The sequence below is a fragment of the Cicer arietinum genome, chromosome 4 (assembly GCF_000331145.2).
Source record: "Cicer arietinum cultivar CDC Frontier isolate Library 1 chromosome 4, Cicar.CDCFrontier_v2.0, whole genome shotgun sequence".
In the NCBI taxonomy this organism is placed as follows: Eukaryota; Viridiplantae; Streptophyta; class Magnoliopsida; order Fabales; family Fabaceae; genus Cicer; species Cicer arietinum.
The window spans coordinates 56,118,167-56,185,049 of NC_021163.2; the positions used below are offsets into that span (position 1 = coordinate 56,118,167).

A 66,883-nucleotide genomic window follows, 5' to 3' on the forward strand; every position below is an offset into this window, starting at 1 on the left:
TTCTTAAAATCTCATTTTTCACCATTTCTTAATATCGACCTCAATTTAGCAGCATGCAAAACAATGAAAGCAGAACATCTCTATTCAACGTAATCCAATCCATTGTTCCTGCAAGATCATCAATGGCAATTAGAGGCATTGCATTCAATGAGTTTCTTTCTTCACTACGCCAAATTTCAATTTCAGAAGGTTTGCGCATTTCAGAAGGTGTTAATAAGACGAGGAAAGGAAGGTACATGCTAGTGAAGAAAATTCAGTTATTTTCAGCCTTTCGTATGATTGGAAAAGTTAACCAGAAAATTCTTTAATGATTTGCCTAATCTTTTAATGCAGGCGGAGTGCTCAACATTATTTGAGCAGAGGTACAATGATGTTGTCTTCTGAGGATATATCATTGGTCTGTGAAGGTGATTTGTACAGAAAGATATCTTCACAGTATGCTGCTAACATGGAAAGTAATTGCACATGACTAAACATTGTAGCTTAGATTTAATTTAATAATAGGGCCATTCATTCTTTGACATATTAGGTAAGATATATACTAAGCTTTGATTTCGTAGATGATTGGCATAGGACTAGGCTCATATGATTTATTTTCCCCTATGATTATGATCATGGGCCGAGATTGTAAATTAAATTAGCAGTGATAGGATTCGAATAAGAAGTGGAAATTGTAAAAAGATTCATTATGTGTAGATTATCATTTTTTAAATAATCTTATTTTCACTAAATTTCTATATCAGCTCCCTTGTGCTTTTGTGCATCAAAATTGTGATCTTAGAGCATGCTTCTTCGTTCCTCGAAAGGGCTCTTCAAATCTTTAATATGGAGAAGTTTGGCACTTCGTTCTGAGAGTTTCAACTGCTGAATTGTTCCATGTAGGAATGTTCACAATCTGGAATAGTTGTATTTGAAATTAATCCGCTAGGACTTGGAAAATCAAAATTAAGGAGCAAAGTGCAGTGGCTAGATCAAGTGCTTAGGAAGCAAAGTTGCATTTGAAATTAAAAAATAATTATGTTGTGGCTTTAGAATGCTTATATGAGAGAGTACACATGGAATTGATGTGGCTTTAGAAAAATCATTTTTAAAATAAAATATAAAAAAGAAAAATTATTATTAATTAAAGTGATATTAATGATCATTTTACAACTGTCTATAAGGAGATTTGAACTCCGTCTTTTGCAATTACAAAGTCAAATTCTTATCATTGAGATAGAATAAGACATGTCTTGTTCTCCTAATGATGAATTTGCTCAAGACATTGGTGAATTTTATGACAAGTATAATGCCCATTAGGCCAGTTCCAGCAATCTTTAAGAATCTGAATGCATTCCTCCTTTTTTATTTTTTGTCTAAAATTGTTCAAATCTATTAATTCTCTACCTACTTGTAGTTCAAACAAAGTTACAAAGTTAGGACAAGTATCTAATAAAATAGGCATATGTTTAGAAGGGTACCTATGCAAATTATGTATATAAGTTTTGTGAAATGACAATATAGAAAATAATTCCAAAATATTTAAAAGTTGTGAATTCATATCTATCATCCCTGCTTGCAAGTAAGTTAGTTGAATCATTTATTGATAAGTCTTTTGTTAACACATGTCAGTTGTTGCTCAAAAAGAATGTATGCTATAGTTATCAATTCACTATCTAGTTTCTCTTTAATAAAATATTTTGTCTATCTCAATGAGTCAATGTGTTTTGTCTTGTCATGCAGAACATGATTATGAGCAATATTGATTGTTGGCTTATTGTCACAAAACAACTTCATAGGACTTTGAGACTTTATCTTTAAATCTTCTATCACAATATTCATTCACAAAAGCTCACTAATTCATTGTGCCATAGTTCTATATTATTCTTCTTCAACACTTGATACAGTCACTATACTTTGTTTCTTACTCCTCCAAGCAACAAGTTTCACACACAAAAAGGAACAATAGCATGAAGTAGATTTTCTATCAGGCATTGAATATGCATAATCAACATCAATATACACCTCCATAATTAGACTTCCACCTCTTTTAAATTAGAGTCCTCTCCCTGGAGTGCCTTTAAGATATTATAATTTATAGAACATGCTCTACAGCCTGCAAATGTCTCGTCCTTGCATCATGCATGAATTGGATACCACACTAATTGCATAAGCCAAATCTAGTCTAGTGTGTGCCAAATAAATCAACTTTCTCACTAATCTCTTATATTGGATTTTGTCAACTTTGGCACTTGCCTCTTCGAAGCCCATCTTGTGATTTTGTTCAGTGGGAACACTCACATGTTTACATCCAGACTTGCTTGTTTCTTGCAAAAGATCAATTACATACTTTCTTTGAGAGATAAAAATGTCTTGCTTTGAATAGGTCGTCTCAATTCTCAAAAAATACTTGAGTTATTTAAGGTCTTTCATCTCAAATTTTGTTGATAATTTCTCCTTGAGCAGTTGTCTTTCAGTCAAATCATTCTTGAAAACAGAAACATCATCAACTTAAACAAGAAGTGTAGCATATTTTCTCCCTATGAATTTTTGAAAAAATAGTATGATCTTCTTGACTTTGCCTATAGCCTAAACATATTGACTTTTTGAATCTTCCAAACCAGTCTAAAGGGGACCGTTGTAGTGCTTTTCTAAATTGATGAACTTTATTGGCTCCACACGTGATACCAAAGTCTGGGAGAATCTTCATATACACCCTTCCTTTAAGTCTCCATGCAAAAATGCATTTTTTACATTGAACTGATGCAATTCCCATTCGAAGTGGGTAGGTAGTTAGAGATAGTGAGATCCAAAGAGTACTCATCTTTCCACATGAGCAAATGTCTCCTCATAATCGATGACATATGTCTTGGTGTATCCTTTTGCCACAATGCTTTGACCAATGTGTCATCTATTTTGTGTTTAATTGTATAGATCCAACGAGCTTCTATCTCTTTGTTGGTCAACAATCTCTCAAGTTCCATTTCTTTCGCAAAGCAACATGTAAATCATCTGGATTAATATCACAAGTATTAGAAATATGAGAATCACCAATACTTGTGATATTAATCCAGATGAAGTGTTCATTCCTGCAAAACAGAAGATAAAGGAGGAAAAAAACAGAAAGAGACTTAGGTTTAGCATCCTAACAAGTTTAATTTTGTTAGAAGTTGGTTAGAGGAAGTGTGCAACCAACCATTCCCAAATATGGGTGATGCTTAAGGAAAATCTCAAGTGTAGAATAAAGAGTAGGTCTCAAATGAGCTTATAAAAAAGTCATGAGTTATACCAGTATAAAAATTTAATATGGTATCAGAATCATGTTTTCACCTTCGAGAGATTATTCAATTTTTTTTTCCTTTTTCTTTTTCATTTTTCTTTTCAATTTTTCCAAGAAAAAAATTATGATTTCATGCTTCATGAAAGTTTTTTCTCTTTTGATTGTGGTTTTCTTGCTCATGGTAATGGACCTTTGACACAAAAGTATCAGCTTGTTTTGAGCATGAAAAATAGCATTTCAATTTTGTATTAATTGATGCCGCGTTGGAGCTTGCCAAAGACCTTCATCTCAACTTAATTTTCGTTACAAGCCATTGAATTTGAAAGAAACGAGTGAATAGAGAGATTGTGTTAGTATGAAACACTCACACGCTTACTATGATAATAATTTAAAGAGTTATATTGTTAAATGTAATTATATATGTCGGTGTTGTGTTTGTATCAAACATTTGACGCGTGTAAAACACTGACACTACATCAATCAAAATGTCTATGATACAAAGTTAGTAACTAATTACAAAGTGATTCATTTATATATGTATGTATAAGATTTTAGCATTCACTAATATCTTGTTGTGGCTACATAAAAAGAGTACAACTTCAACTCTACTTTTGAACGTGGAGGATACCATAGAGTTCAATGGCTCTCAAATATTTGTAGGTTCATGTGAAAGTTGGCCTATAAGAGTAGTTTGGGATGGGTCCACTAGACAGAAGCTAACAATTATCTTGTATCAAATTTCTAATGGAGATTTCTCATATGCTTCTTTTCCATTGAAAATGGCATGCAAGAGAACTTCCACCAAAAACTTTGAGATGTAGTTGCTTATCAATCTAACAATCTGGGCAGATATTAAAAAATATAATAACTAGAAGAAAGGGAAAATTTATTTTATTAAATTATTTCTCTTAATTGTTAGTTAATTTTTTACTATTATCAATGCAAAGTATAATAATATTTTGGAAGTTATGTGTATAATAATCATTGAAGAGTAGTATAGAAAAAAAATAATCAAAGTTGCAATAAAAATTGTGAATGACATTCATTTTAAATAATTATTTACTAAAGTGACATTCATTGTGAAGCAGAGGAAACATTACTAAATAAAGTGTTATTACGTATTAAATCAAAATATTTTATTTGTTGAGTAATTTTTACATAACAAATCTAAACTTAATAAAATGGGTTAAATAAGTTTTTAATTCATATAAAATTTTGAAATTTCGTGTTTAGTTTCCTACAAAAAATCACATTTTTTAATTTCTACAAAATTATTTTAGTCCTTGCTGGAACAAAACATATTTTAACTTTAAAATTTTTCAATGAATTTTTGCAAACATGTTTAAAACATTATTTAATATCCATCCACACAAATTTAGAATCTTTTAACTTGAGATGAATTAAATATGAATTTTTTAAATGTCATGTGCTTAAGATAAAAGTAACAAACATATAAAAAAGATAACTCGTATACCTAATGTTATAAAACTTTAGATGAAGATATGGTATCAAAATATTTGTTGCTCTCTGCAACATAATTGTAAAGAGGAACACCAATTTCAAATTTAAGGACTGCAAATACTAGAGACTACTATTATTGTTATTTACTTGAGAGCAAAATAAGGGAGAGAGAAATTGGGAAGAGGGTGCAAGTTCAACAGTGAAATTGATAATGTACTCGATTGAAAAATTATAAGTTTATTCACAAAACGTTCAGGTGAATCAAATGCAAGCACGGTTCCACTAAGTATTCGTGTTGAACTGCAAACAAGTTAACTTAATTATGTTAGTCATGTAATTCAAAAAAGGATTGTTGTAAGTAGTTAACTTCATTCATTCTTAGCTTTGTGCATTAAATTCTATATTTTCTTTTTCAATTCATTTTCACTTACATAAATACTACATAATAACCATTAGCTATCATCATATGTAGATGTAGGTTGCAATCGTATCTAAAAAAAAAAATAGCAAAATGGGGAGATAACGATCATGCTGAAATCAAGCCAACATGCAGGGAGGACAGGAGAAAAGGAGGGCTCCAAAAAAGAACTATGCATATTGGAAACTGTGGAAAATCTAACAGGGCTGTGAAAAATCTAACAGAATAAATAATCGAATCGTAGTCACTTTTATATTTTTTTACCTTTAGCTATTACTGTCATTTCAAACAGAAGAAACCTCACTAGTAACTAAACCAATTAATTAGACCTTGTCATCTAATTTATCATTTACAAGAGGAAGCAACTCCATCTTACTCCTAGGCGTCCTTGGCGTTCTCGGCGTCCGAGGAGTTCCCGGAACTGGTGGTTGTTGGGCGAGCATGTGCCTAACATAACCATAGAATGTACACCCAACAAGAGTAATGGCACATCCAACAGCATTCATATATGAAATTGGGTTCCTAAATATCAGCCATGAAATAAGGACAGCAACTGCAACCTGCACAAAAAGCATGATTGCTGTTAATTGGTATGTGCAAAAAGACTTAAAACATGACAATTTGGTTGCAATTTCTAAGTGTAGAATTGGATGAAACTATATGAAAGTAGGCGGACGGGGGTTAAATAAGGCAGGAGAAAGAAAAAAACAGAATAGACGGATGTTGAAAGAATAATGATAATGTGGCAACAGCTTCAACTTTCTCTGCGTATTAAATGAGGAAAACATGAACAGAATCTCAGATAATACATGAAATGAACCAATTGACAACAAATATGATGAATCAGAATGTAAGACCAAATAGTATAGTGAATTTGAATTGGCCTGAAAGATCTCACCTTGAGGTTTCCAGCAACGTTAAATGTTACAGCCGTGGTGGAATGAATCACATAAAAAATAGAGAAATTAAGGCAGAATGCCAAAACACCAGAGCTGAAAATAATGATCAGGGCAGCCCAAGGATATGGATGAATACTTAGCCACTCAAGAATTCCATTGCCTTCAAGTAACAAAGCAGGTAACCCCGTGATCATGGTTGCAAAAGGTGCCATGTAATAAACTGTGTTTATGCTACATATACAAAACAAGAGTAATTAGTCTATGCACTGCAGAAAAATCATGCCAAAGCAAAATCTATACAAGCACAAAACAGAACAAGGTATAGCATAGCTAAGACAAAGTGGCAAGACTTTCTTTTTCTTTTTAAAATTAATGCATAAAAGCAGACACGGCCATAAATGTTGAAAACTTGGCACCTAAGTGGATTTTGATAAGAATTTTTTTCGATAAATGTTACAGTACAGGCTGACTACAATAGTAAAGATGTTCATACTCTTGAGTTCATGAAATCTTTGAAACTTTGGAAGCAAATTGACACAAAAAGTCAAAAAGGGCCATTTAATTGAGGGATTAAGAGAGTATTCCAGACATCAGTACATTTAGGATACAGTCTTTGGAGAAAATAAAAAGAGAGTACTGCTTATGAGTTTGTAGCTCAATTAGCACCGGCCTAAGCTTTTGAGACTTGAGTGTGAAGTTGATATTGGACGTTTGGTCCTCCACGACTTCAATCTTACAAATCAAGATTGCATAAACATTCCTCTACTTTAATCTTACCGTATAAGAAAAACATCAAGTACTAGAGAAGGTGCTTATTATGAATAAGTGTAATCGTAAATTACCATATGCACGCAAGTACAGATCAGGAGTGACAATAAGGAACTTTTAGTTCAACATTATACAGCCATGAAACAAAACTAGCCACACCCATTTTGTATAAAATCCAGAAAAAAAATATTGCATATATTATCATGTTTCATTGTTGCTGCAATCAAATCTATTTAACAGCACACAAACTTTCTTAGCTTCAATACAGAATGCTTTCTAGCTAACAGAGTTTTGGGGCGATCTCAAAGTAGCCCAACTGTGAACCACATTCATTGTCCTCTGGTCATCTTGATACAGAGAGTGTGTTCATAATAAAACATCTTCTTTTTCATTGAGTTTCTATAGAATTGACCTTAAATCTGGTTGAAACTTATCAGAAAGAAGAAAAAAAAATACAAACAAAGAAAAGGCAAAGCATAATTATCTACCTGTCAAATTTGTAACTATGCAACAGAGACTCTGCAAGGATAGTCTTTGTAGAAGTGGCCAAACAGCCAAATAAGGCAGCACAAAATCCAAACATATTAAAACTAAGCTCTGTAATAGATGTCAGAAGAATCCCTCCAACAATGGGTACGAGAGAAGCCCAAATACGCCAGTCAAAATATTTTCTCCATACAAGCCACTGCAAAACAACTGAGCAAGTTCACCAAGATCAGATGAAATTGTTCTTAGAACTATAACATAAAGCAGGAGGCAGCTAGGGAACCAACTAATGAATATTACCTGTTGTTGCAGGAGTGAATGACTTTATTGTCTGCATAAAAGAAACTGGTATGTAGCGTAGGCTCACATTCCCCAAAACTATGTTAATACAGAACACAAATGACATAGGAAAGATTCTTTTCCAACGATCTTGAGGGTCGACAGATATCAAGGGTTTAAGCTTCAGCACTTTAATTACTATGTATGCTCCAATGGCTGAGCAGATAAAGTGGATACAGGATACCGATAGGGGAAACTTGAAATCCAATTTCTGCAAAAGAAGAAAATATTTAAATTTAAAGCATTTGTTATCATCCATATATTGCAATAATATGAGAATGTTACAATGGATAAATGGACACAGAAGACAAGATAGGATTAAATAGTTGAGGCAAGTGTGTAAAAGATCTACAGAAGCCGCACTAAGAAAGGTAAATCAAATGGAGGGTAAGTGAACAATGACTGAGAAAAATTGCAAGCAAAATCATTGAGAATTAGTTATATTAAAATGATTTGTCATTAGAAAAGATTTACTATCATACTCCTTTGGACCCTACTGTGAAACTTCTTCCAAATCAGGGGAGTTCTATCCTGATCGAGGCAAATACAGGAGATTAGTGGAATAATTAAATTATCTCACTATGACCAGACCAGATACTCTAATTATGACATCTTTTGATCCATGTAGCCAAATCCAGCTAATGGGAAAAAGCTTTTGTTTTGTTGTTAACATTTATTATAATCCATACAAATTCTTAGCATGACAATTGAGGGGCCAAGGTGAGCCAGAAAGAAACCAAAATACACGTGTGGAGAAATTGAAGAAAATTGACAAACCTCTTTCCTCATAGATGGAACAAGAACAAAAAGATATAAGTAATCTGAGTGATCATAATCATTTCATATCCCAATTAAAAGCTTCCTTCAACATACAAATTCATAATGAAAACAATACTATGACAGCCTGGAATATAACAAAATAAAAATATCGGTGGATCTTGGATCTTTGATCTTTCCGGACTTTCGACCACCAAAAGCAGGCAGAATGGCCAAACTCCATGTGATGAAAAACACAGTTTTTCTAAACTAAAAGCTTCTGCGTGACATTTTAATTTGTCCCGTGTCATCATATCTTCATTTCATTTTAATGATACACTAAGCTAATGTTTGGATTTTTTTGCAATCAAAATTTCGCTTCCCAATGCACCTTTAACGTGAAAATTGTGGAGCAAGAAAATCTAACTTTAATCTCACCGCACCGCTGCGGCCAATTAACCTTGGAAACAAACACCCACAAAATATGTCCAGGTGCACGACATCTATGTGATTTTGAATATTCCGACGAACTATTATAACTCTTATTAGAAAAGAATTTTACAACTTTCACAAAGCACTGAATTGAATGTATCTAACCAAGTGATTAATGAATTTCCATTCGTTTAAACAAACTCGATTTCGGATCCTGGCTGGAATAATCATTCGCCAGACTTTCCTAACCTCTCAACTAAACTCCGAATTAGCAGAGTAATTATCCTTGAAAACCATAGGGTTAACACGCACAAAAAAAAACATTGAATGCAGCTGAAATAATGAATAGATGAATAGATCATGAAAGAAAATAATGAATGATGCGAATGAAAATGTAACCGTGAATAGATAAAATAGATAGCAAGATGTAATGGTTGATGAGGCATGAACGGTTAATTGAAACGGTAGATCTTATGATAAGTGGAGAGAAGAGAAGAGATTAGAATAATAATAATAATAATAAGAGAATGAGAAAAGGAAGGAATGAAACCTGAAAGATCCACTTGTTAATGATAATGACAGTAACATTGAAAGCCCACCATTGAAGAATTGCCAAAAGAGATCTAAAGAAACTCCACTGGCAAACTAGGCCTTCTTCCATCATCACTCTTCTCTACACAATTCTTGCAATTGCAATTGCAATAGATAGATATATATTATGTTTATATATATAATTAATTGAAGAAGAAATGAGGTGAGGTGGTATGGTATGGTATGGTACCTCTTTTCCTTTCCTTTCTTTTCTTTTCTTTCACTATCAATCTCAATGTCCTTTACCTCACTCACCTTTTCCTAATCTTATGTTACAACTATTCCAAACGTTTCTTTTCCTTATTATTATTATTCCATTTCATCGCAACTTAAGTTTTTTTATGTGTCAATGCCACATTAAATTTTCTAGATGTTAAAATTTATTTTAGACTAAAAATGAAGAATTTCAAATTACAGAACTAGAATCTTAAAAAATATTTTATAAAAAGTAAAATTGTATTTTTCTTATATTACATGAATCAAAAATACAATAAACTTTAATTTTATCATTACGGTAAATATCTTTTATTTTATTTTTTTTTTATTCATGATGGTCTATTTATATTTCTTTAATATTATACTTAATATATCTTATTAGCAATTATAGCATCCTCCATTAATATTAGCATATAAAACATGGGAATTGTTAGTGTAATTTTTTTTATATTGATATTTAATCACAATTCTTTAGTTTGATGTAATATGTTTTATGATTTCTTAAATAAAAGAAGTTGTGTAATTAGTAGTTGTTTTAATAATATGTGTTTAGTTTTCTTGTAAATTTTGTGATTATGCATTTTTTTTTAAATGAATATTATTCATGCACAGTTATAAAAACTAATCATTTGAATGAAATAATTATGATATGGGACAAAACTCACCTACCTTAAGAATGTTAATGTTGTTATATATATATTTCAATCTTCAATAAATTTTCATGATAAAAGAAATTTAAGTATTCATCGAATAAAAATAAAAAAGAGAGAAGAAATGGTAATTTATTGAATTTTAAAAGTAAATAGAATTAACTAACTTTTTTTTTTACAAAAGTTAACTAACCTTCTTAATCGATATGTAATTAATTATTTTAAAAAAATATATATATATAGAAACATGTATTTTGTATTCTATTTATTACATTATAGTTCTAATTGATAAGTTAATTTGGGCCATGACGTCTAATATTTCAAGTTTAAATTTGGAATATGACGTCTAATTTAATGCAACATTTGTCAATTGAATTGAAATTTAAAGATAACTTATACAATGTATATTTTCAAGGAAAATGATACTACAAAGAGTTAGAAGAGAAAAAATTTATTGAATATTATATCATTTCGAGTTTTGTTCGTTAGAAAAATAATAATAATAAAGGAACTATTATCCTTTTTTATAATGGCTTATATGAAGAGAACGGTTAATGACTCTACTTACACTTTAGTTAAGTTTACTTTAATTTCATAAGACAATATTTAAGTTGAGGAATGTCCGTTTTGTATTCATACTTTTATTGCAGCTAATTTAGTTGATCAATGAATTTTTTTCATTTTATGAAGAAAAAAAAAAAAAAGAAAATACACTTTTGAGTTTTGATAAATCTCATGAAAATATACTCCGCAAAGATGTTGAATCCTATAAATGGGATAGATTATAGTGAATCAATGTTTAAATTTCTAATGAAAAATATTTTTATATATAATTTTTGACGTGTTTCAAATAGAATTATCTATAATAGAGATAATGACAGAGGAATGAGCATTGGGTTGCACAAATTATGTATACATTGGGCCTTCTTGAGAAAATAAAATACTATTTTAAATTTGTGGTTTCAATGCAAAAATAATATTATGATTTTGCATGTTATCTTTTTTATTGGCTAATTTTTTTTTTTCACATTTTTTCAGTGGTTGCATATGTGTACCTTGAGTCTTGAGTTGCCCTGAATGCAAGAGTAATAAATATGGTTGTGTATATTATCTTTCGTATCATTTATAAATTTTCCACATTTCTTTAATAGTTGTTTCTTTATGTCTTGAGTCTTGCACGATTGTCTTGAAAAAGAAAAATTATTTCAAATTTGTACTTTCAATACAGAAATAATGATTATGGTTGTCAATACTATCTTTTTTTATTGACCATACAATTTTTTCACACTTTTGCTATGATTACATGCATTTAATGATAATGTTATGTATTTACTAATCTTGTATGCACATGGGTTTTTTTATTAGATTATCCTTTTTTTTTTTTTTTTAATACCAATCTACCCTACTTTGAAATTAATATACCAATTTGCCCTACTTTTTTGCCCCAGATGCAAGTCGCATCCTGGGGTTGCGACCTCTTGAAAGGCAAAAATTTCAACTGCAACACATGGTCGCATCCTGGGGATGCGACCTCCCACTTGGGAAGTTTTTTTTTTTTTTTTGTTGAATTTTTGGTGGATAAAATAGGAGGTCGCATCCCCAGGATGCGACCATGTGTTGCAGTTGAAATTTTTGCCTTTCAAGAGGTCGCAGCCCCAGAATGCGACTTGCATCTGGGACAAAAAAGTAGGGTAGATTGGTATATTAATTTCAAAGTGGGGTAGATTGGTATTAAAAAAAAAAAAAAGGGATAATCTAATAACAAACCCTATGCACATGTCTTATGGAAACATGTGAATACATGGAGCGTTTGTGTGAAATTGCTTTGACTCTATAGATGAATAGTTACTATTACACATAATATAAAAACACACCACATGTGATTATTTCATTTTTTAAGAAATGGTTTTGACGCCAAAGAGCATTTATTGACATTGTAGGGTGATAATAGTAAATAACATAAATTGGAATTTACCTTAAAAAAATTTATTTTGGTCAAATTTGAGTTTATAAAATATTTAAAAAAAAAATTATGTAAAACTCAACTACTAACTTTACGTAAGTAATTTTTTACTTTATAATACGTGAATATCAGTTTTACAAAATATAAATTTTATTTCATAAAATATTGTGTCTAAAAAACTCAATTTTAAATTTAAAAAAAAAATAATTTCTTGTCCTCCAAAACTCAAAATTTGATTTTTATACAATCTTTTCAGTTTTTTTTAATTTAATTATTTGTTAAATGTATTTGTATCTATTTACAAAAATGTCTACAACATCATTATAAGAGGAACACATGTCTATTTTATATTTAAAAAATAAAGTTAAAATGGTTGTGTAATAAAGCAATGACATGACACAATGTGATTGGTTGGTGATCCCAAGAAAAAATTACATGATTTCATAAAAAAAATTACATTATTGTTATTGTGACATTTTTAGAGGGAAAAGGTTGTTTGTTGTAGTTATAGAATTATCTAAAGAGTTGCAATTACTAAGTAATAATAAGATATTGGTAAAAAAAAAAGTAATAATAAGATATTAGTAAAAAAAAAGTAATAATAAGATAAAAGCAACCAAACTTTTTTCCTTTTTTTTTTCTTTTTGTGTTGTAATATAAAAATAATTGAATTTATATTTATGGTTAATTTAAAGAATTTTTATACTGTCAATCAATTACAATAATTACATTATTAATTATGTTTATCTTTTGACATAATTACTTATAAAATTGCTTATATAATTGACAATAATTTATTGATTATGTAAAACTTTGTACAATATAAAAATTAAAAAATATTTTAGTTAGACACAACATAATCAATCATGTGTGTGACTTTATAGTAGTTATTGCAAAAGTCAAAACATTATCAATCATCTAACGGTTTATCATTGATTTACAGTATAAATTATTTTACACGAACAATGTATATAACTTAAATTCTAAAAATATAATTAAAAAATATAAACTTCATTTTTTATACAGAAATATATAAAAAAATGTAATCAAATTAATATGCTCAACTAAGGGAGGTTGAGTCTAACATAAAGAGTTAAATTACAACAACGTAATGAACTTGAGTTTGAATCTGTTATCTACATTTAATATTCTACACAATTTCTCCACTCCGTTACCAAATCTAAAGGGCTATTTCTTAGGTTTACCATTTTATTGTATTAAACATGGAAAAAAAAAAAATCTAATTGATATTGTAAAAGCATATGTTAACCAGACCTTTTCCACATATTTCACTCCAAATTCCAAGCAACTTACAAAAAAGTAGGGGTCTTAAAAAAACCAAAAATTGAATCAAACTGCATAACTGAACTGATTCATAAAAATTGAGAACTAAACTGTTTTCGAACTGATTTTTAAAATTAGAAACCGAATCAAGCCGATTTTCGGTTAAAAAAAACTAAATCGAACCGGTTTTCAATTTCAAAAATTGAACAAAACCGGTTTTTAGCTCGAAAAAAACGAGAACGAATTTGTTTTTTTAGAAGTAATTAGGGGTAATTATGTAAAATTGGGTCTATAGGAACAAAAAAACTAAGTTAAACCAATTTAATTCGATTCAAAATAATAAACCGGTTCCCAGTTTATAAAATAGTTCGATTCGATTTTTTGAACTTAAAATTGGTTCGGTTTAATTTTTTCAAACTAAAAACTGATTCGATTCAATTTTCAAATGATTCTAGAGAAGTCTCTTGGAACACATGTTTTTTTTCTCATATTGCAATATCAATTAATCCTTTAATCAAGCAAGCACTATATGGACTTCATTACTAGTTTCTTTATTCTTTGTTTAAATAACTTTTGTTATTTATTCCCATCACACAATATTTGAATTATCTGATCTTGTTTTCTCATGCCATGTATAGAGGGGAGAGACTTGGTAATTAAATTATGTAAAAATTTTGATCTAGTAATTCTGTTGAAGATTTTTCTTCTTCTTTCTGTTGATTTCTCTTACATTATTGTTTCTATTTAATTTAATAGATCTTCATTATATGACTTGTTGATTTCTGAGTTCAGTATTTGATGCAACCACTCTTGAGTAATTTATTTTTAATCTTGGATAAATTTTTGTTAGAGGTTGGGTTAAAGTCACAAGCTCACAGCTGAAAACGCAACATTTTCATCAAATTTCAATTATTTTTAAATTTCTTTAAACATCTGAATAATTAATCTCAACAAACATTGAATCCGTGTGAAACTGTTAATTGTTCGTCCACATCAATATATTAAAAACATGAAATTCCAAGAATGGATATATGAAGATCTGACATTAAATCTGAAATAAGATGTAAAAGAGCATAGCTAGGTACGATTTTTCAGTATATCAACACTCAATTGTATATGCAATATAATTGCATCTTTATTTTCTATGTCTATAGTGGGGGGTTTATCATGTGCTTTTTTCTTCTGAGAAAAACAATGGCAAAAAGTTAAAACAAAGGAAGGAAAAAAGACATGTAACATAACTCAATAGAGGATCTGTATCCATCTCAATGCATGTTGAAGTTATGGGGTTTAGGTGAGGAAGGAAAAAAAAGTAGAGAATAGAGACTTGGAAATTGGCATAATTTAAGACATTTGATTGATATGGTGCAAGACTAAAGAAAAACCCCTAACTTTTATAAATGCAAAAAAAGGTTAAAAGTGGGAATTTAGGTTGGTGTGACAGAATCATAGCCATTGACTTTAACACTTAGTTTAGGATGGTTGAATCACTAACAATTAAGTAATCAACATTGCTATAATTAAAAGTGGGAAATAAATTACTACATGAATGATTTAGAGTAGGAAGACAAGTCATCATTTGTATGGTTCATAGCAAGATGAGAATCACTGGCAATATGATTCACATTGGAAAGAAAATTCACCCCAAGTATGAATATCATAATATCGTCATCAGCTTAATCATATTAACATATCAAGTGTCTTCCATAACTACAACTAAACATGATCTAGACAGTGATAAATCAAGAATGGTATTAAAGCTTATAAAGCCATATAAACACTGCATTGGTAATAGTATTTATCTGGGGAGCCCTTGTCGCAAAAAGGATTATATTCTTAATAAAATGCATTGACTTTCTAACGTAAAAAGAACACACCTATGAATAGAATGTTTGGTTTTTCATTTAGAATTTTAAACATAATTTTGTAATAGAAAATGAGGTTGACGTGACATTTTATTTGGTTCAATATTAACTACCATTGATCAAAATTAATTTTAACTCAAATTTACATTTAACTAAAAATAATTAAATGGGTACTTTTGCATTGTCCATTTCACATATAGAATTATAAAAACTTTCTACCCACTTTGCTACTAAGTGTTATATTATTCACATTGTATCATAATAAAGTGTTGAGTTTTTGGTTGAAATTGAAATAGTCCTACATTTTTTAGAATGGTAAAGGAAGAAGGACCTCAATACTATATATATGACTCTAGTTCCTCATTGTAAGTTGCATCGGTCAAAAACACTTTAAATTTGTATCTGACTTTTTTTTTTGTCTCTTATACTATTATGTTAGAGTGTTGTATTAAAAAAAATAATAAAAAAATGCTTTATAATTGAAGTTATTTTAGCTTTTTCTGGTATAAATTAGATATTGCAATTTGTATCTATCAAGTGACTTTTAATCGCGACACATTGAAAGTATCTTGTAAAATTTTTAATGCCACTACATTTTAGAATTTGAGACATTGAGTTAAATTCAATTTTTTTTTTTTTAATGTAACTGCATTTGGAAGTTTGAATTTGAGATATTGAATTTAGTTGAACTGAGGTTTATCATCTCATCTATTATTTAAATATTTTAATTTTAATGCTAAATATTTATATTTATCTATATTTTAACTTCTACCTTTCTCCCTAAATACAAGTTACATTCGATAAAAAAAATTTATTTATAAATTTAAATATCGATATTGTTAAATTGAACGTCTTATTTTTGTTTGAATTCAGAACTTCACAATTGTATTTATCATCTATTCTAAAAGAAAATAACAATTGTATTTGACTATTTTACACAAATTAAGATTAAGAAAAAATGATAAATGAAAGAGAAAATAATAATTTTACCACATTATTCTTATTAACGTATTCTACATATCATAAATATAAAATAAAAGAATAATAAATTAAAATGATGTACATAATATTGATCAGAAAGTGTAATTTAAAAAAAATAAAATTCCATTAAAAACAATGAGAACATTTTTTTGCACAAATTATTTTTTATAAATATTACTGGTATCGTAGAAGGAAGGAATATTAAACAAAAGAGTATGTTAAAATATCTAAATGTTAGTACCAAAAAAGTATCTATACCTTAAATGATCATATTAAATACATCCTATACTTTTCTTAATATAAAGATATAGTTATAGTAATAATAATAATTTAATAAAGTATATAAAGTAGTAGTATAAAATTAGTAATTAGTTTAACCCAAAAAAGATTTCAATTTTTATGAACGTTTAAATTATTTTACACAATCAATATTTTGTAATAGATTATTTGAGAGATTCTACACAAAATTAAAAGATATTGATAGATTGTAATTCGAGAATAGTAATATACGATTTGTAAGAATCCATTAAAATGCACAAATAATATACTTTTTTTTACTATCATTTGATTGTGTTATTTGTTATATTATTATCTTGAGTATTAAAAGGTCCATGATTAAAATAGAACAAGTCAAAACCCTAAAATTTATGTTACAGCATCAATATAAATAGCGCCGCCTCAGTCTTCTTCTCCATCTAGTTCTCAGATTCTTCACTTCTTCTTCTTCTGAAACCGTGAAATCGTCTCTAGATTTCACTTCTTCGTCTGCTGCGATCGTGTGCGCCAGCTTCCTCCTTCTTCCCGTATAGCCGTACACTCTCAATCTCCCTCAAATCGAAGCTTCTAATTTCCGAACAATTTTCGCTCTCCACGATGGAAGAAGCTATGCTAAGCGATGAATTACCCAAATTCAGAGACATTAGACGCTATTATTGCCAATACTGCGGAATCTGTAGGTCCAAAAAAACCCTAATTACATCACACATCAATTCCGTACACAAGGTACTATTTTTGTTGGAATTCAATGTTTGATCTATACTTTAATTCAAATTGGTCTCTCGATTTCTTGAAAATTAATCATCTTGTAGTTTTATGGTTTTGGGATTTTTTTAGGGTTTAAAAGCATCTTAAAAATACTAATTTTTGTTGTTGTTGTTTGTCTTGTTTTTTTAAATTATTCTACAGTTATGTATCTTATATTGAAACATGTTTGATTGATTAGATACTATGAAACAGACACAAACCAGACACTACAGTTACATAGTACACAAGCACCTATAATAATTCATGGAAATCCAAGCCCCTGTTTGGATAAACAACTTATATAACAGTTTATAGCATAAGCACTTATGTATAAGCTATTTTAATAACACAAGGTAAACTAAAGTCAAATGTTTTTGTACAATCGATGACCTGTTTTCGTAAGTTATCCTGGATAGCTTATGAAAATTAGCTTAAAACAGTTCATGAACATTTCATAAGCTGTTTCCTTTAGTTCTCCCAAACAGACTCACATATGCTTATGTCACTAGATAAACTCTAATAACCCAATCCAAACAAGGCCTAAATATTACCATCTTTGTTGGTGTTGGGCACACGACACATATTCAATGCAAGTGTCAGGGTTATGTAGCTTATATATGATATTGTATTATTGTTGACCTTTTGATATGTGTTTTAGGAGGAGGTTGAGAAAACAAGAGTTGAAGCTGAAGCTGAAACAGAGGGTGTACTCAAAGCTAATACTTGTGAGGAATGTGGTGCTAGTTTCAAAAAACCTGCTTACTTGTTGCAACATATGCAAAGTCATTCACTTGAGGTATTTGCTTAAATTATAAATCTCGTGTTGTTCTATTTTATTCCATTTTGTGAATACATGTGCAATTGGTCGACTAAGTTTTTCTGGTTTATACTTTATATAATTCATTGTTTAATTTATTTGTGAGGGATTTTATATCATTAGATTAGATGGTTTGTATGAATAAATGTGAAGATGATATGCATGTTTCTATTTGCTGAAAAATATGAATGAGCTAAAGAGACATGTTTTTGCAGGAAAGTAAATTTTTAGACACTAAAATGATCTGTAAAATTATGGACATTATAGTGTGAAGCATTGGATCCCAGAGATAGAACTCCAATATGCACGAGGCAACATGCTTGACCTTGATGAATTAGTATCAGGTAGGGAGACCTCCTGAGAAGCTTCATCAAGGATGCCTCGGTCACGCTCAATTCAAAACGAGGTTGGCAGTTTGTTCATATGTTTCTCATGTTCTTGTCAAAGCTCGTTGGTACCATTTAGTTTTATCATCTCTTTTGTTTTCTTGCTTTAATAGTTTTTTGTCATCTGTTACAGAGGCCATATGTTTGTAGCCTTGAAGATTGTAATGCAAGTTACAGAAGAAAAGATCATCTGAATCGTCACCTTCTACAGCATAAGGGGAAAACTTTTAAATGTCCTATAGAGAATTGTAAAAGTGACTTCTCGTTGCAAAGCAATTTGAAAAGACATATTGATGAGATTCATGATGAGAATTCTACGTCTGTTAGTAGTGAAAATCAGAAGCAGTTTGTATGTCCAGAAATTGGTTGTGGAAAGGTTTTCAGATATGCATCACAGCTACAGAAGCACGAAGATTCTCATGGTTAGTTTCTTTTCTTTGGATCTTCTGCATGAATTTGCAAATATTTCATTCAGTGTTTGTTGGGTTGCCCTTTAATAAGATTTCTGAATATTGTTGGCACAATTTTGAACAAAGCCTTTTATTTTTTTCTACAGTTAAGCTGGAGACGATTGATGTGGTGTGCTTAGAGCCTGGCTGCATGAAACATTTCACTAATGCCGAGTGCCTTAAAGCTCATGTTAAGTCATGCCATCAACACATGACCTGTGAAACTTGTGGGAGTAAACAATTGAAGAAGAACATGAAGAGGCATCTTCGCACACACGAAGCCAGCAGTCCATCCAAAGTATTTCAATGTGAATTTGAGGGTTGTGACTGCACATTCTCAACTGTAAGATGCCTCCGATCATTAAATGGCATGATATACATGCTACATGAATTCCAAATTATTGGTTACATTTTCTAACTTCCTTTGAATATTGAACTGTTGGTTTGTATCACAACAGAAATCTAATCTTCATACACATGAGAAGGCTGTACACATTCAAGTGAAGCCTTTTGTGTGTGGATTTCCTGATTGTGGCATGAGGTTTGCATACAAACATGTGAGAGATAATCACGAAAAGACCGGGAAACATGTTTTTACCTTGGTAAGTTCTGTCCTTGATAACTCTTATGGTTTAAAAATTGTGACAAATCATTCTATGTATTGAAATGCTTATCAATCTTTTGTTTTATTTATAGGGTGATTTTGAAGAAGCTGATGAACTATTCAGGTTAAGGCCTAGGGGTGGTTCGAAGAGAAAATGTCCTACAGTAGAAATGTTGGTTAGGAAAAGAGTTACTCCACCAAGTCATTTGGAAAACTTATTTATGCAAGAAAGTGAGTAACATAGATCATAGTTCATTCTCTAGGCAAAAAGTTATGCGCTGACCTTGGTTATAGAAAGTTCACCATGAACTTGAAGTGCCAAGGATTGTATTATAGAAAGTGATGCACTGGGTGTTTTATCATGTATCCAACAATTCAATTATGCCACGTCTGCTTTCACTTGTGATTTTTGTTCTATTAAATAGTTTCCCTGTTGAAATTATAGGAATTTGTGTTGAGCAGGAGGAAAAGGGAGAACAAACTTTGAAATAATAGAATAAAATGTTTATATATTGTGTAATATATGTTATAAAATATAATGCTAACGCCTATTTGTATAAATTTAACGTGTACATCTGTATATATAGTTTCCTTTATTTCCTGATTTGGTTATGAATTAATTAGAATCAATGTATTTAATAATTAGATTGATTATATTGTTGTCCTTATTCGAATATTCGACTCTGTATTCTAAAAATATTCTTCAGATATACGGAACAAAGTCATTCAGCCAAGTTTTCAATTTGGTATCGAGTTTTTAGGAAAATAAATATTCTTCCTTTATCTTTCCCTGGGCAGAACCCTTTTTACATTCAAATGCATTCCATACCATGTTTGATGAAGGACATTTCAATTAGTATTGTAAAAAAAACGGCTATACCATAATGGAATTTGAACAAACCTGGTTAGTTCCATAATAAGGTGTTTAGTAAAATTTGTTGTTGAACAGCAATATTCTGATTTTACTGTGTCTATATTAGACAAAAAGTTTGCATCAGGTATTTGTTAATTGTTGGGGGCATTTCGGTTACTTCGAGAAGAAACAAGATGTAGTGTTACTGTCTAGTGTAGAAGATGAATATTGTGCTTTTCATCATGCGAGTACAGAGAGCCCTATGGCACTTATTTGTGGTATATGGAATAAAGACATTCAGCCAGTTTTCAATTGTATTGATCTTATCCATGGGGAGTCATTCACCATGCCCTGGTCCAAGTCTCTAGCCTTGAACTACATACACTAGGGTTCAAATCAAATAATTTTTATTTCAGAACTAAAAATCAACAAACACACTTTAAATCACTCAAAAATATTTGATATATTATTTTTAGGTTTAATTATACGTTTGACTCCTCTAATTTTTTAATTGTACATTTTGGTCTCTCAAATTTAAAATGAGTGATTTTGTTCCCTCACATTTACCTATTTTTTAGTCCTCCGTTAGTTTTTCTCATTTTTTTTTGTGATATAGTATCGCATGCGGACTTTCTAACGACCTGATATGATATAATGAATTTGTTTTTTTAATTAAAAAATAAAATAAAGAGTCGAAATCTGACTTCTATTGAAATTTTCTCTTCAAACTATTTTGCTTTCTATCAATTTCTAACTATATATCTGAATTTTTTCGCGTTCTTTGAATCTCTTTTTGACATAGGTTCGAAGTAATAATTTTCTAAGCTTAAATGGAGTTGGAAATAGAAGTTTAGTGAATGGAAATGGTGTAACGGCGAAAGTAGTTGAAGAATTGGTAGAAATCTCAAACCAGAGGTAAAATATTCGTGATTCTAATTTTAGTTTTTTTTTAATTAAAAAAATATAATTTTGTTTTGTTTATTCCAATTAAAATAATTATATTTTGTAAAATGTGAATAAAAGTATTTTTCATCATATCATGTCAAGTAATTAAAAAGTTTACTCTATCATGTCAAATCTCCAAAAAATTGAGAAAAATCGAGTGGAAAACTGTAAAATCAAAAATTGAGTAAATGTGAGGAGGTAAAATTCTCGGCCAAAATTGACAAATTAGACAAGTCAAAATTATAATTAAACTTTATTTTAGGCATTATTTTTATTTATGGGCCAAATCTGGTTCTCCCAGCCACAAAACGCTACCGTGCTAGTAAGAACACAGTTAGCACTTCGCAAATCCGTTACTCGAAATTGAATCACCGGCACTGCTTCCTGTCATATACCTAATTCTAAATTTCATTTGAGTTTTCTAATATTCACTCACTTAGTCGGGGAGATAAATATTGATGAAGGTACAAGAAAAATATGGTGTTGCATTTTGACTATATGAAAATTTAACCTGTGCAATTAAATGAAAAGAAATAAACGAACTATATTTCATCCTTTACGTTTCATTTCTTCAACTTACGCCCAATGAATTTAGTACACGGTGTTCTTACAATAAGTGTACCTTTATCCGTTTTATCCCATTAGATTCTCAAGTTTATTGATATCTCAATTTTCAAAGTAGTTGATGATATGTAAAAGAGTCTAACAATAAAGTCAAAGTCAGCACCAATGATTTGAAAATCAAACATGCAAGGCAAACGCGCACACTCTAAAAACTCAAACATGCAAGGCTAGGTCACGCCCAAATCAAGTCAAGTCTTACTTAGAAAGAATAATATTAATTGTCTTGAAAACCAAAAATAATGAAAGAACACAAGAAATTATTATATTAAAATCCCAGAGTAGTCTACCATATTTCAATCCAACACAGAACATAGACTTGTCCAAAGATAAATGTAGACCGGGTGTTTTCTCTAATGTTAAATATATCTATTTTGTTTTTGTTCACATTAATATTATTACTTAAACCCGAAGAACAAGATTTCTCGTGTTTAGATTTTTTACCTTTATTCGTGTCGGAATCCAACAATTGAGAACAAAAAGTATGGAAAATAGATTTTGGAGACCTGTCTAATTCAAATTCTATGTAATTATAATCTCTTACCTCTCTTTTGCCTGTAGAACAAAATAGGTTTTATAAAATTTTAAATGACTAATATTTGTAGTTACAAAATTATAATACTATTCATTATAAAAACAATATATATATTATAAATAGTCATAATATTAAGTAATTGGGATAATAAAATAGTAATAATAATATAATTTACCTTTATCCAAGAAAAATAACTAAGCATTCATATTAAATAAATCTAACAATCATCTAACTAATGACATCAACTATTTTCATGTTCAAAATAATAATTTTTTTAGATAATGATTGAATGACTATTGTATTGATTTTCATAATGTTTTTTATAGTATAATATTGTTGAAACAATAATTATTATTTTTTTAATTTAATTTTGAATGATTAAATCAAATTCAAAATATGATTTATTTTATAAGTCCAATTTGTATAATGTTTTTTTAGTGTATTATTATGTTTAGTTGAAAGCTTCTTTTTTCACCTTCAATTTTTTTTTAAAACCTCTAAATTTTATCGGATTGATCTGAAATTATATTTTATACGTTTGGAACGATCATCAAATTACATGTTTTATTTTTATAATAAAATATTAGTTGACTAAGTTAATCATATTTTTGAAAGAAAAATGTTTAAAGTTGATGTCAAACTTTTATATATAAGATTACAATTTTGTCATTGACTTTTTTGTTAGACACTTAAATGACACCTCAACATTTTTAATCAACATTTGATATATTCAGGGTCGTCTTATTGTTTTTGGATGTCCCCTGTTCAAATCTAAAAAAATTATATCTTTAAAATCACAAAATTCTAATATCAAGATGCAAAATTATGTAACCGCTATCACCGTCTCATAGTGGTGCGGTGTGGAGAGTATATAAGAGTTATAAGAAATTATGTTTAGTCTTTATTTAGAGAAAAAATAATATATGTTCAATATATTTATTTTAGGCATAAAATATAAATATAAAATTTTAGAGCGGTCAATATACAAAATTCAAGAAATCAATACAATTTTTCAAAGAGTTCAGAGTATACTATAAAAATAAAAGTTAGAATCTCTCTACTTGAAGACTTTGTGCTAATGTTCTGGTTGCACATATTAATCACCAATTTTAAACGATTTTAAATTTTCGATTAAACAAAAAACTTATTCGATACAAATGTAAAATTTTACTTAGGATTTTGAATATATATACTCCATAAAAGGGGGCTAAGCCCCAAACAACAAACATGAGAAAACATAAACAAATAAAATGAAAAAAAAAAAAGAAGACATTAGCAACTAGTTCATTTGACGAAATATATTAAATACAGAAAATGGTGATCTAACTCACTCAAGATATGAACCAGCAAAGTAAGTGACATTACTTCCATCCAAAATTAACCGACAATTATATGTGCATAAAATTACTCTCTTTTCGCACAAAATTATTTACAACCTTACTAAAATCAATCTAATATTTTGTTTTATTTTTATTTCTCTTTTTAGTAATATATGATAACGCTCTTTTACTTTAAAGGTGTATAGAGTGTCCCCAATCTACCCAAAAAAGAAGATAACCAACAAATGAACATTCTCATCTCATCATCTCATCTCATGTAACCAAACTAACCAATCATTTCAACACTAACCACAAATATCAAAATGAGGAAAGTAAGGAATAAAATAATGAAACTCACTTCAACACAAAATTCCAACTCTTGAGTAACTTCTATAACTTGTCAACAACCATAACCACTACTTCAACCACCACAAACATGAATCCCTACATTGTAACCGTAATATTCCCCATTCTCGCCACTCTCATCTTCCGCTCCAACAACCCCAAACGCCGCGGCGTTCCAACAAACTCCACCGGCGCCGATCTAACAATTCGAAACAGCCGATTTGAATCGCCGGTGGAGACGGCATGGGAAGGAGTGAGCACGCTGGCGGAGCTATTCGAAGAAGCGTGCAGGAAACACGGGGAGAGACTATTGCTGGGAACGCGATTGGTTATATCGAAGGAAGTGGAGACGAGTGAGGATGGTAGTAGAAGATTCGAGAAGGTTGAATTGGGAGATTATGAGTGGGTAACTTATGGTGAAGCTTTTGATGCTGTTTCAAGCTTTGCTTCTGGATTGGCTGCTTTGGGGCATGAAAGGGAACACCGTGTTGCTATCTTTGGTGATACTAGGGAAGAGTGGTTCCTTGCTTTGCAGGTTGCTCACATTCTTAATTCATCAATTTTTCATTCATTACTATACTCCCTCTACTCACAACACTTGTCGATTTCCATTACCATAATGCATAATGGAAAATAATAATAATTTCAAAATAACGCAGATAATATTAATTAGATGATATAAAAGAAAAGAATAAACTAAAAATAATTTTTATTTTTGTAAACGTAATGATTATTTTGAAATTAATCGAGTAGCTGATTGTGTCGGTCAATTTTGAAAATAATATATTTGATATTGTGTCATTACAATATCATTACTATAAGCTTTTTTTTTAAGGAAATATTATTATTAGAAGTGTGGATACATAATTAAGAAATCAGATTAATTAGTATACAGTGCGTTTTATTAAAAATATTATATAGTTTCTTTTTATGGTGAACAAAAAACATTATATAGTTTCCAAATTCATCCTTTATTATTTTTTATATTAATTATTGGAAAGAAAGAACCATGTTGATAATATATTAATAATGGTTAAGAGGAATACATAATTGACGTTTTATTGAAATTGTAATGACATATAAAATGAGATAATTATTTCTTCTAAAATAACTTTTAATATGAGATAGAGGGAGTATTTTTTAAGATATATATAATTAAGAAATATATACAAATTAAATCAATAATTAATTAGTATAATCAATATTTTGGGTGGCATAGTTGGTAGGTTTCTTTAAGGTTTGATCCTGATTAGTGTGCAAGGAAGAGCATCCATTGCAATAAGTCATTTTTAAAATTTATTTGTTCAGTTTATTTAGAAGAAAATTAGTTTTAAAATTCCATTAAACATGACATTTAATTTAACTTTTACAAGATTAAAATCTGTCTTATCTTTAAAATTCTTCCTTATTCTTCTTTTTCTATTGAAACCGAACATACTTTAAATAAAACAATTTTGGAACTTTGGTTCAACACTTAATTATTTGAGTTTATTTTTCATTTTTTGAAAGGAAAAATTGTATTAACGAGCACTGACAAAGCATAAGTTATTTTGTAACAAAAAAAGCATAAGTTATGTTAGGATTAGGCAAAAAAATACATCAGAAACAATGTTTAAATTCACTGTAAACACAGTGCTAATACCCTTTTACATAAACACAAATAGTCCCCCACAGCAAATATAACCTCTCTATGTTGATTCTTAAAATTACCCGGCCTCAAAATAATGAATTACTTCAACTGTAGTGACAAAGATTTGATTTGATTTGTTTTTTTTTTTTCCTTTTCTTTTATACTTATGTTTTTTCCTTCAGGGTTGTTTCAGGCGAAATGTGACAGTTGTAACTATGTATGCATCATTGGGAGAGGAAGCTTTATGTCACTCACTGAATGAGGTTATTTGTTTTTCCCTTGTCACTTGTTTACTGTCTGCTGTGGTTTACTGAAATGTTTATGCCTTAGCCATTATGTTATTCATTCAACTGCATGTACTTTTTGGATGAACACTGGACACAACACTAACACAAATTGAAAATTATTTGAAAAAATAAACTTACTGAACGTAGTTAATGTGTTGACACGTGTTGGAAACTGAGACACGCCTTCAATTAGAAGTGTCAGTGCTACAAAGCTTTTTGCTGCTTTGTTTCTTTGTGAACTCACTCTCAAATTCGTTTGTTCCAGACAGAGGTTACAACAGTAATTTGTGGGCAGAAAGAATTGAAAACACTTGTAAATATTAGTGGACAACTTGACTCAGTGAAACGTGTGATATGCATGGATAATGATATCCCATCTGATGCCTCATCTGTTGGACATGGATGGACAATCATATCCTTTTCAGATGTTAAGATACTTGGTAAACAAAATCCCGTTGATGCTGATTTACCTCTCTCAGCAGATGTTGCAGTTATAATGTATACAAGTGGAAGTACAGGATTACCTAAGGTTAGAAACATCTAAGATATGTACTCTTCCAATATCAGTTTTTTTAATTCCTTTCACTTGATTGACAGTCCAAAGTAGTATTTTGTGTTGGAAATATTTAGTGTCATTTCTTTACAAAATAGTAAATTAGTCGTTCAAATTGAAGGTCGTCAATCAACTCAGTTCCTCTGTTGATCAATTCAATCAATTTTGATGAATCTGGATTATAAAATAGACATCAAGGAGTCTTTAACAAGTTTTTAGATGATAGTCAGGCTAAACCGATTGAGGATCTTCAATTTCAGTGACCAATTTGTCATTTTTATAAATTTGGGACTACATTTGTCCAACCCTTACAATTTCAAATAGAGAAATGGTGATTACTTTTTTCCATTTCTCTTTCTCTTGTATAGTAAATTTATCTTTCGTTCTTTTGCACAGGGTGTGATGATGACACATGGAAATGTTTTAGCTACACTCTCTGCTGTGATGACAATTGTTCCCAAACTTGGGAAAAAGGATATATATTTAGCATACTTGCCAATGGCTCATATCCTTGAGCTAGCAGCTGAGGTATGCAGGGGGATATATAACTTTTTGGAATAGATTCAATAAATGTTTCAGTTCAACATTGCATTCTGTTTCCATTTATTTTGTGTATTGATAAACTCGAATACATTTTAGAATTTGATGGCAGCTGTTGGGATTGCTATAGGCTATGGATCTCCTTTGACCCTAACAGATACATCAAACAAGATAAAGAAAGGAACAAAGGGTGATGCTACTGTTTTGATGCCAACTTTATTGGCAGCTGTACCTGCAATTCTTGATCGAGTTCGCGATGGAGTGTTTAAGAAGGTACTTTGATTTGTGACTCATGTGAATACCCCTACCTATATCTTATGCTTCATGTGTGTGTTGTTGGTAAGCTTGTTTCATCAAACCTCCTTTCAAACAAGTAAATCACTAGTTTGTTCCTTGATATTGTAGGGTTGAGCAACATTTCAACTCAGTATTTCTAACCCTTCTAGATGACATATGGACTAAATTGATTGATGACTTATATCTTAAAACTAATCTGTTATTTTTGTAAACTTAGAGAATCAAATTAAATTATTGGTTCCAACGATTTTTACGATTAAAATAAGATTCACTTTCTTCAATCAGTAGAGTAAGACTGAAAGACTTGCCAATGCAGGTAAATGCAACAGGAGGATTGCCAAAGAAGTTGTTTTATTTAGCATATGAGAGGAGGTTGCAAGCAATTAATGGGAGCTGGTTTGGAGCTTGGGGCTTGGAAAAGGCTCTCTGGGATTTTCTTGTGTTTAGAAAGGTCCGAGCAATTCTGGGTGGTCGTATCCGTTTTATACTGTCTGGTGGTGCTCCCCTTTCTGGTGATACTCAACAGTTCATCAATATTTGTCTTGGGTCAGTCTTGCCAATATATATATATAAATTATTTTTCATTTGGAAGAAGTAATATGATTATAGAAGAAAAAAATGAGTGAAGAAAGATATCCTCCTAAAAGAAATCAATATCAGAAAAGCTATACTAGACAAGAAAGACATTAACTCAAAGTGCTAACATGTCAAACAACAAAGAATCATCCTTGATATCCTCTCCAACCATAAACACTGATAAAAGACAGCATGCATAAATATGTCAAACTTTAATAGCCTGTCATTAACTTGGGGGTTAGGAGTGCAATTTTTGGTATTTAAAGATTGCAGCTCTTCAAAAATTGTTACTGTTACACCAGTGTAAGTTGAGCTATTTTACTCTATTATGCCCATTGAGCATTATAGTACCAAATCCTGAGGACCAGCTTAAGAAGACTAAGAAATATTCAGCGTCTGTTCTATCATTTTTTTATGATGACTTGGTAGCTATGGAGCACTGATACATATATTAACACTGGACACGACATTGACATGTAGACACCAATAATTTGAGAAAATGAAAGTGATTGAATTTAAGTATGTGAATGCACATGTCAGTTTTGCGTTGGTGTCGGATATGGATACTGTCAAACACCAAACATGCCTTCAATCTGAAGTGTTGGTGTAGTACTATAGGTTTTGGCTTTTGTAACCAAACTAAGTCTTGAGTGTGGCAGTTTCTGAAGTTGGGTAATTGTAACAATACTAGAAGTCAACATATAGGGAGTCTTGCTACAAAAAGTTCAATTATTAACCGCTCTTCAATGCTATATGACCTATGGATTATATGCTACAATTGGGCTTGATAGTCAATATCAACCAATACAATTGAAACTTTTCTGTGGATCTTCATATTTAGTCAAGGTCACAAAGCAACAACTTTAACGTTGCACCAAGGCTTTTCCTACTTCTATAAACAATATTATTAGACTTTATTATCTTATTGCACCACTTTTTTATTTATGATTTGTCATATTTATATTGTATAGTCATTTCCAGTGCTCCAATAGGTCAAGGATATGGTCTTACAGAGACTTGTGCTGGTGGGACATTCTCTGATTTTGATGATACATCTGTTGGCCGTGTTGGACCACCTCTTCCTTGCTCGTTTATTAAGGTAATCATCAACTGGATCTACTTGACTTTCATAAATCTTTACTCGAAGTACTTTTTTTTTTAATGTGCAAGGAACTAGCTCTTCTAAAGCTAGGGATGCATTTTAGAGAATAAAGTGAAAACTGCAAGTTACAACAATAACAATTAATGGGCATTTATAACTCACTTTTTATATATTTTGGTAGAATTGAAACCATTATTATTGTCTTGCTACTTATTTTTTTCTATCACACTGTCTTGCTACTTCTATAGCAGTGAAATGTAAGGAATGCTTCAAGACTAAATCATGCATTTTTCTATCATGATTCTACACGTGCTAATTAAGTCATGCACATTTTCTTGCTTATATAGAAAATATTTCTTATATGATAATTTGTTTTCATAGCTAATCGACTGGCCTGAAGGTGGATATTTAACTAATGACACACCAATGCCCCGTGGTGAAATTGTAATTGGTGGTCCAAATGTCACTCTTGGGTACTTCAAGAATGAAGAGAAGACAAAAGAGTCATACAAGGTAACCATGTACTTTCTTTCTTTTTATGGGAAAAAGATAAGACAATAAATATCTGTTAATTCTACTATAATGTGGGATAAATATCGACCAAGATTATTTTACCATAGGAATTAGCATACTCAATAATTTTGTTTAAAATGTATAGCATTAAATGATAGATAATATAAGACAAAGGAAGCATGTTTTTTCTGCCTAAATTGCTGTAATGATTCTGCTGAATGAATCTAAAAGTTGAATTTGCTGCACTAGTATTATTATTATTTTTGCTTGATGAGTCCAGGTTGATGAAAGAGGAATGAGATGGTTCTACACTGGTGACATAGGGAGGTTTCATCCAGATGGTTGCCTTGAAATCATTGATCGTAAAAAGGACATTGTTAAACTGCAGCATGGAGAGTATGTCTCCTTGGGAAAGGTATGGATATTAATTTCTAGAATGTACCATTCTCAATGATTTTAAAAGATTAAAAAATGTCCAATCCTTAAAATTTCGAAGATCAAAATTGTGATTCCCTTGTAATTTTCCTCTGCTGCAACTAATTTATTATATACAGGTTGAGGCAGCTCTTGTTGTGAGCTCCTTTGTGGACAATATTATGTTGCATGCTGATCCTTTCCATAGTTACTGTGTGGCACTTGTTGTGGCTTCTCAGTCCACATTGGAAGAATGGGCTTCAAAGCAAGGAATTCCTTATTCTGGTTTTTCAGAACTCTGTTCTAAAGAAGAAAGCGCGAAGGAGGTTCATGCGTCACTAGTAAAGGTATGTCTTCATATCAAAATCCTCTAACAACATAGTGGTAATGTTTTTAGAAATTAATTTTCTAGGTTTTAGGTACATATACAGTCAGTTTTCAACAGCAGAGTGACATCCAAAATTATCATAGGTTGTATGAACAAGAGTAAAATTAGAAATCAGAATCACCTCAAACTTTTTTTTTATTAAAGAATTATATTAAAATTAATATATAAAGGACATATATACTTTTATAATACCATAAGTTCATCAAAAATTCAAACTTTCAACTTAATTATGAAGTAAAAATATAAAAAATCACCTTAAAGTTTCGTACTCATAAACTAGTATCAAATTAAACTAAGTTATACCACCATTCAAGACTTGCCACCACTTGTTGGCCGTTCACGGTGATGGTAAAGATGGCAAAGAAAGAAGAAGTGAATGGTTCCTTTGACTCTGAGAAGAGTAAATGTTAGTCTAAAGCCTATTGGAGAAGAGTGGAAAAAGAGGAGTTTTTTGAATTGGGCTTAAAAAATTGGATCTCTTTTAAAATTAGGGTAAAATGGGTATATTCATCTGAATTTACGGTAAATTCGCGAGTGTTTTTTTCACCTGAATACGTAAATTGTACGATTATAACAACCTTGATGATAGGTTCCACAATTTACAATCATGTTTTAAAGGACGGATTGTTTCAAACAAGCAATCATCATGTCCTGTAATTTTAGCTTATATGGTAGTTATGAGACATTTGATATGATGTGACAGAAGTTCAAAGTCGAGATACCCGTTTTCTCTATATTTAAAGACTTTTTACCCTTTTCCAACCAAGTCTGAATGAAAAGCATAACCTTTTTATCCCACTTCTTTTTACATTAGACCCCTAGAAACTACAATCCCCTGTGTGTTTGTTGCCTTTATTATAATCATTATTATGATTAATCTATTTGCAGGAAGCAAAGAAAGCTCGTTTGGAAAAATTTGAGATTCCAGCAAAAATCAAATTGCTTTCTGATCCATGGACACCTGAGTCTGGCCTAGTCACTGCTGCTCTCAAGCTCAAGAGAGATGTCATCAGAAAGACTTTCCAGGAAGAACTTCTCAAGTTATACGCTTCATAGGCTAACTAGGTATTTTGATGGATATATTAAGGTTCATGTTTTTCTATATCGAAAAAAAGGGAAACCCTCTAGAAATTTTGAAAATCATGCATAAAATAATAGTATAAGCAAAGTAATAAGAATCTATTCATCTTGAGAAAAATCTTTATTTAATGGCATGAAATGAAATTTCGCACCTGTATTTTATACATTTTTTCCATATCCGTGCAAAATTGTATTGATGGTCATTTTACAACCATTCCAAGTGAGGTTTGAACTATTATAAAGTCAAGTTCTTACCAATGAACTGACACCTCATACACATTTAGAGGTATGTTTATTTTTTTCGGTTTTCATAAAAGAAGATTAAAAAATATCCTATAAAAATCAGTTTTATTTCAATTTTTTTTTGGTTTACAGTTATTTTCTAGATTATTTTCGATATGAGCACCCCTAATAAATAATGTTATTTGAGGAGACTGGGATCAAACTTCCTTTCACCTATTTTAAGCTTGAGAGAGATTTTTGAAAATCATTATTCCCACATACTACTCCAGTATTATAAGGTGAACTTTATGAAAGGAAGATTATTTTGAAGAATGGATGTTTTTAGTTTCTTGTCAAAATGATAAGATTAGCTGGTACTGGAAACAAATATAATTATTTTAAAATTGATAATAGGGTTCACTTTATTTTTAACATACAAATCTCATTAAATTCAAGTTATATTCTTTGACATGACCTATTTAGGGGAATAGGAGGATATGTGAAAGCTCCAGTAGAAATTTGATCAAAGACAGCCTTGTTAGCTGCTTCTGTATAATGAGTCCCATCCCATATCACTCTAGTAGATGGTGTTTTACACGAACCTACAATTTTGAAACCATCTCTGTTTAAGGGAGCTCCACACTTTGCAATAATATTGTAGTTGTACTTTCCTCCATAGCCACAACATGCCACATGTGGAAGCTCAAATCCTACATAATAAATCTTTCAATTATTAACGATTCAATTTATATACATAGTATAAAAAAAATTCACTATTAATTAATCATAATCATTAAATCATTAGAAATATTTGATTTTTACTATAATTATTTTGAAAGTCACACATATAATTGGTTGTGATGTGTTGATACTATAATTTTTTTTTATAATGATACAGAATGAAAATTAAACTCATAGTTTAACTGGAAACTAAGATCATGTTGATTTGGCTCTGTACCGTATTTCTTTGGATCAATGAAAAGATTGAGCTTAGCTGTGTAGATATCTACATATGTGATTGCAGCAAGAGGAAGAACTTTGCGAAGTAGACTTAAGGCTTTCTTCAACTTTAAATTGAAATGTTGACATACTTCATTGTATTGTATTGCACAACCATAGCTATCTAGTATAGCTTCTGGAAATCTAACCAAAGTTTCAGGAGTGCAGCCACTTGGTCCTGTGTTGTGTATCCAAAATGATCTGGCCCCTAAATTGTATATGTTCTATATCACCAGAAAGTTAATTTCCTCAATATAGAATAAGAAAATGAGAAACCAACAAATAAGAAGAAATTTATGAAAAGAGAAAGAAATTAATCCCGTAAAACAATTCATAATACTTCAACAAATTAGAAATTTATGAACTCATAAATCACTTGGAACTTCAACAACTATTCATAATACTTGTTAGAAGTAGAAATTTATGGTCTTCCTCGTCCTAACAAGTAAACAATTATTTCTTTGTACAAGTTCAAAATAACACACACACAAAAACAATTATGAACAGTGCTTTAAAATTCAATCAATATAATGTATTAAAATAAACACCCAAAATATTATGTTGACACATCACATTCTTATATGTCATGTAATAGTATGATGTTGCACATCTAAAAATCATTCATTTTTTATTCCTCATTATACAATTTTTTTTGTCTATATGCTGTAATTAAAAAACGATAAAAAATATAACTCCTATTATAAACTTAATTTAATTGTTATTTACTTTTTAATTCATTACATATAAATACATTACAATATTTTAAATTGATTTAATTGTCATTTACTTTTTAGTTCATTACATATAAATACACCACAATATTTTAATAATTAAAATATAACAACCATAAATCACCACAAAATATATAAAAACATAATCATCACATATTAAAAATCAATAATTAAACTTATGCCCAAACAATCCTTTAAATTAAAATGAATAAAAATATTGAAAGACAATCATTTAAGTTAGCAAGTCCTTGTAAAAAAAACAGCAAAATATATATTTTTTAAAATAATAATATTAAGTTATACATTAAATATTATTAAAGTAATATACATTTTTTGTTCATTTTTCTCTTATTAATATTCGGATACATATTTTATTCCTCTAATACAAAAGAAAGTATTTAATCAAAATCAGAATATAGTTTCAATTAATATAAAAAATAATCAAAATCAGAATATAGTTTCAATTAATATAAAACACGTTGAGATTTATTTTCATCTTACTCGTCATCCTTTTCCTTACAAATTATTGATTTATTCACAAAGATGCACTCCATCAAATGTTTTCATATTTTAATTGACAAACTTTCGATGCCCCATGTTAATGCTTCGTATGTTTGATGGGAGATTTTAGGTAATGTTATTATATATTAGTAGTAAGAGTATTTTAGATATTTTTATTCTCTTGTATATATATTCATTGTAACTCTATTAATTTAAATTTTGTTCATTTGTTTATGAAACCCTAACCAAAGATTCTTTCTCTTTTTCTTTTCTCTTCATTCTCTTCTATATTTATGTTAGATTATCATTGTTAAAAAAAATCACTTCAATTATAATATTTGAATAATTGAAATTACACTAAATTTATATTTAGCCCTGACATTAAATATTTGGAAACTAATTGACAAAATAAATTTATGAAAGAAGGGTGTGTTTAATTACCTTGATATTCTCTATGAAAGTGTTAACCATATCGGGTATAGTAGCATTGACTTGCTCTAAAGTCGCATTGCTAGTAAAACCAGCCATAAGATCATTTTGACCAATGTCAAATGTGTATAAGGCTTTGGAAAAATAATCTTCTTTGGGCATCAAAGTTGCTAATACTCCTCCTGGCAATAAAAATTAGAAATTAATAAAATAAAAAAGGCTAAATTACATCTATGGTCCCTTAACTTAATTTCAGGTAACGTTTTAGTCCTTTATCTTTTTTTTCTTTTCTGATTTAGTCCTTTATTCCTAAAAATATCAAATAAAGTATGAAAATATGAGTTTATTTGAAGATTTGCGTTACGAATTTGATGAAATTTGTATTATATTGAAGAATATAATTAATTTTATGAGTTTCGATTGATTTTTTTTTAATTTTTGTATAAAAAAGGATAACATTGTTGAAATTTTAAAACATAAAATATCGAATTGTCACTTAAAATTAAAATAAAGGACCAAGTCGGAAAAAAAAAAAGATAAAGGACTAAAACGTTACCTGAAATTAAGTTAAGGGACCACAGATGTAATTTAGCCAATAAAAAAAGGCAAATAAATTCAACAATTTTTATTAAAAAATTAAAGTTTAATTGCAACTTTGATCCTCTATTTTCATCAATTCACGAAATTGATTTCTTTATTTTAAAAGTCGTTAGTTTTGGTCATTTTCTTAGATTATTGAACTAAAAATGTAACAATTTGACATATTTTAAATGCTTTGACATACAATTTAATAACATAGAACCATCTAGATGCATTAATTATTCATATGTCATTAATTAAATTAAAAATAAAAAAGTTTTGAAGTTGAAAGTTAAGTTTGTAGAAAGTTTTATTACGAAGACACGAGTGGAAAACATTATACGTCATTATATCATATGTCACGTTATTTAAAACATGTTATATTGTCATTTTTTTGTAAAATAACATAACGAAGAACCAAAGCCGTCTAATTTTAAAATAGAAAACTAATTTTGTGAATTGGTAAAATTAGACAAATAAAATTGTAATTAAGTTAATTATTTTACCTTGATCTCTTATGAATTTTGTTTTGGGTATGAAATCTTTGAATTGGCCGTACTGAACTTCAAGGGAGAATGGACTGAATTTACCATGAGGTACAATACTATCTGGGATTCTTATTGTTGATGATGCTGTTGAAAAACTTGCACCATGTGTGAAGTTGGACCCAACTGAATTAAGATATGAGCTGAGATAGGGAAGTCCAAAGTTCTGTGCTGAAATTACAAAGTTACAGATTCAAAGTAGAATTAAAATCATACATAAATATCCCAGTAATCCGGTTGATAATTTAATTACGAACTATTAAAAAATAAATAAATTATCTTCTTCTATTTGATAGAGGTAGTTTAGAACCATTTTATAGTTTAGAATCATCCTTTTAAATTATTTTTTATTTTATTTTATTTAAATAAATGAATTTTACAAAAATTTAATTTTTCTTTCGTATTTTTTATTGTAATTTCTTCGTCTAAGTGCGACGTTTTTTTATTTTCTCGTCTTGGTGCGGCAGTTTTTTCCGTCTTGATGCTATATTCATTTTGTAACATATTGACATAATACCTTTAAGTGATTATATTTTTAAATCATTAACTTTGGTGTCATCAACATTAAAGATCCAGATATATAAATATTCTGAACATTTGTATTTTTGTCATATTTGTAGGCATATTGTGGTTTTATGTTATGTTTTCGTTTTATACTATTAAATTAGATACTATGAGTTTGTTTACATATTTATCTTTTTCTTTTTAAGAAATTTAAATTTATATTGAATTGATGCATTCTAAAATTTGAATAAATGAATATATTTTTTTTAATAAATAATTTTAATTGCTAATTGCAGCAATAATGTGAGCTGCTGTATATTGTGACGTGTTGTAGTATGTTATTTGTATGTATTCTTTTATATTAGAAATTTTCTGTTTTTGCGGAAAAAAAAAAGAAGAAGAAGAATATAGGACTTTATATCATACTAACTAAAAAATGGAGTATATTTAAGGATGTATATAGATCAGGTGAAACAAACTGTAGTTAAATAGGTCTAGCTTTTTTTTAAAATTTAAGGTTTGCAAGTTTGTCTAAAAATCTATTTCACCTTGAAAAGATTTAAATAGACTGCAGGGTCTTTCTTTCTTTTTTATTTTTATTTTTTAAATCTAATATATTACATTTTATTAAAATAGGTACAAGGCCTTCTTTAAAAAAAATCTATTTTTATTTTTCTTTCAGTGCTCTTATTCCTATGAGAATAGAGATATTATAATAAATTGTTTCAACTAAAACTGAAACAAAATTCTCTTGTATAATTTATTATTAATTGAAATTCGTTAACAAAAATGAGACTGATAAATTGGTTAATTGACAACATAAAACATATAGAGATGATGTTTGTTACCTATGAAATCAAGGATGATTCGACCATCAGAGAATCTTCCAGTTGATCTATGAAAATAAGTTTCACCAAATGGGTAAGGTAATGTAAAAAAAGCAGAAGCAAAACCACCAGTATCTGAGTTTGAAGCACCAAAGTTAAATATTGCTGGGAACCTACATTCATTTTTGGCATATATTGGTGCAGTAAATAAAATAACCACAATCAAAGACACAACTAGGTTGTGCTTCTGTCTAACAAACTCAATTAATGTCATGATTTTTATGAAGCTACCACAAAGGAACCTATTCAATTATATAACATCATCATAATATCAATGTGCCAATCATAAACTTAAATTTATGGCTGATTATTATCATTTTTACTATTATTAAACTTGACTAAGTAAGAGATCAAACTAGATCTGAATTTAAAGATCAGCATTTTTTGTTTGACTGTGTATACTAATTTTTTAAGAGAGGTGATCCGCATGATTTGTTGTTAAACTAAAAATAATAATTTTTTTTTTCGTTAAAATAATACTCATCCATAATAATAATATTCTAGTTATGATTCGAACTCGAATTCTCTCGAACGAAATAAAATATTACTTAGTTCTTTAAGAAAAAAATCAGTAATTTTTTTTAACGAAGACTTTATAACTAAAAGAACACTTATTTTTAATAAAGATAAAGAGATTTCTATTTATCTCTTTAATATCAGTTACAGAATTTGAACACATAATAGAGTTCAACTTATTTTTAACATACAAAGCTCATTAAATGGAAGTTTATTTTCTGTGACATGATCTATTTAGGGGAATGGGAGGATCTGTGAAAGCTCCAGTAGAAATTTGATCAAAGACAGCCTTGTTAGCTGCTTGTGTGTAATGAGTCCCATCCCATATCACTCTAGTATATGGTTTTTTACATGAACCCACCAATTTGTTTGCACCATTTATGTTTATGGTATCTCCACATCTTGCATTTTCACCATAGTTGTATTTCCCTCCATAGCCACAACATGCCACATGTGGAAGCTTAAATCCTACATGTTAATAAATCTTTCAATTAATAACATATATTGTTTAAAGATTCAATTTATGTACATCGTCACTATAAAAAAAAATTAAATTATCAATCAATCACAACCGTCAAATTATTAGAAATATTTGAGTTTTATTACAACTATTTTTAAAGTGACGTCCGTGATTGATTATAATATACTGACAGTATAAATTTATTTTATAATAATAGTACATAGAAATTAAAGACATAATTTAACTAGAAAATGGGATCATGTTGATTTAACTCATGTACCGTATTTCTTTGGATTGATGAAAAGATTGAGCTTAGCAGAGTAGATATCCACATATGTGATTGCAGCTTGAGGAAGATTATTACGAAGTAGAGATAAGGCTTCCTTCAACTTTAAATTGAAATGTTGAGATACTTCATTGTATTGTTTTGCACAACCATATCTATCTTTTTTGGCTGATGGAATATTACCCAGAATTAAAGGAGTGCAACCAATTGGTCCTGTGTTGTGTATCCAAAATGATCTTGCCCCTAATTTGTATATGTTCTAGATCACCAACAAGTGTATTTTATCAAGTTAGAACAAGAAAATGAGAAACCAACAAATTATAAATTTATGAAAAGAAAATGAAATTAGTCCCCAAAAGATGTATATCAAGGGTTATCTAGTGTATATAAAATAAAATACAACTTTTTAGTCTTATAAAACTAAGTTTAATGTAGTATCTTCTGAAACGAAATATGATTAACTGTCATTCAACTTTAAAATAATTTAACTTTATCAAAAGTTTATTTACAAAAATTTAGAATTTTTGAATTTGTTATGAATTAAAGATGAATTTTTCAAATGTTAAAAACTCCAGATAAAATGAACGAAAATTAAAAATTAGAAATTGAATTTGAATTTATATTTCGTTGAAGAAATTTTTATATTATTATAAATATGTTTGAAAAAATTTATTAAAAATTATATATTGACTTAACAACAGCGGCTAAAACTATATACATGTTAATTTTGTAGAGATTAAAAATAATATTTTTATTTTACAGAAACTAAAATTGAAATGTTAAAATTATATTGAGATTAAAATTTTATAGTCGACCACTTTAATAAGTGATTTATGATGGACAAGAACTTAAAATTACTTGAAACTTCCACAACCATTCAAAGTATTCCTTAGAAAAACAAACTTGTCATACTCATCCTACAAGTAGACAATAAACTGATTTGTTGTAGTTTGAAATAAAACAAGAAAAATTGATTGAGTAGTTAAAAATTCAACTCAAATTAATTTCATTTATTTCTTTTGAATTAACACCAGTTAGGACTAAGGTCGACATCTCATTCACAAAAACAATAATAATTGTGAGATTTTTCTACTTTCAACCGATACAGTGAATCGTGATTGAAGTTTCAAGTGATTTTCAAATATCTCCTATTCACCGTAAAATCGCCTCAATTATAATTAATGTTCGAATAATTGGAATTACACTAAATTTCTCGAAATGTATATTTAACCCTAGCATTCAATATTTGGAAAGTATTGAACAAAATAAATTAATGAATGAAGGGTGTTTAATTACCTTGATATTCTCTATGAAAGTGTTTACCATATCGGGTATAGTGGCATTTACTTGTTCTAAAGTTGCATTACTAAAAAATCCAGCGGTAAGATCATTTTGACCAATATCAAATGTGTATAATGCTTTGGAAAAATAATCTTCTTTGGGCATCAAAGTTGCAAATACTCCTCCTAGAGATAAAAATTAGAAATTAAGAAGAAGATAAAAAAAAAAAAGGTAAATTCATGTCCTTAATTAAACAATTTTTAATATAAAAAAATCTTAATTAATTTACCTTGATCTCTAATGAATTTTGTTTTGGGTATGAAATTATCTCTAAATTGCATGTACTGAATTGCAAGAGAGAATGGACTGAATCTTCCCTTAGGTAGAATACTATTTGGGATCCTGATTGTTGATCCTGCTGTTGCAAAATTTGCACCATGTGTGAAGTTGGACCCAAGAGAATTAAGATATGAGCTAAGATAGGGAAGTCCAAAGTTCTGTGCTGAAATTACAAAATTGCAGATTAAAATTAGAATTAAAATCCTACGTAATTATAGCAGTAATCCGTTGATGATTTAATTGCTAATTGTAGCAATAATGTGATATAGTGTGATGTTTTGTGGTTTGTTGTTGGTTTTACTCTTATCTTTCATAGTTTGTTTGGTCCACTCACTCAATTACACTCTAAAGAGTATAATACATTTTTAAATTCTATTACTATATATATAAAAAAATTGATAACCTAAGAGTGTCATTGACGGCAATAAAAATATGAGCATGAAATTTAAAATAACAAATAAAAAATATGAATATTTTTTTCTTAAAGAAATGAGAATTAAAAAAATAACGGAGGTACTATTAAATAAAAAATTTATTTTGAGACGACAATTTGTGTAAAAAGAAACACATCAACAAATAACCATTAATATAAATTAAATTAAAATATTTTTAGGCTTTTAAATTTGATTCAGTTTTCCACTTAGACTTTTTTATTTATTGGATTCTTCAAGTCTCAAATTGTGTATAACTTAGTTCTTTAATTCTCAAATCATGCACAATTTGGTCCTTTATTTGAATCTATTTACATCTTTTAGAAAAAAACGTCTACGTGACAGTCAAATATTTATGTGTCCATATCAGATGTTAGGTGTCAAGTTTGCTCATAAAATTATATTTTTTAAATTAATTATTCTTTATTAATAATAAAAATATTAAATTAGTTATATAAAAAATCTCAAGTGTTCAAACCTATAAAATGAGATTGATGAAAAAATTGTGGAAACAATACTAACAAAGAAGAAAATGAGAATGATGAACTTCACTTTCCATATTTCTCTCTAAATAGGTCAACAACAAAAAGAAACTTCAAGCAAAGAAGAAATATAGAAACTCCATCCATCTTCTATGTATCGTAACCAAATAATCCACACCACACGATTTTCTTTCTTTGTCTTACCAATGTTCATCTGAACCCAAAGTTAAAGAAAGAATGAAATGAAAGAAGTGGAAACAAAAGAAAGATGAGTTAAATATGTTTAATTGCTCTTCATCCAAACTCACCTCTCACACTTAGTGTCTTTCACTATCTCTCTCAGTAACTAAGTTCTTCAAATTAGCTTTCTACAAGCCCCAAAAGTTATCATCTTCATCAATATTATGTGGGCATTTTAGGTTTCAACATTTTCTTAAAATAATTCTTTTTTGGGTTTTAAGGATTCTTCAATTGATTTGTTCTTCAATTTTAAATGGTCGCTCTTTTTGAACCAATATGTTCCCTCTGTTTTTTACTTTTTGGATATCAAAGATTCTTCAATAGATTGATTTTTCAATTTCAAGTTAAACTTTTTCCGAGTTTTACTTTTTGGATATCAAAGATTCTTCAATAGATTGATTTTTCAATTTCAAGTTAAACTTTTTCCGAGTTTTGTAAAATTCTAATTTGGGACTTAGATTTAAGTAATCACAAAATGGAGGACATGATGTTGACTTGTCATAGTTCATCTCAATCATACTTCATATCATCTATAAATCGTCAAGTATGTAGGTTTTTTTAATCGAATCTACCAAAAAGGACTAACAATACTAATAGAGATTAACTTAAATGTTTGATTTATAAACGAAAACTAACATGAAGAATCTACTTTAAAAAAAAAAAAAAAAGATAATTGGTCTATCCGAAAATTGACCTAAATATAAAATGTGCTTTAATCTACAAATTAAATGTAAATAACTGAAGTTAGAGAAATTTTTTTTTTGCACTTTACAAACACTTTGAAAGTATAAAAATAATAATTAATAAATAAATAAATAGATAAAAACACATTTTTTGTCCTTTAAATATGTATTTTCAAATAAAAGTAATTTTGTTCTCAAAGAGAGGATTATATTGTCAATAACAATACCCTTAATAAAATAAACCCAACTTGGGGTCGTGGCCCAACGTAATTTCAACTTAAGTGTTTTACTACAGCATTAAAATTAGACTTTATTTGATGTGCACAAAGAAAATAGTCTTACATGTCCTTTTCATTTTTGATGATTTTTATTTCTTTTATTATTATAGTTTTTGATAAATAAATTAACATGCAAATTATTTAGGTATTCATAAATCAAAAATCATATTAACGGAGATCTCTATTTATTTTAAGAAATAAAGAGGATTATATTTGTCTTACACTATTTATATGTTTATTTTCCACTATTATATCAAGAAACTTCATTGAATCTCATATAACTTAATGACGAGACTTATAATTCAACTATGAAAACAAATTTGTATATACTCTAAACACTATCGAATTGACAAGTTAGTTATCAATATTTATGGAACGCAACTTAAACCGAGGCTATAATTTCCCTAGTCCTATGACTGTAATCTCTAAAATATCAATAAAATAATAGTAAAGTTGTGATTTAAAAGCTTTATTTTTGAAATAATTGTGTTATTAAAATATAAAATTTGACATAAAATATGAATATAATAATTTATTATTTTATGAAAAATAAAATATAATTATATTTTAGCGATATTCTATTTGTATTTTAATAATATTATTATTTAAAATTTATTTATTTATTTTAAGAAATTAACAAATTTTAATTTTAAAAAATTATATAAAACTAATTTAAATTTTAATTATAATAATTTTTTATTAAATTTTATTTATCTCTCGATCAATTATTATATTATCAAAATCTCATTCCTCTAAATCCATGAAGACCAAGGAGAAGAAAAAAGATTTACCTTTGACCAGTACTTAGAAAAGTGATTAACAAAAAAAGCATATAGATATGTTAACAGAAAAGGAAATGGATAAGATAAGATAAGAAAGGATGTTACCTATGAAATCAAGGATGATTCGGCCATCAGAGAATCTTCCAGTTGATCTATGAAAATAAGTCTCACCATATGGCAAAGATAATGCAAAAAATGAAGAAGAAAAGCCACCAGTATCTGAGTTTGAAGCACCAAAATTAAATATTGCTGGGAAACTACATTTATTTGTGGCATATATTGGGACACTAAATAAAATAATCACAATCAAAGACACAACTGCGTTGTGCTTTAGTGCCATGATTATGATTTTTATGAAGGAAGCTCAAAGGAACCTATCATAAACTTCATTTTATAGCCGATTATTACTATCATTATTAAACTTCATTAAAATATCAAACTCTTGAATTCAAAGATAAGCCTTTTTTTGGTTTGACTGGGTATCGCAGTTTTATTTATTTATTTATTTATTTATTTATTTACTTTATTATTATTATTATTATTATTATTATTATTATTATTATTATTATTATTATTGTTGTTGTTGCTTTGTTGACCTAGAGTTTGTCTTGGATGCATCTATATTGATACAATGTATACTTCTACAGCGGAAATTAGAAAGAAAAAAGAAATATCATATAGAAAAATTGTTGTTCCCAAAAGTGCAACTCAAACGGTAGTATCTTTTTAATTATTTCTATATATATACTTTTATTGAAAATTATAAGACATTAAATAAAAGTATAATAAATAATATAAAAAGATAAATATTTTAAACAAAAGTATAATAATAATTTAAATAATAAATATACTTTAAAATCGTAATTATTTTTACATATAAAACTAATATGTAAGACTGGAGTAACGCTTTTCTATATTAACATAAGAATTTTGCAGCAATTCTCTTTAGAACAAAAGAAGAATGAAAAATTGTTTAACAAACAGAATTATATATAGAAAGTAAAAACTATTATTTTAATGGAAAAGTATTTGGTTATCTACTCATCTTTCTTGTGTATTTTAGTATCCTATTTTTTTAAAGAGAGGTGTTCCGCACGATTTGAACAAACGCAGTTAAAGACATGTGCTTCTGAGATTTGTTAGTTGTTAAAATAAAAAAATAATTTCCATATATTTTTTAGTTCACATAATTTTCACCTATAAAAATATGAAACTTTCTTTAGTTCTTTAAGAAAAAATAAATCTGAAGAAAAAAATTACAAATAATTTAGATGAGAGATGATTTATGTCAAGTGTAAGTTATAAGTTTAATATTAGTTGGAGAAGTAAAAGTTGATTAATATATAAGTGAAATTACTTTTATATATCAATTGTATTAAATTTTTTGATAAATATGTAATATTGAAACTACTATATTATCTTCAATGACACTAGATTAAAATAATATCTATTAATTCTTAACAATAATTTAATTTTTGAGAGATTCTTTTTGAATTTTTATTTCTGATGGATTAAATAAATTGGGTTTAACATTTTTATTGTCATAAACTAGAATGAGTCCCTGACTAAAATTAAATTCAGCGTTCATATTTAAATTAGACACATAAAAAATATTGAAGTCTATTTATCTTTTGTAAATCAAGTTCACGATACGTGTAATTGTATAAATTGATCTTTCGAATTCGACAAAACTACAATAAATGACAAATTTTTCGTTAAAACTTCCTATATATATATATATATATATATAAAATATGGGTTTCTTTGATCAAGAAGTAAAAATTGTATATGTCACTAATAAGTTGTATCCTAGTCTTTTTCTATATAATTAATGAATTCCTTAATATTTTTACCTACACTATTGGTGCTTAAACTAAATTTGTTTGTCTTAATCAATACTTGTATGCCATTGTCGATTTGTCGTTGCCAACTTGCCATCAAGTTAGGAGGGAAGGAAAAAGTGGTTTGTTTTGTTGTGAAAATAAAGATTCTCATTCTCATAAAAAAAACGCGTGAAAAAAATAAATAAATAAGATTAGCATTTTGATAATTAGGAGGAATGATAGCACGTGATCCTTTAAGTAATATTTTATTGTGAGACATGAAATGAACATCATTGCATCAAAATAAGTGGTTAAAATTATCTGTTTTATTAAAAAGCACGTGATGGTCCTTTTACCCAAAAAAAATTGTGACAGTTCATTGTCAACTTGGTTGTGAAGGCAAAGTGAAAAGGAAAATATACGTAAAATATAGTGTAAGAAAAGAAGAATATATTAGAAATAAAAATGTATTGATGTATTATTTTTTATTTTTTATTGAATATAATTGATGTAATTTAGTATAAAAGAAATAGAGAAAACAAAATGTTAGATTGTTCTTAAAGTATAGGAAATGTTTTTGAAATAAAAATGCTCTCATCAAAACTTTAAACTAATGACATTAATATAAAATCAATATAGAGAAATCAAATATTTAATTAATATAAAACATATAGAGAAATCAAATATTTAATTAATATAAAACATATTTTGATTATTATTTTACCAATTGGGTTGTGTATTTGTCAATTTATTGATATTTATTTTTTGTCACTAGACTAAACTATTAGAATTTAAAATGTTTTTTAAACTTACCACTGCATATCAGTTATAAAGCTTAAACATCTGAAATAGTTTGAAGTCAAAACGATGCTTATTAATTCTTAATAATAATTTGAACACTCTTATTGTTAAAAAATAATTTGAATTAACAATCAAAATAGTTCATGGACTAAAATGTCCGGAATAATTTTATAATTTTGAGAGATTATTTATGAAATTTTTCTTGTAGATTAAGTAAGTTGGGTTTAACATTTTTTTCTCTGTTTTATGAGTCCTTACTCTAAAAATAAATTTAGAGTAAATATTTAAATTAGTTTCATTAAAATATATTTATTTTGTATAAATCAAGTTTATAATGCGTACAATTGCATAAATTAATATTTTAAGTTGAATAAAACTACAATAGATGATAAATTTTCTCTTAAGACTTTTATGGTTACATTCGTATTCGTATAGTTATATTTGAATCTAAACTTTTAATTAAAATATTATAAGAGATCTGAATCATATAATTTAATTATTTTTTGACACATTGAGATCTATTGTCCTCTGACAATAAAAAATATAAATTTGGTCATAAAAATTTAAATATTGATTAAAGTAGACTTAATTGACTATCTTAAATATTGTTCTTTGATCAATTTAAATATTTACTGTTAAAATATAAATTAAATTAAAATAAATAAAATTAAGATTTTTTTAGAGGTGAATAAAAATAATTTATATGTGTTTCTTTGAGCAGGAATTAAAAATTGTATATATTAATTGTATCCTATAGTCTTCTTTATATGTTGGTACGGAGGGTGGAACCCATAAATCAGTATGAATAACTTCAACCGACATGCCATAAGAAGATAATTAAAGACATTTGGAGCATGAAATTTGTGGGATTTACCCGTACTACAATCAATACATAATTCAATTGGATTATTTTTAAAAAGATGCACAATTGACAACATTTAAACATGCATGACTTAGTCTTTGAAAGATAAAGAATATAGCATTTTAATATATTAGTTTTAAAGTAAGTATTTTAAAAATAAAAAAAAATAAGTGGAATATATATTAAAAAAACCAACTTTATGCATCTTTAACTTTTATCCTTAATTTAAATATAAATAAAATAATAAAATATTATCTAAAGCATTTACAATGAAATTCTCTGATTTAAATATTTAAATGAGTTTTGTGTATACATATTATCTATTGTATAATTTTTTTTTATAAGTATTATTTTTTTTCTAACTAACCACTTTAAAAAGAATTATTAAATAAATTTAACTTTTAATTATATATTATTACATTTTAACGGCATTTAATTATTGTAATACAATTTATAAAAGTGAAGAAAGAGTGATTCTCTAGCAGTCTTGTCTACGGTCACCCGTGTTAACAATGACAAGACATGGATTTCTAGAGTTTCGAATTTTCAGCTTTTAAATATACTTCAATATTTTGCCGACTTCGATTTTTTATTATTTGCGATTGATTGATATTGAAAACCAAAATGGAAAGCTAATATATTGCACTAATTAAATGTTTGCAACAAAGACACGATTCCATTGATATGTCTGACTAATTCAAAGGAACAAAATGGTAATATAATGAATGAGGATTTAGGTGCTTAAATATGCAGCCAATGTTGAAATATATGTTGAGTTGTTGACTATAACTCTATTTCATATTCAACTCTTGCCTAATCTGTTGAACCTTAAAATACCTTTTGTATACTGGTGTTTGTCTGTATTCAAAATTCCAAACTGTTCATATTTCTTATCACTTAAATGAGCTTGTAAACAAGTCATTTAGAACGTTAGTGTTTGTTAAAGCGTTTGGGTAACCTTAAAGAAACAACTTATCACATTTCTAGAAAGTTGATTTGAATAAACTCTCTATAATAGCTTATTAAAACAATCTATAATATATATAACTACACAATTTGACTAAAGTTTTTCTTTGAATGTTAAAACAGCTTACACGTAAATTAATATTTTAAGTTGAATAAAACTACAATAGATGATAAATTTTCTCTTAAGACTTTTATGGTTACATTCGTATTCGTATAGTTATATTTGAATCTAAACTTTTAATTAAAATATTATAAGAGATCTGAATCATATAATTTAATTATTTTTTGACACATTGAGATCTATTGTCCTCTGACAATAAAAGTAAATTAATATTTTAAGTTGAATAAAACTACAATAGATGATAAATTTTCTCTTAAGACTTTTATGGTTACATTCGTATTCGTATAGTTATATTTGAATCTAAACTTTTAATTAAAATATTATAAGAGATCTGAATCATATAATTTAATTATTTTTTGACACATTGAGATCTATTGTCCTCTGACAATAAAAAATATAAATTTGGTCATAAAAATTTAAATATTGATTAAAGTAGACTTAATTGACTATCTTAAATATTGTTCTTTGATCAATTTAAATATTTACTGTTAAAATATAAATTAAATTAAAATAAATAAAATTAAGATTTTTTTAGAGGTGAATAAAAATAATTTATATGTGTTTCTTTGAGCAGGAATTAAAAATTGTATATATTAATTGTATCCTATAGTCTTCTTTATATGTTGGTACGGAGGGTGGAACCCATAAATCAGTATGAATAACTTCAACCGACATGCCATAAGAAGATAATTAAAGACATTTGGAGCATGAAATTTGTGGGATTTACCCGTACTACAATCAATACATAATTCAATTGGATTATTTTTAAAAAGATGCACAATTGACAACATTTAAACATGCATGACTTAGTCTAGTATGAAAAGTTATATAGTCATTGGTAGTGGAATCAAAATAGGAAATATTAGAGCAGAATCACAAGCAATGAAATTGTTTAGAGACACTTGGTCAAATTCCTGCAATTTAACATAGCATAAGGTTGGGTGAAGTTCAAATAAACTCCATTTGTCATTTAGCATATTTAGAGACAGAGACTCTATTTTAAAGGCAAAAAACGAACATATGAGTTTATAATTTATGTTTTTTTTCTATAGTTAATTTAAGTAGTTTATAAATGTAAGTAGTTAATAATTGATGTATTATAATTTTATAAATAATTTAAATTATAAAATAATATTAAAAATTTAAATTAAATACTTAATTTTTTTAAAACTTTAAAATAAATAAAATAGATAAATAAATAAAATATATATCAGATTCATAAATTCTAAATTAATAAAAAAATTAAATTTTAAATTACTAATTTTAAAATATTTTAAACATTAATATATTAAATTTGTTTTTAATTAATAATTTTTTTTATATAATGTTATATTTTAAACTAATTAAATCATTAATTTTATTAAATATTTAATTAACTTAACGACTATCAACTAATCTTCCTAGATATAACCAAACATAAGGTTGTGATTTATATGAAGCATAGTAATAAATGATTTAGAGTAAAATGAGCATAAGGATTAATACTTGAAACTATTTTAGCAGAGCCAATATTGGAAAAGGAAATAACTTTTATATGGTTATTGACTTATTGTAGTATGTAACTATAGTGAAATGCTTTATATTATTTATTTTTTACTACAAAATTTACTTATGGGTATAAAATTGACATTAAAATTATACATCAATCCAAAGTGTTTAATACAAGAAGGAATATTCAAATATGACATGGAATTACACTTTATTTTATTAAATACAAGTTGTTGCCTAGGTAAGCAACTATTGGATGGAATTTCTATGGCATGCCATATTTAAGGGAATTGGTGGATCTGAAAAAGCCCCACTAGAAATTTGTTGAAAGATGAACTTGTTAGCTGCTTCTGTATAGTGAGCACCATCCCAATTCACTCTTACATATGGTCTTTTGCATGACCCCACAAAAATTTGAGTGCCATTAACCTCAATGGTTCCTCCACATCTAACAATACTACTATAATTATACTTCCCTCCATAGCCACAACAAGCAACTAGTGGATGCTCAAATCCTAAACATCAATTAATTACTCAAATATATTAAGAAATTTATTTAAATGTAGTTCTTAATATCATAAAAATATATAAATTAACTCTGAAAATTATTCGTTAATATAATTCAATTGATAATTGTAGGAACATTGATTTACAGAGTTTCAATTTTAAATATGATATTTTTTTTATTTTTATATTTAACGTGTGTGAGTCTAACTATAATTAAATTATTTATAAATAAAAGTAAAATCTAAAAGTATCATTATTCAGAACTTGTTTCTAGAGAATAAAAAAATCATTGGAAAATAAAATTTATATTAATAAAAAAATTAGGTTAAATATTATTAATTAAATAAAGTAATAGTAACTTTTTTTTTGTTTAGAAGGTGAAAGTAACTTGAATTTTCTTATATTTGAGATAAAAATAAATAAATAAATTTGAATTTTTTTTATACGAGCAAGTAGACTACAAGAGTGTGAGAATAGGATGATTTTGAATTTTGCTCACCATATTTGATTGGGTTGGTGAAAAGAGAGTACTTAGCAGAGTAGATATCTACATATGTGATTGCAACCTGTGGAAATTCCTCACGAATTTGATCCACAGCTTCTTTCAACTTTAAATTGAAATATTGAGCTACTTCATTATATTGTTTTGCACAACCAAATTCATCCCTTTCAGCTGATTCAAAATTGCCTAAAATATAAGGGAGGCAACCAATAGGTCCTGTGTTGTGTATCCAAAATGATCTTGCCCCCAAATTGTATATATCCTAGATCAAAATGTTCATCAAATTAGAATTAATAAATTTACTAAATGATTATATATTAAATTAAATTTTCTTTTTTAAGAAAAAATTAAATATTTTTTTAATCTTTATAAAATTACCATTTTTATATCTAATATCTACATATTAATTTATTTAATTTTAATCTCTATTTTTATTATTATTTTTATAAAAAAATAGTATTTTCAGTCTCTGAACATTTAATCCTTATAAAAGCAAAATAAATATTAAAATTGGACAACAAATTTTGATTAATTATAAAATTTATAAGAACTAAATATGTATCATTTGGAAACAAATGTATTTATCCTATCATATTTAATAATTAGAGAAAAATGAATATCTATTGACAATTTAGACTAATTTTATACTGACAGTGAATGATAATAATTGATTTCATTATCTCACTACATGGTTATAACTTTTATCGTCAAATAACCACTCAATCAACGATATTTGCTGTCTAGGGGTGTGCATTGGTATAGGTAAATCCGTGAATCCGATCACTCAATTCAATTCAACCTGCATTTTGACCCAACTCATTTAAGTTCGGGTCTAATCCGAACCAATCCTTTGAAACTCAATTATGTTCGGCTCGGGTATCAGATTTAACTTTTTAAACCCATGAACCCGCAAACTCAATCCATTGACGTGACATATATATTTTTATTTTTACTATTGATGTATAGTTAAAATTTAATTGTTGGACTGTAATTGAGAATTTGTTGTTAGTTTAATTAATTTAAGTGTTTTGTTGTATTTGTGGATGTATTTTAAATATTAAATGATATGTTGCAATATAATTTTATTATTTTTTAGATATTCAAGTATTTAAGTTTAATTACATTTTTTTTAAAAAATATATTATTTTTTATTACCTGTGAACCCAATACATTTCAACCCGCTCATAATTGGATTGGTTTAGTTCGGGTTTAATGAAAAAAAAAAATCATGATTTGAGAACTCAACCCAGTCCAAATAAAATTGATCGATTCGGATGTCGGATTTGGCCTATAACGATCCAACCCAACCCTTATATAGTCCTATTAATGTTGTCATAGTACAAATGTATACACTAATAATCATTAAACCCTAATATTTATTAAGATTATGGAACTACCTTAACATTTTTGGAGAAACCCTTGATTATCCCCAGCACAGAAGCATTTACTTGTTGTATAGTCATGTTTCCAGAAAATCCAACACCAAGATCATTTTGACCAATATCAAATGTGTACAAAGCCCTTTGAAAATACTCTTCTTTTGGCATCAAGGTTGCAAATATGCCTCCTACAAAAACAAGATCAAAGTAAAATATGTCCTTATTATTTAGAACCACCTAAAATATATGTGAATAACTAATGTAAGATTTTATGTTACCTTGTTGTCTAATGAATTGTGTTCTAGGTTTGAAATCTTTAAATTGAGTGTATTGAACATCAAGGTAGAAAGGACTGTATCCACCTTGAGGTATAATGCTAGGTGGTGGTCTAATTGTTGATCCAGCTGTTGCAAAGTTTGCACCATGTGAAAAATTGGTCCCCAAAGAATCAAGATATGCGCTTAGATAGGGGAGTCCAAAACTCTCGGCTGAAATTTACAGTATTGCGAATCAAAAATTAGAATGCAATGCACTAAAAAATAAAAAAAGTTTAATTGTGGTACATCTTCGGTGTAAAAACATTTACATTGTTAACACATCATAATTATTTATATATGTAATTTGAAAATGTAGATTTTCTTTAAAATTAAAATTTGAAAATGGTGTAAGTTTGGAGATATTGATATGTGTTTCGTCCTCAATGCTCTAATAGTAAAAATCTTACTATTTTTTTAAAAAAATTATATGTAATTATTTATTTTATTTAATATTTTTCATACAATATAAATTTTAGTCTCCTTTCTGCATAAAATATAATTTTAATATTTGTATTTATTATTATATGATAATAATTATTTTATTATATTAATTATAATATATATTATGATTAGATTTATTATTTTATATATGAACAAAATGCAGAGTTGAGTGAGGGAATCTAATCCCTATCGAGTGGAAAAATTAAGACTTAAATGTAAAACTCTATAAAAAAAAACAAAATAGATGCAGACTTTCTCCAATTAATCTGATACAAAAGTGAAGAAGGACAAACTCTACCTTAAATCCATCCTACTTTCATACCTACGTCTACTTGATTTATAAATTATAATTGCATTTCAACTAATATACTTCTTTTTATATTTTTTAATTATCATTTTAAAGTTATTATACATACAAAAAAAGTCAATAAAGTTTATTATTCTCTATAAAGATATTTATCTTTTCTTTAATAAGTTTATTTAGTTATTATTTTATTCCACATATTTATTTCCCTCTAAAATAAATAATAATTAGTCTTACTTTGAATATTAAATACAACAAATAGAAAAGAAGAAAAAAAAACATTTCGTAAAGAATATTGACAAAGAAAATAACAGAAAGTAATATATTCTAGTATCTGGTGAAACTCCGTATCCAACTTCCTCCTTCTAGAAACATAAAGAAAATTGGATTTAATTTATATGAAATATCAGTGTAATTTTTTATATATACATCCAATTATATTTTATCAATATAGGTCATTTTTCTATCATATGGACGCATAATTTACACTAACCCATGAACTAATTAAACTCGTGAAAATTTCCCAACCTCATAGAAGAGTGAATTGTTAAAAGATTTGTGAGTTTCTAAACAAAACATCGTGCACATCCAAATATATAGAACTAGAAAACATATTAATGTCAATATGCATGATTTTGATTCGAACTCAAATTTTTTTTATTTTTTATTTTTTATTTTTTGTATATGTAAGTCTAGTCACTAAATTATTTATTAAAAAAAAGAATTAATTACCAATAAAATCGACGACTAAACGACCATCGGAGAACCTCCCGACAGGTCTATGGAAATATGTCTCTCCATATGGCGGCGTTGGTGCAAGAAGAGAAGCAGCCAAACCACCAGTGTCTGAGTTTGAGTCACCAAAGTTAAAGATTGCATGGAAATTACACTCACTAATATTACTACTTCCATTCACTATGGTAGCTATATATAACAAAACCACAAAAAATGACACATGTGAGATATGAAACTTGTTTATGCTTGCAAACTCCATTTTGGACATGACATTTAGTCTATGAAGAACATTTGAGAATAATTAAAAGAGCCAACATTGGTTTCTATATAATACTAGAAAGGTAGACTTTTCCAATGTATCCTTTCAAAACTTATTAACTCACAGGATACATCATAGATGAGCATCCACAATGGTAAAAGTTCATTTTAGTCATAACCTTTTTTTTCAACAGAATTTAACCTTTTCTAACAACACGTCATATAAGTTATACGGATTTTTTCATATATATCTCTTTTATTTTTTTTTAATTCTATTTTTAAAATTAATATACTAACATATCATTTTTTTGGACTTTTAGAAAATTCCATCATGAAAATATAATCATATAAAACAAAAAAATTTAGACGTAGTACTTTTGGACATTTTTATATTTATTATTTTATTAATTGATATAATAAATAAAAAATAAAAAAATAAAAATATTAGTTATTAATATAAAATTAATTAAAATTAGTAAAAATATTATAGAAATGTAGTACTTTTGTGGGTAAAAATTATAGAAATTAATTTAGTATGGTTGTGTCTGTTTTGAAAAATGGTAGAGAAAGATAGAGGGGGTATTGTTGCAAAATTATTTTTTCTTTGATGATAAACAAATACTTCAAATAAAAAAAATAAAAATAAAAAAGAACAATCGAAACAAAATAATATCCCACAATTGTAGCAATTACGAGTGATTAAGTGCAAACTAAATAGGAAATAACAAAAAAAAAATAGATATTTTATTTCAATTTATTTAAATTAAATTATAGAAAACTAACTACTTTACCATCTTCAAAAATAATATAATTCATTATTATCGACATACATTTTATTCTTAACATCTATTTTATTTTATAATAAAAATAAAAGTCGCGTGTAGACTTCTAATAAAAGAGGTAAATGATCACAAACCATCTACTAACCAACATAATAATATAACTACTTCAAACAACCTCACCCAAATAAACTACTTCTACTAATGACAAAAATAACATGTATTATATTGTTTAAACAACCATATATATATATATATATATATATATATATATATATATGTGTGTTAATTTGTATTTTAGTAAATAAAATTAACATAAAATAAAAGAGTACAAAATAAGAAGAGTTACTCATTTTATTTGCAAATAAATCACAATAAAATAAAAGAGCGTTAGTTGTAAAATATATTATTAATTTATTTGCAATAGTAAAATATATTATTAATTTATTTGCAATAGAAAGTAAAGTAAAAATTATTAAAATATTATAACACGTTATTTTTTATCTCAAAAGACATGCAAAATACATAACATTTCAATTATTGACTAGAATGACAGTTTATCATTCAGAATCTGTACAATAATAATTTTTATCAAATCATATTTAAATTTGTTTTTTAAAAATATATTTATTTACAATATTATAAATAAATAAATCTAAAAAATAAAATATAATATGGTATTAGTCACCTAATCATAACTTAAATATTATTCGAATGTTACCGATAACTATTAAATTTCTATAAATTTTGTTTTTCTGTTAATTTTAATTAATTTTCTATAAATAATTAATACTTTTTAATTATTTATTATTTTTTGTTTATGTTTTCGGTTAATAAATAAAATAAAATGTGCGCGGAAGCATCCCAATATGCGATATCTTGAAAGATAAAGAATATAGCATTTTAATATATTAGTTTTAAAGTAAGTATTTTAAAAATAAAAAAAAATAAGTGGAATATATATTAAAAAAACCAACTTTATGCATCTTTAACTTTTATCCTTAATTTAAATATAAATAAAATAATAAAATATTATCTAAAGCATTTACAATGAAATTCTCTGATTTAAATATTTAAATGAGTTTTGTGTATACATATTATCTATTGTATAATTTTTTTTTATAAGTATTATTTTTTTTCTAACTAACCACTTTAAAAAGAATTATTAAATAAATTTAACTTTTAATTATATATTATTACATTTTAACGGCATTTAATTATTGTAATACAATTTATAAAAGTGAAGAAAGAGTGATTCTCTAGCAGTCTTGTCTACGGTCACCCGTGTTAACAATGACAAGACATGGATTTCTAGAGTTTCGAATTTTCAGCTTTTAAATATACTTCAATATTTTGCCGACTTCGATTTTTTATTATTTGCGATTGATTGATATTGAAAACCAAAATGGAAAGCTAATATATTGCACTAATTAAATGTTTGCAACAAAGACACGATTCCATTGATATGTCTGACTAATTCAAAGGAACAAAATGGTAATATAATGAATGAGGATTTAGGTGCTTAAATATGCAGCCAATGTTGAAATATATGTTGAGTTGTTGACTATAACTCTATTTCATATTCAACTCTTGCCTAATCTGTTGAACCTTAAAATACCTTTTGTATACTGGTGTTTGTCTGTATTCAAAATTCCAAACTGTTCATATTTCTTATCACTTAAATGAGCTTGTAAACAAGTCATTTAGAACGTTAGTGTTTGTTAAAGCGTTTGGGTAACCTTAAAGAAACAACTTATCACATTTCTAGAAAGTTGATTTGAATAAACTCTCTATAATAGCTTATTAAAACAATCTATAATATATATAACTACACAATTTGACTAAAGTTTTTCTTTGAATGTTAAAACAGCTTACACGTAAATTAATATTTTAAGTTGAATAAAACTACAATAGATGATAAATTTTCTCTTAAGACTTTTATGGTTACATTCGTATTCGTATAGTTATATTTGAATCTAAACTTTTAATTAAAATATTATAAGAGATCTGAATCATATAATTTAATTATTTTTTGACACATTGAGATCTATTGTCCTCTGACAATAAAAAATATAAATTTGGTCATAAAAATTTAAATATTGATTAAAGTAGACTTAATTGACTATCTTAAATATTGTTCTTTGATCAATTTAAATATTTACTGTTAAAATATAAATTAAATTAAAATAAATAAAATTAAGATTTTTTTAGAGGTGAATAAAAATAATTTATATGTGTTTCTTTGAGCAGGAATTAAAAATTGTATATATTAATTGTATCCTATAGTCTTCTTTATATGTTGGTACGGAGGGTGGAACCCATAAATCAGTATGAATAACTTCAACCGACATGCCATAAGAAGATAATTAAAGACATTTGGAGCATGAAATTTGATAAATTTTGTTTTTCTGTTAATTTTAATTAATTTTCTATAAATAATTAATACTTTTTAATTATTTATTATTTTTTGTTTATGTTTTCGGTTAATAAATAAAATAAAATGTGCGCGGAAGCATCCCAATATGCGATATCTTGAAAGATAAAGAATATAGCATTTTAATATATTAGTTTTAAAGTAAGTATTTTAAAAATAAAAAAAAATAAGTGGAATATATATTAAAAAAACCAACTTTATGCATCTTTAACTTTTATCCTTAATTTAAATATAAATAAAATAATAAAATATTATCTAAAGCATTTACAATGAAATTCTCTGATTTAAATATTTAAATGAGTTTTGTGTATACATATTATCTATTGTATAATTTTTTTTTATAAGTATTATTTTTTTTCTAACTAACCACTTTAAAAAGAATTATTAAATAAATTTAACTTTTAATTATATATTATTACATTTTAACGGCATTTAATTATTGTAATACAATTTATAAAAGTGAAGAAAGAGTGATTCTCTAGCAGTCTTGTCTACGGTCACCCGTGTTAACAATGACAAGACATGGATTTCTAGAGTTTCGAATTTTCAGCTTTTAAATATACTTCAATATTTTGCCGACTTCGATTTTTTATTATTTGCGATTGATTGATATTGAAAACCAAAATGGAAAGCTAATATATTGCACTAATTAAATGTTTGCAACAAAGACACGATTCCATTGATATGTCTGACTAATTCAAAGGAACAAAATGGTAATATAATGAATGAGGATTTAGGTGCTTAAATATGCAGCCAATGTTGAAATATATGTTGAGTTGTTGACTATAACTCTATTTCATATTCAACTCTTGCCTAATCTGTTGAACCTTAAAATACCTTTTGTATACTGGTGTTTGTCTGTATTCAAAATTCCAAACTGTTCATATTTCTTATCACTTAAATGAGCTTGTAAACAAGTCATTTAGAACGTTAGTGTTTGTTAAAGCGTTTGGGTAACCTTAAAGAAACAACTTATCACATTTCTAGAAAGTTGATTTGAATAAACTCTCTATAATAGCTTATTAAAACAATCTATAATATATATAACTACACAATTTGACTAAAGTTTTTCTTTGAATGTTAAAACAGCTTACACGTATGCACTTATATAATAATATAAGAGCATTTATCAAGTTGATGATTAACTTGACAGAATGCCACTCCTTTAGTATTTTCCGAACTAAATTATTGCAACCTTAACATACAGCTATTATTCACATTTTGATGAGGGAAAATACAAAAGACCTTGGCAAACCAGTCGGATCTCTGCGTATATCAATCAATGTATGTAGGAAGGAAACACAGTACAATTTTTACCAGGTATTTCAAGCTAATGCACGGATTCCAGATTCTTCAGACGATGAAGGCTGTAACGACCGAAGGCGAATGTCATATTTTACACTACCGGACACTTTGGAGCCAGGGGATGACTCTGCTCCGTCTGACACGAGAGGTAAGGATGAAGTGAAACCATTGTATGCATTTCCAATATGGTTACCACACTTGCGACAAAGAAGCTTTGTTGTTCGGCGAAACAAGCCCCATGAATGTTTATGAAAATGAGGCACACACTGAATCTCATCAACCTGGGTAAATCTGCTGTCATCAATATTGAAGAATGATATGACACCTCGCTTTATGGACTTCCCGTATTTAGATCCGATGGATGTGGTGTTCCGGTTTGAGGAGGATAGGTTAAGCTCATACCCACAAGCACCACAGCTGCAAAAAATATAAAGATAAGAAAACTAAAAACAGTTCCACCCACCACTGTGAGAAATCATAATCAAAATAACATACTCGATTGCTCAGTGTATGATTCATTGTTATTGATATATAAAGAATGATAATTATAATGATTAATGACGGAGTACACAAAACATTTGGAATAAAACATGATAACATGGAAAAGTATTTGGCTGTGTATCTGATAAACATTCTTACACTGAAAGGGAAATGGTAACATTTGTAGATAAAAAAACTTAGAACTTAGTGTAACTAAGTCCTTCCTTTTTCTATTTATAAGTTGTATCGTTGCTCTGAGCAACTTGCTTGGTGCTTTAACCTTACCAAACAGAGCTTGATCATATTACTCATGGCAAGTTGATCATACTCAAAATAACACTAGTTCACCTACCATATTTTATGAACATATTGTCCATGAAAATCTAGAAGCTTGGTGCAACAGTTTAAGTAGCTGATGTTTGATTTAAAGAGGTACAGTCCACCTCATATAAGTGTCCGGTAAAGCAGCCTATAACCAGTGTTGGATTTTTTGACAACCACCATAAGCGATTTGAGAAAGGATGCCCACAATGGCGGCGCCATAAGCCACAATAGCTTGTTTATATGGCAGATTTTTTGCCATCTGCCATCGACAACCCTTCTCTTGTTTATTTAGCATTAGATTGCTCATTATACATTGTAGAAAAGTCTTGTTACAGTTGTTGGTTATTATTCAAAATTGAACACATTGAATCCCACCACTGCGCCATACAGCTCAAAAGGGAGGTTTTGACTCCAATTCTCAAAAGAACAAAACTTAGATGTTCTATAAATTACAACTACTTATATTATGATTATGATGAATACACAATCCGTGAGTTGAATTTTGATTAAAGAACAGTAAAAATGGCACACAAGAAACTGCACACAAATCTCCTAACTACAAGCAAAGGAAAATGGAAACACAAAGATAATACCAATGAGACTTTCAAGAGTAAATGTGAAATGCAATCCTTATTGTGTACAAAGTTTCTAAAGTAATCAAGAAGCAGAAAAACAGATACTTCCCGTAGCATAACATGTATCACTATGATAGATAAAGCAAATCCAAGTTATGAAAATGACTGAGTACCCAATCTAAATGTTTGAATTACCAATCATGAAAACTCCTTCTTAAATCAGTTAAAAAATTTAAAATCACCCACTTAATAATGCAATTTACTATTATCCTAACTACTTTTTAGCTTTTCATATGTAAAGCGAATCACCAAATTAGTCCCTAAAATTATAGTGTCGTAAATTTATCAACATCTCAAAATAGTTCTTAAAATTGAAAATAATCAATCATAAAAGTTCTCAATGTACCACTGACACTGCTGAATGAAAACGTGTCTTGTGTCCAAGATCCTACATGTCTTGGTGTCCAACAACCACACAACACCGATGCATGTGGCTATATTGAATCACTTACATTTTCTCAAATTATTATCTCAAATTATTATCAGTGTCTACACCTCTATCGGTGTCCATCGTCCCTGTTCCTAATATAACTGAAATTTTTTAAATTCATATTCTTTTATGAAATTTCGTTAATTCCAGATATCAGATTAATAATTTAAGGAATTAAATTGGTAATTCACAATATAACATGATCAACAACACAAAAAAGAAACCAATAAAAAAAACAAAGAATTGGATCAAACATAATCGAGAATTCAAAGAATTCACCTGTAACGGACATCCCTTTGGGAAGCGGAAGAATAAGAGGAGAATGTTCGGTTAAAGTGGCTATCTCCATTGAAACCCGATTTATTATCCATTAAATAGTATTATCCGGTAACGGCGTGGCAGCGGTGGTGGCCGATTGAGAAAGAGCCACCTTGGCGGTGAAAAGCACGCGCGCGAGAGAAATGAATAATAGGAAGGTGTTGGGAGGACAGCGTGTCCCGGACGAATCGGAACCGAAATCGAAAATAAATAAACAGCACTACCACAACACACAACGTGATTGAAACGACGCCGTTTTACAAAGTGACTGGACTGACAGAGAAAAAGGTTTCGGTGTTACAGTTTCAGTCACACCAAAAGGGATAACAATAAGAAGGGAGATAACTTACTAGGGCTGAAAAACAATTATTATTTTTTAATGATAAATATTAAATGAGATTAAATTGTATTTCATACATAGTAAATATTAAATTAGATTAAATTTTATACATGGTATAAATATCAAATGAGATTAAATTTTATACAATATAAATATTAAATGAGATTAAGTTTTATACATGGTATTTCATTTATTTCTAGGTACATCATTCAAACCTCTATCATTCATGTATCTATATGTTATCAAGTGGAAAACGTTTGTTAGAATTTAATACGGCGGAGCATTGAAGAACATCGAAAATGTTACTTGGTTTTTAGGGAAAAAAAATTTGCTCACCTAAAAAAGAGGATGGCTTTGGTTTCAAAAGCATGAGAGTCCACAATAAGACATATATGTTGAAATTGGGATGGCAATTTGTAGCTTGTCCTAACAAATTTTGGGTTCGTCTAATGCGAGTTAAGTATGGATGTGGTATTCAAGTTGTGCTTAAGATGATTCATGGAAGTATAACTTCCCACATTTTGCGAGTTATCTCCCAAATTTGGTCGAATGTTGAGTGCAATACATCTTGGACGTGCGAATTGACCAAGATACCCGCTTTGGAACGATAGTTGGATTGTTGGTGGTGGAACCATTCAAGACCAATGCTCGTATCAGATTCCAATCAACAAGTACAAAGCCATATCTTTTTCCACTAAGACTTGGAGTTTTGATAGGACCAAAGAGATCAATGTGAATGAGTTCAAGAGGATGATTTGTTGAAACAAAGTTTTTAGAGTGAAAACTACTTTTAACTTGTTTTCCTTTCACACAAGCTTCACAAACTTTGTCTTTTTCAAAATTAATTTTTGGAAGACCTTTTACTAATTCTAAATTTGCTAATTTAGAAATAGTGTTTAAGCTTGTGTGACCGGCTCGTTTGTGCCAAATCCATTTATCTTTTTCAATGGAAACAAAACAAGATTCAGTAGGTAAATCATCAAGATAAAGTTCATATAAATTCTTTTTTCTAAAACCGGAAAAGAAAACTCTACCCGAGGATGAGTGTTTAACCTCACATAGAGTTGGCTTAAAAATAACTTCAAAACCACTATCGCATAATTGACTAATGCTTAGCAAGTTATGTTTCAAGCCATCCACATATTGAACATTTTCAATTTTTGCAGAATTATTCTTACCAATAATACCTGTTCCTTTTATTTGAGCTTTATCATTATTACCAAATGTGACTGATCCTCCATCATTTATCTCCAATGATATGAAGCAGTGCTTATCTCCCGTCATATGCCTTGAGCAACCACTGTCCAAGTACCAAGGCTTTCTTTTGTTGATTAGAGGATGAACCTGTTTTAGAGTTTAAAAGAGACTTAGGTACCCATATAGCTTTGGGTCCTTGTTGGTTAGTTTTTCCTCTTTTGAGGATATTCCTTTTATGATGGCAAATAGAATCATGGTGCCCATGTTTACCACAGAATGAGCATGCTGCCTTTTCATTGTTAGCTTTCTTCTTAGCATGACAGATTTTGGAAGTATGCCCAAGTTTTTTGCAAAAGGTGCATTTAGGCCTATCCTCTCGTTTTTTAGGCAAGAAAAAGTTTTCATATAATTTTTGTTTTTGAGAGCTTTTAAAACCAATTCCAGCCTTGTCAAATATTCCAGATTGGGACCCCATTATCTTTTGAAATGTTTCTGTAGATTTGACAAAGTTGGAAATATCATTTTTTAGTTCCATAACCTCAGTTTTCAAAATTTCATTTTCTGTATCCTCGTCAAGAGGATGCGTTTCAAGAATTTTTTGTTTCTCAGAATTTTGAAAGTGAGATTGCTGCAACTCTTGAATGATTTTAACATATTCATCATTCTTTTTCTGTAGCTCTTCATTTTGTTTCTTTATCTCAACAAGTTGGGTTTTTTGAAACATGCATTTTTGAGATAAAGTGTATGAGTCATTTAAAAGGCTATCAAATTCAACTTCTAATTTTTCACAATTTGGACATAGATCAGAAATACTTACCTTGTCATTTTCTGATTTTGTCATGAGACATAGGTTGGCCTCTTCTTCCTTTTCTTGCTCTGAGGATTACTCATCACTATCATCCCAAGTGATCATCATGGATTTGTTTTTGTATGGGAATTTTCTGGAGTTCCTTTTGTTGAGAGGACACTCAGTTTTATAGTGTCCCATCTTGTTGCATCCATAACAAGTTATTTGACTTTTGTCAATTTTTTCTTTTTGAGGAGGTCCTCTATTCTGTCCTCTTCTGTTTAGCATCCTCTGGATTTTTCTGGAAATCAGAACGAGGTCATCCTCATCCTCAGACAGAGGATACTCTGCGCTTTCCTTTGTTATGACATCTTCATTCTTCTTGGAGCTTTCTGTTTGGCTGGTTTTTAGAGCAATCATTCTTCCCTTTTTGTTTGGTTTATCAGCCAATAACAATGGTTCATGAGCTCTTAGAGTTCCAACCAAATCTTCTAATTTCATGTTGGTCAAATCTCTTGCTTCTGTAATGGCAGTTACCCTTGGTCTCCATTCTTTTGGTAGACTCCTTAGAATTTTTCTTATCCTTTCTTGAACGGAGTATACTTTTCCAAGAGATCTCAAGTTATTCAATATGATGGTTAACCTTGAGAACATTTCATCAATGGTTTCATCCTCCTTCATTTCGAATAGTTCGAAATCCCTTACTCTCATATCTATCCTTGCTTCTTTTACATGACTTGATCCTTCATGATGAATTCTTAGAGTATCCCATAGCTCTTTAGCGTTTTTGCATTCTTCAACTCTGTCATACTCTTCCCTGCACAAAGCACACGTTAGAAATAAATGAGCTTTAGAGTTTAGGAGTACCTTTGCATTTTCATCAGCCGTCCATTGTGCTTGAGGTTTCTCATCGGAGGTTGCATCTGCGTTGTTGGTCCTAATGACATGATCTCCATTTTCCACCACAGACCACATGTTGTTGTCTTGTGATATGAGAAATAGCCTCATCTTGCCTTTCCAATGATAGTAATCTGTACCATCCAAGTAGGGAGGTCGGCTGGATGATCCTCCTTCAGGGATGTACTTAGCTTTTGACATATTTCTTTTTGGATCTTTTTCTCTTACACTGTTAGGTGTATTTTTTAGAGAACCTTGCTCTGATGCCAATTGTTGTAGCTAAATATCACTAGAAGGGGGGGTTGAATAGGGATTTTGCTGTTAAAAATATTTGAAGTGGTTTTTAAAAACTATCCTCTCTCTGAGGATGGCTAGCTCGAGGATGGGATTTTTAAATCGTTAGATCTAAGCTGAGTAAAAAAGTAGGAGCAGAATATGAGGGACACACACACAATTTTATACTGGTTCACCCAAAGATGGCTACGTCCAGTCCTCACACCCTTGTGAGATTTCACTAACTTTCAAAACAGATCAATCCTCAACCCGAGGATGATTACAACCGTGTATTATCAAGCTTCACCAAGCTTACAATCAATTTCCAAATATTTCCAAGCTTCACTCACTAGGAAATTACAAAGTAGAATGAGAGTGATTGATACTTAATACTTTCTCAAAAGATATACAAAGATATAGTGTAGGATCAAAGAAAGTAATAAGGGAGGATGTGATTTGCTTCTTGAAAGCTTTAAGATGCTTGATCTTTTTATGCAAGTGTGTTGTGTGTCTTCCAATGGAGAGCTTGTATGCATTTTATAGAGATCCAAGCCCTTGATGACCGTTGGAGCTCATTTTCAAAGGATCCAAGGTTTTCATCAAAATTACAGAACTGCCACTCAGCTTGTTAGGCTTAGGCAGAACCATCCTCTTGCAGCATAGTCTTTGATCTTGACATGTCCTTGCTTTTTCACTTTAATCAGAGTGCAAGGCTGTTTCTGAGCTGCATTTTTCGAAGTCTTTAAGGTCTAGGTTGGCTTCATCTTTTGAGGTGATGTGGACAAGAGAGAAAAAGCCACTTTATGACATAGGACTGTCATACTCAGTCCGAGGATCAGATCTGGCAGCAACATGTGATCTTCCATTTTTGGCTTGTTTCAAGTTGCCTTTTGTTAACTTGACTTCCTTATGAATTAAAACGTGCAAGCCCATTAAATGTTCAGATTTTGACTTTTGCACATGCTTGATAGGTTGCTTTCACTTTTGCTAGCCTTTCCTTTACATACTAGATCTAGCCATATTCACCTTTTTCTTTTGACCTTTTGACTCTTACTTTTGAATGCTTTGTTTATTCATGTTTGACATTGTTATGCATTTGAATAAACACATTTGTTCTGGTGAGAAATCAGATTGTCCAAATCTGGAGTTTTTCAACTTGCAGCCCATCCTCACGTTTGCATCAATTTCCATCCTCACGAGGGTTTTCCATCCTCAGGCCAAAATCACTTTTTCCTTCTTTTTGCCTTAATGATTAATAACCTATTATCTTATATGAATACACTCAAGAGCACATGTTAGTCATTAACCACAATCATAATCTCTTAAGTAATTTTGTTATCATTAAAATCATTTGAGAGATTTTGTCTCAACAATCTCCCCCTTTTTGATGATGACAAAATTCTTTAGATTATGATTTTAAATAAGACAAAGATAAAATGTTTATGCTCCCCCTCAATTATATGTGTAATAATTTTTAAAACTAAAAATCATTACTCCCCCTAAATGTATGCCAAAGTGTTGAAATAACATGATTCTAATCATACAAATGACATCATGATAATTAGATAATCATTTAAAGATTTGTTCAACAAAGCATAAACATGGGTTCATAAGCAACATAACTATTCAACTTAACAACACAATAATTAAACAGTTTTAACAGCATGAACCCAAAGCAACTGGATAATCAAAAAGCATAATCACTAAACAGAAAACATAATCATAAAAACATAATCATTCTCCCCCTGAATTTGGCAGCAGCAAAAAGAAATAACAACAGATTTAATCTGAGGAGGCTGGTTCATCTGATGAGGATGAAGGAGATGGAACATCAGAAGTTGGTTGGGATGGTAGCTCAGGAGGATGATCTCCAGGAGCAATAGTAGGAACCAAGTGTTTGGTAACCATTCAAGAATGAGCCCAAACTGAACCAAAGAGTTTTGAAAATGAGTGAAGCGCTGAAGAATTTTCTTCTGGTCTTTCCTAATTAATTTGAGGAGTTTCATCTGCTTCTTGTTGTCCCCAATCCTTGTGCTAGGAACCGAGCCTTTAGGCTGATCATTTACACTGGAACTCTTATTCTGAGAGCTCCCAGCCTTGTCCTTTGACTGGTTATGAGTTTTGGCAGTAAAGAATGAGTCAAGGGAACTGAACACACCTGTAACCTCAGGGAGAGGTTGAGCAGTTTTGTCAAAGTGTGCAGCAGGAGGAATTTGTTGCGAAAAATCTGGTGGAGGGATTACATTTTCATCCACTGGCACAGTGGGAGGAGAAGCCATAGACACATCCGTAGGAGATGGAGGATAAGACAAATTCAGATCAAAGTATAATTCCTCACCATCTTCCATATGTTGAGGAGAAGTTGATTTTGAGGCATTCTCAGGGATAGGATCGGCTTCACGAAGGGGAGTCAGTTTGTGGATTGGTGTAGACTGAGTTGTTGTGGGGACAGGAGAGGCGGGAGAAGGAGTAGTATCAGGAGAGTTACGCAGTGGAGAGGTTGGTTCTGGAATAAGTGGTGATGGTGTATCCTCAGGTGGAGGATGAGGTGTTTCATCTTTAGAGTTTGGAGAAACAGAGGAGGAAGGACGAGTTTTTCTTTCCTTTGAGGCAGGACGGTCATCATTTTGAATCTTCATCTGTTTAATGTTCTTCATAGAAAAAGTGTTGTTGAAGTGGATGGAATGTTCATCCTCAAGTGGGATTTTGAAAAATTTGAATATTTTTGTTAAAATCATCCCATAGGGAGCAGATCATCCCAATACAACAGCATTCAGTATTGAATGAATGGTGTTTGGTGCATGGATATTCTTGAAAGGGTCATTATGAGTGATATTTTTTTTAAGATCGTTGCAACTCGACCCCTTTCTAAAATTGAAGATGTTTTATTTTCCAAATTGGGTCCCTACTTCATATTATCAATTTCATCTCAAGACAACATATGATTTGCTTGTGAAACATGTGCATGAAATAAATGATGATCATGACCATTTGTTTATCAAAATATGGGATTAGAATGGTCCAAATTCTATCATTTGGAAACTAGCTCATGGTAAAATTCTTACGAATGTGAAATGGAAAAGACGTAATATGACGACTAATGATACTTTTCCTCGTTGTCATGCTAGCCCAAAAACTATTAAGCATGTTCTTCAAGATTGTGAAGATGTGTTTGAGTTCTAGAATGCCTTCATTAATCCAACAAAATAAAGTCTCTTTTTCATCCTTGGAACACATGACTAACTATATTGGAACATTACAAATAAAGATATTAGAAGTGTGCTATGTTGTGAACAACTTGTTTCGGTGTGATGTAGAATTAACTTTTGTTGTAGCTAAATATCACTAGAAGGGGGGGGG

The 66,883-nt window shown here is 28.8% G+C and overlaps 6 protein-coding genes across 10 annotated transcripts in view; 3 read left to right on the plus strand and 3 right to left on the minus strand.

The window, feature by feature from the left end:
* The window catches only part of LOC101511766 (uncharacterized), a 9,541-nt gene extending 8,799 nt beyond the window's left edge, over positions 1-742 (plus strand). For 2 of the 3 annotated variants that reach the window (XM_004498276.4, XM_004498277.4), the window contains 2 exons: positions 50-232; positions 334-742. In XM_004498276.4, the coding sequence (XP_004498333.1) occupies positions 50-232; positions 334-469 (319 nt within the window). In that variant the 3' untranslated portion in view covers positions 470-742. The remainder of the gene's footprint in view (positions 1-49; positions 233-333) is intronic. The other variant, XM_012715179.3, reaches the window with a different exon arrangement.
* A 4,551-nt stretch (positions 743-5,293) lies between these two features.
* LOC101512308 (UDP-galactose transporter 1) lies at positions 5,294-9,685 on the minus strand. Its single transcript, XM_004498278.4, has 5 exons — positions 9,369-9,685; positions 7,592-7,841; positions 7,294-7,501; positions 6,037-6,268; positions 5,294-5,698 (listed from the first exon to the last, which is right to left on the minus strand). The coding sequence occupies exons 1-5, from the start codon at positions 9,480-9,482 to the stop codon at positions 5,462-5,464; spliced, it is 1,041 nt and encodes a 346-aa protein (XP_004498335.1). The 5' UTR covers positions 9,483-9,685; the 3' UTR covers positions 5,294-5,461.
* Positions 9,686-17,011: 7,326 nt separating this feature from the next.
* On the plus strand, positions 17,012-20,251 carry LOC101512638 (transcription factor IIIA). The gene is made up of 6 exons (XM_004498279.4): positions 17,012-17,370; positions 18,050-18,187; positions 18,728-19,016; positions 19,151-19,386; positions 19,502-19,645; positions 19,740-20,251. Exons 1-6 carry the CDS (start codon positions 17,242-17,244, stop codon positions 19,884-19,886), a joined length of 1,083 nt encoding a protein of 360 aa, XP_004498336.1. The 5' UTR covers positions 17,012-17,241; the 3' UTR covers positions 19,887-20,251.
* A 3,884-nt stretch (positions 20,252-24,135) lies between these two features.
* Positions 24,136-33,033, plus strand: LOC101512948 (long chain acyl-CoA synthetase 9, chloroplastic-like). Of its 3 annotated transcripts, none has more exons than XM_073367667.1 (12): positions 24,136-24,800; positions 26,078-26,158; positions 26,448-26,711; positions 27,132-27,263; positions 27,375-27,548; positions 27,889-28,118; positions 29,130-29,247; positions 29,632-29,763; positions 30,044-30,178; positions 30,318-30,524; positions 31,454-31,630; positions 32,766-33,033. In XM_073367667.1, exons 1-11 carry the CDS (start codon positions 24,357-24,359, stop codon positions 31,619-31,621), a joined length of 2,085 nt encoding a protein of 694 aa, XP_073223768.1. In that variant the 5' UTR covers positions 24,136-24,356; the 3' UTR covers positions 31,622-31,630; positions 32,766-33,033. The 3 variants fall into 3 exon arrangements, with proteins under 3 accessions (XP_073223768.1, XP_073223769.1, XP_004498337.1); XM_073367668.1 differs by lacking the exon at positions 32,766-33,033 and adding an exon at positions 32,351-32,537; XM_004498280.4 differs by lacking the exon at positions 32,766-33,033 and having other exon boundaries at positions 31,454-31,820.
* LOC101514585 (uncharacterized) lies at positions 32,245-53,371 on the minus strand. Its single transcript, XM_073367446.1, has 16 exons — positions 53,064-53,371; positions 51,548-51,757; positions 51,288-51,457; positions 49,888-50,152; positions 49,132-49,396; positions 48,067-48,125; positions 42,926-43,183; positions 39,875-40,087; positions 39,601-39,770; positions 38,299-38,563; positions 37,773-38,026; positions 37,004-37,292; positions 35,613-35,822; positions 34,540-34,709; positions 32,826-33,090; positions 32,245-32,577 (listed from the first exon to the last, which is right to left on the minus strand). Exons 1-16 carry the CDS (start codon positions 53,332-53,334, stop codon positions 32,324-32,326), a joined length of 3,588 nt encoding a protein of 1,195 aa, XP_073223547.1. The 5' UTR covers positions 53,335-53,371; the 3' UTR covers positions 32,245-32,323.
* A 4,221-nt stretch (positions 53,372-57,592) lies between these two features.
* On the minus strand, positions 57,593-60,357 carry LOC101513697 (uncharacterized protein At4g08330, chloroplastic-like). Its single transcript, XM_004498283.4, has 2 exons — positions 59,991-60,357; positions 57,593-58,259 (listed from the first exon to the last, which is right to left on the minus strand). Exons 1-2 carry the CDS (start codon positions 60,080-60,082, stop codon positions 57,863-57,865), a joined length of 489 nt encoding a protein of 162 aa, XP_004498340.1. The 5' UTR covers positions 60,083-60,357; the 3' UTR covers positions 57,593-57,862.
* Between the last annotated feature and the right edge of the window lie 6,526 nt (positions 60,358-66,883).

Coding starts and splice junctions, on each gene's coding strand:
- LOC101512638 (XM_004498279.4), top strand. CDS start 17,242: ATGGAAGAAGCTATGCTAAGCGATGAATTACCCAAATTCAGAGACATT. Junction 17,371..18,049: donor ACATCAATTCCGTACACAAG/GTACTATTTTTG, acceptor TATGTGTTTTAG/GAGGAGGTTGAGAAAACAAG. Junction 19,646..19,739: donor GGAAACATGTTTTTACCTTG/GTAAGTTCTGTC, acceptor TTTTATTTATAG/GGTGATTTTGAAGAAGCTGA.
- LOC101513697 (XM_004498283.4), bottom strand. CDS start 60,082: ATGGATAATAAATCGGGTTTCAATGGAGATAGCCACTTTAACCGAACA. Junction 58,260..59,990: donor CAAAGGGATGTCCGTTACAG/GTGAATTCTTTG, acceptor TATTTTTTGCAG/CTGTGGTGCTTGTGGGTATG.
- LOC101512948 (XM_073367667.1), top strand. CDS start 24,357: ATGAATCCCTACATTGTAACCGTAATATTCCCCATTCTCGCCACTCTC. Junction 27,264..27,374: donor TCCTTGAGCTAGCAGCTGAG/GTATGCAGGGGG, acceptor AATACATTTTAG/AATTTGATGGCAGCTGTTGG. Junction 30,179..30,317: donor AGTATGTCTCCTTGGGAAAG/GTATGGATATTA, acceptor TATTATATACAG/GTTGAGGCAGCTCTTGTTGT.
- LOC101514585 (XM_073367446.1), bottom strand. CDS start 53,334: ATGTCCAAAATGGAGTTTGCAAGCATAAACAAGTTTCATATCTCACAT. Junction 49,397..49,887: donor CACCAACCCAATCAAATATG/GTGAGCAAAATT, acceptor ATTGATGTTTAG/GATTTGAGCATCCACTAGTT. Junction 40,088..42,925: donor AATCATCCTTGATTTCATAG/GTAACATCCTTT, acceptor TTGTAATTTCAG/CACAGAACTTTGGACTTCCC.
- LOC101512308 (XM_004498278.4), bottom strand. CDS start 9,482: ATGATGGAAGAAGGCCTAGTTTGCCAGTGGAGTTTCTTTAGATCTCTT. Junction 7,842..9,368: donor TTAACAAGTGGATCTTTCAG/GTTTCATTCCTT, acceptor CTTCTTTTGCAG/AAATTGGATTTCAAGTTTCC. Junction 5,699..6,036: donor ACGTTGCTGGAAACCTCAAG/GTGAGATCTTTC, acceptor CTTTTTGTGCAG/GTTGCAGTTGCTGTCCTTAT.